Source organism: Chelonia mydas, chromosome 2, assembly GCF_015237465.2.
Source record: "Chelonia mydas isolate rCheMyd1 chromosome 2, rCheMyd1.pri.v2, whole genome shotgun sequence".
Taxonomy (NCBI): Eukaryota; Metazoa; Chordata; order Testudines; family Cheloniidae; genus Chelonia; species Chelonia mydas.
Window position 1 is genome coordinate 238,036,633 of NC_057850.1, and position 72,089 is coordinate 238,108,721.

The window sequence follows — 72,089 nt, forward strand, 5'->3', positions numbered from 1 at the left end:
CTTGCATATATTAGACTGCTATAGCTTGGGCTCTGTTCTGCAATAGCTGCCATATGAGAGAGGCTCTGTATTCTAATGGTTAGAATAGGGTGGGGGGATAAATTTGAGGAGTCTCGAATTCTGTTGTCAATTCTGCCACTGGCTAGCTGCATGAAATGGGTCTTAACCTCACCGTGCTTCATTTTACCATTCTATAAAGAGGGCATAGTACAAATGTAAGGCTCAGTTAATATCCTCTCAGCTGGATTCTTGCCTGGTGAAAAACACTGGGGAATGCTTTAAAATCCTTTACTGACACACAGTTTTAATGATTCCTTGAGGGAAGACAAGCTGCCAGCAAAGTTGGTCGAAACCTACTCTTCCTCCCCCGGAAAGTTTTGTTTTTAACCAAAACCCAATTTTTGATGGGAAAATTGATTTAAAGAAGAGACCTTTTCTAGTTACCAATTACCCTTAAAGATGCTGTGATGTAATCCTTATTCAAGAAACTGTCACACATACCAGCCACCTAATCATTGTCAAGTATGACGTGACCACTGCCTAAGAACTTGACCAATATTGTCTTATGGTTTCCTTGTGCTTCCCCATCAGTCTCTTCTGCATCCACCTTTGTCTCTTTTATTATCCTGGGATTGCGAGCTCTTTGTTCTTTTTGTTCTGCATTTGTACAGCACCTAGCACAATAGGGTCCTGGACTATGACTGGGGCTGCTAGGTGCTACGACAGTACAAATAATAATAATCAATTACTCATTAAAACAAATTTTAAGTGCACCTGCCAGACTTTTCTTCAAGTGACAAATTCACTATAGGGGTTCCTCTGCCATCTGACTAGAGCTGCTGGTATAGGAGGCATGGTCGGGGAAGGAAACTTTCAAGTGGCTAACCTATACTCCAGTCACCTCTGGTTGCTATAGCTGAGCTTTGAGATAGTTGGTAGCAGAAAAGCTGCTCTAAACTGAACTGGGGGACTGCTCAGATTCAGAGTGTTCTTGGGATTGAGGGAACACAAAGAGCAGCCTTGGGTCCCTCTGCTCAGTTGTACTGAATGTCCTCAACCTTAGCTGAGGATATGGACTGAAATTATTTTCAGGGTGTGCATGGGCTAGCTGCTAAGAGTGTGATCAGATCTTTGTCTGACACATTTAGTTGCTAGTGTGCTTGTGAGGGGTTTTGGGAGTCCTGTTACCTGATATCACAACAGTCTCGCCCCATATAACCTATATCATTTCCAGTATGAATACTCACAAGATTGATTTTGTTATCCATACTTGTGTGCTTATCTTTCTCTGCAAGCAATTCAAGTGAATCATTCAGGTGTTCACAAAAAGTGAACAAGGCCAAAGCAAATTCATTTTTAATTTCTAGCTAACATTTGCAGAAATATTTTTGCACTATTTGCCCAGTGCTACTCAGCAAGAGCCAATATCCTCACTCTGTCAGCAGTTTGCCTAACTTTACTGGTCTGATCTTTCTTTGCATTACAATACCTCTTTGCTTCACATAACTGGGCTCTCGGTCAACAGATGATTGCTATGGTTATATGCCACTTCCAGGAGCTGTAAATGTCGGGTCTCCAGGAGCTGTAAATGCACTGAGGTAAACACTGTTTGTTTCTTCATTAATTGGACCTTCCTCACTGAAATCATAACTACTGATTATTGCTCACATTACAAACTATCTGTAATCAATTAATGTCATTTCTGGAGCAATTTTTCACTCCCTACCCACTTTTTTGAGTGAAAAGATATGTGGTGACTCTCAGTGAAGCAGAAGGATCTGGCCAAATGGGAATGCCTTTGCTTGCTTCCTATCTCCTCTCCACTATGTGAAGAAGAGTTTTCAATGATAGGACAACCAGTTGGTAGGATCTTGTTTAGTGTAGTCATCCTAATGTAAGCAACTGATGTCCCTCTCTTTGGGTTTGGGGAGATCAGTTATCACATTTTATTTTGGGAGTCCCTGTTTCTCTCTACTTTTAATACTGTCTACAGGTCACTTTTCCAGTTGAGAGCACAGAATTTACTTATTTTACCACCAATGACAAACACTCCACAGTCAGGTCACTATTATTTACCAGTTTGGTTATTTCATGCCAAATTAGTCAGATGCAGGTATAGCTACTTCGGTTAATTCCTTATTGGCAGAGCTGAAGACCCTGCCTTAGAGGCGCAATGCTATTTTAGCATACATTGGATTGTGCAAACTATTGTTTTTAACTTGGTGGTTGTGGAGAAGGGAATGGAATGGATTCGAACCCTGGAGCTAGCTTTACCAGGCTTAGCATTGGTGGTGTTCTGGCAGTGGTTGTCACCAATGAGAATAGAAAGTGTTCAGTATTCTTCAGTCCCTGTAATGCAATGGCAGTAGCAATGCATTGAGTTTGATCTGAAAATCTGTTTATTGCACTAACCAAATGCACCAGTGTGCTGGTACATGCATTGCTCATCAGTGGAATTGGCCCATTGCTGTTAAGGGGATAGGACAGGAACAGCTACCTGACATAAAATGTATCTTTGCTTTCAACTTTCTCCAAACACTCATCATCCAGGCAACAAATCAAGCCATTCACTTCTCATAGACTCATGGATTTTAAGGCCAGAGGGGACCATCTTGATCATACAGTCTGACCTCCTGCACATTGCAGGCCTCAGAAGCATCACACACACACTCCTGTAATAAATCTATAACCTCTGGCTGAGTTACTTAAATCCTCAAATCATGATTTAAAAGCTTCAAGTTACAGGAAATCCACTATTTACACTCGTTTAAACCGGCAAGTGACCCGTGCCCCATGCTGCAGAGGAAGGCGAAAACCCCCAAGCTCTCTGCCAATCTGACCTGGGAGAAAATTCCTTCCGGACCCCACATATGGCGATCAGTTAGACCCTGAGCATGTGGGCAAGACCCAGCAGCCAGACATGTGGGAAAGAATTCTTTCTCGTAACCCAGAGCCCTTCCCATCTAGTGTCCCATTATCTGGCTAACAGCCAGACTCCTAAGCAATTCATCCTTCCACAGTGCCAATGTATGAGCCGTGATGATCATTTTTAAAAAGTCTTGAAACCACTTTTATCAGGGCAACCTCTAGCTACAGCAAAGAGGGATATTTACTTATGCGGTACTGGGTAGTGGGCCTTCATTCTGGGCCCCGTTGCTATCACTGCTGTAATGAGTGAAAATCTGTAAGGCTGTGTACCCAACTCCAAGTATCCACAATTAGCAATCAGACAAAAGGATAGAGGTTCAAAAAGCACATTTAGAATAATTGGCTGATTTCCCTGTCTTTGCGTTTGCAATGGTATAATGTTGGGGGTCAAATGATGGATTTATCATTAAACAACCAAAATAACTTTGTAAAATGGTGGTCTCTATAAAGAGTGGACCTCTGAGAATGTTTAAGCATTGTACGCTCTGTAATAGCCCCATTCACTGAGCATTAGGGTAGTATTCTTTCCTTTCATTCACTCCTGAAGGTACAGCTATATAACACACGTATTTACATTCTAGTTGTCACAGAGCAAAGTACTGGAACATTGATGCATTTACTATCTACAAAGCATCTACAGTTGTGCACTATCAAATGCTACTTTATTTTACAGACAATATTAATAGTAACATAAGCACCCCTAAAAACAAAATTTCTAATTTATTTGCTAGAAATATTAGTAAATTGCTGGAATACAGAGAGAATTTAAACCCTAATTTAAAATGTTGAAGGCATTTTGCCTTACAAATGCTGAAATGCTATGGGATAAATATTCATGATTTTTTGAGCATCTCTTGGTTTGAGAAGAAAATACTTAGTATCATCATATAACATTGGAAGAGATAATGAATTGAGAACTGGGGATTATTTATGTGATAAGATAAAAGAACATTTTTCAGGAAAAAAATTATGAGCTACTTTCTTGGAGAATGGTTAACTCTTTGATTTATCTTAACCCATTTTAGCTGCTAGAGGAAGCTTTGTTTCCTGCCCCCAAACAATTCAGCTCTCTACTTTTTACTAAATATATCTCATAGCAGTTTACTTCTAGCAAGGCTGCTGCTGTTTCTTCAAGCTTCCCTTTTGCAAATAGCAGATAGAACTTTATTTTCACAGTAAACTAACCTCAAGGAAACCAGCTATGAAGTCAACAGAGCTAAGGCATAAAAGCTTAGGCTGCTGGAATTTTTATTAGGCTTCATGTGTCACTGGTTCCCGTGCTACTGAAGATATACTGCTTGAAAGCTCCATGACAGCCCTAGAAAAGGTCTGGCATTAAACAATGTGTATGTTTGTCCAAAGCAGTAGGAGTACACTTTTATCTCACATTTCTGTTGCAATATTTTTTTTAGCACTATCAAGTAACTGAAGACAAGAAGTCAGATACATACCAAGTTGTGGGGTGAAATGTAATAGTGTTTTATTAATAAGTATTGCAAACTGAAGCTAGTTACCAAGAGAAAAGTGGAAAGATATAAGAACTGGCAGGCACATACAGTATGTACTACCTAAAGAAAGGCATATTTAGCATGTGTTGCCTTTTCTCCTGTTTGAATGTTAAAGTTAGTGAATGATGCAAGTTAATGTAATTGCTGAATACAGGCTTACTCCAATCATCAGAATGCTGGATCATACAATATTCACTTCTGTCCCTTGAATCCAAAATTTATATAGAAACAGATGGTCAGTTTGTCTGTTACATTCCTACCCCTTTGCACTACTCTGTGTAACATGGGGAAGCTCTTAGCTGGCACCGACTTGGCATATCTGGTTCCTGTGCCCCCTGGTTCTGACATAGGGGCTGGAGCATGCTGGAATGTGCTGTTTTCTGGTTATCCCCCGTTGGCATATGCACCTTTGGGATCAGTGAACAGCCTCCAAGATGCTCCAACTTATGCTGGTACAGACCTGTCCTGAGAAGTGAGGAGTCATAACAGAGAACCAGCTGGTGCAGCAGAGAATTTGGGTCTGGATTTTGTTTCTACCAGACTTCTGGATAACCAGTTCTGGATCTCTTCTGAGATACACTCTGATTATCTGAATATCTGTCACATCACATGATAGAGAAAGAGAATCAAAATGTGATTTCTTACACATTCTGTTTTCACCTTTGTGATGCCACCTAGAAGTACCCAGGGTAGGGAGGCACCGCATTACCATCTGCCCTTAGTATGATGAAGCCTTGTCTGTGCCTGCTGTGGGTCAGCTCCCCAACTCCACCAGCCTCTCAGCACAAGCACTCCCCTCTAGGCCTTGCAGGCCCTGCTGTCTCTCTACATGATGGGACATCCAGGATTTCCAGGTTTATGCATCTTGGGTAGCAGATACAATGTGTCTGTGCGGATTTGTTCTTGTGCTTTTTCAGGGAGTTTCTTGAGCAAATGGCATAGTTTCTTTTGGTAACCCTCAGTGGGATCAGCGGGTAATGGCTTGTAGAAAGTTGTGTTGGAGAGCTGCCTAGCAGCCTCTCATTCATATTCCAACCTATTCATGATGACAACAGCACCTCCTTTGTCAGCCGTTTTGACTATGATGTCAGAGTGGTTTCTGAGGCTGTGGATGGCATAGTGTTCTGCACGGCTGAGGTTATGGGACAAGCGATGCTGCTTTTCCACAATTTCAGCCCGTGCACGTCAGTGGAAGCACTCTATGTAGAAGTCCAGTCTGTTGTTTCGACCTTCCATAAACCTAGAAATCCTGGACGCCCCATAATCTCAGGCATTGGCACCCTGACAGCAGGATTGTCTGGCTATGTAGACTCCCTCCTCAGGCCCTACGCTACCAGCACTCCCAGCTATCTTCGAGACACCACTGACTTCCTGAGGAAATTACAATCTGTTGGTGATCTTCCTGAAAACACCATCCTAGCCCCTAAGGATGTAGAAGCCCTCTACACCAACATTCCACACAAAGATGGACTACAAGCCGTCAGGAACACTATCCCCGATAATGTCACGGGAAACCTGGTGGCTGAACTTTGTGACCTTGTCCTCACCCATAACTATTTCACATTTGGGGACAATGTATACCTTCAAATCAGCGGCACTGTTATGGGTACCCACATGGCCCCACAGTATGCCAACATTTTTATGGCTGACTTAGAACAACGCTTCCTTAGCTCTCGTCTCCTAACACTCTTACTCCTACTTAGTTAAGATGAGCAAGAGAAAAAAAACTTTTGTAGTGATAATCAAGTTGGCCCATTTACACAGTTGACAAGAAGGTGTGAGGATACTTAGCTTAAGGAAATAGATTCAATAAGTGCTACGTTGATGACATCTTCATCATCTGGACCCATGGAAAAGAAGCCCTTGAGGAATTCCACCATGATTTCAACAATTTCCATCCCGCCATCCACCTCAGCTTGGACCAGTCCACACAAGAGATCCACTTCCTGGACACTATGGTGCTAATACGCGATGGTCACATAAACACCATCCTATACCGGAAACCTACTGACCGCTATGCCTACCTACATGCCTCCCAGCTTTCATCCAGACCACACCACACGATCCATTGTCTACAGCCAAGCTCTGCGATACAACCGCATTTGCTCCAACCCCTCAGACAGAGACAAACACCTACAAGATCTCTATCAAGCATTCTTACAACTACAATACTCACCTGTGTAAATGAAGAAACAGATTGACAGAGCCAGAAGAGTAGCCAGAAGTTACCTACTATAGGACAGGCCCAACAAAGAAAATAACAGAACACCACTAGCCATCACCTTCAGCCCCCAATTAAAACCTCTCCAAAGCATCAAGAATCTACAACCTATCCTGAAGGATGACCCATCACTCTCCTAGATCTTGGGAGACAGGCCAGTCCTTGCTTACGGACAGCCCCACAACCTGAAGCAAATACTCACCAGCAACCACACACCTCACAACAGAACCACTAACCCAGGAACCTATCCTGGCAACAAAGCCCGTTGCTAACTGTTTCCGCATATCTATTCTGGGGACACCATCATAGGGCCTAATCACATCAGCCACACTAGCAGAGGCTCGTTCACCTGCACATCTACCAGTGTGATATATGCCATCATGTGCCAGCAATGCCCCTCTGCCGTGTACATTGGCCAAACTGGACAGTCTCTATGTAAAAGAATAAATGGACACAAATCAGACATCAAGAATTATAACATTCAAAAACCAGTCGGAGAACACTTCAATCTCTTTGGTCACTCGATTACAGACCTAAAAGTGGCAATTCTTCAACAAAAAAACTTCAAAAACGGACTCCAATGAGAGACTGCTGAATTGGAATTAATTTGCAAACTGGATACAATTAACTTAGGCTTGAATCAAGACTGGGAGTGGATGGGTCATTACACAAAGTAAAACTATTTCTCTATGTTTATTTCCTCCCCACCCCCACCCCCGCTGTTCCTCAGACATTCTTGTCAACTGCTGGAAATGGCCCACCTTGATTATCACTACAAAAGGTTTCCCCCTCCCCCCCGCTCTCCTGCTGGTAATAGCTCACCTTACCTGATCACTCTCATTACAGTGTGTATGGTAACATCCATTGTTTCATGTTCTCTGTTTATATAAATCTCCTCACTGTATTTTCCACTGAATGCATCCGATCAAGTGAGCTGTAGCTCACGAAAGCTTATGCTCAAATAAATTTGTTAGTCTCTAAGGTTCCACAAGTCCTCCTTTTCTTTTTGCAGATACAGCCTAACATGGCTGCTACTCTGAACTCTTTCATGAGGTAGACATGCTGTCATCTTGCCTCCTAGGTGAAGGATTCCATGTGTCTTTGCTCTGAAGATAAACCAGTCTCATCATTTGTGCTTATTCAGAAACAGGACACCCCTGTTCTTTGTTTCATCTTGTAGACTTTGCAATCTTTCATTTCACATCTGCATAGTATGCAAATAGGCATACAGCATGAGGCATAGAATACCCAAATGGCCAGACAGAGATAAATGTCTATTACCTCCTTCCTGAAAGAAACATTCCTGAGGTATATCAACTCATGGTGACTTGCTTTAATTTAATTTCAAGACCCTAAGACCTATAATTATAATAGATACATAACTCCTTAAATAGTATCCATACATGCTGTGACAGGGTCGGGCCGGATAGCTACAGGAGAGTAATAGAAGGCAGATATATTAGCCCCAGGTTAAGTAGGTCCCTTTTCCCTAGGTAAGGTTACAGGGAAGGTTCCAGAACCATCAGGAATCTTCTGGAGACAATTAAGACAGACAGGCTGATTAGAACACCTGCAGCCAATCAAGCTGCTACAATCAATTAAGGCAAGCTAATCAGGGCTCCTGGGTTTAAAAAGGAGCTCACTTCAGTTTGTGGTGCGTGTGTGAGGAGCTGGGAGCAAGAGGCACTAGGAGCTGAGAGTGAGAACGCGGACTGTTGGAGGACTAAGGAGTACAAGCATTATCAGACACCAGGAGGAAGGTCCTATGGTGAGAATAAAGAAGGTGTTGGGAGGAGGCCTTGGGGAAGTAGCCCAAGGAGTTGTAGCTGTCACGCAGCTGTTCCAGAAGGAACTCTAGACAGCTGCAGTCCAGAGGGCCCTGGGCTGGAACCCAGAGTAGAGGGTGGGCCCGGGTTCCCCCCAAACCTCCCAACTCCTGGTCAGACACAGGAGGAGTCAACCTGGACTGTGGGTTCAGAAAAACGGCCAAGCTGAGGGCTGCCGTGAAGGTGAGCAAATCCACCAATAAGTGCAAGACTGACCAAGGTAGAGGAGGAACTTTTGTCACAAAAGCATTTTGCACTATAAATGACCAATGGACTGCTTACATGCCACCCTTTGTTGAACTATTATACATATATCCGACCCAGGCAATTCCTGTAAAACCCTATATACCCAGCCACCCCAACCCTTGCCCTTTTCAGAGTCTCATGTGTCTTCAATACCCAGACCATCCAGAACCCCAATAAGGAGGAGCTTCTCCTTCCTAGACTGAAGAGACTTGTTTCTTCTTTGTCCTTTGAGATCTTTCAGAACACCCTATAGTCCTTTCACTACCAGAACTAAAGCCCAGGACTGGTTTCCCTACAGTGAAGCTCCAGTCCCCCGTCATGGATGACTCAGTCTATGCCATATGCTCTATCATCTTACTGGTCTTGGGCTTCCCTTAGAGACTCCAGACCCTCACCTCGTTCACTTTCTAGGCAGAAGTCTCCTTCCCCAGAACAGGATTCATTTTCTCAGCATCCTGCTACCATTCCTCAACCTGCTGTGCTGGATTTCAGGGAGGAGGGAGAATTGTTGGAGGGAACACTACACATTTCCCTCCCACCCACTTTTCTTCTTCACTGGTGAACCAGTTACTCTGAAGTAGACCTCTCCCCTTCTCCCTGCCCAGAGGACTTTTAAGCTTTCCAGGACCTCATAAGAAGGATGGGTACTTCTTTAGAGGTGCAGACAGAGATTGTGCAGGAGAATCCTCATATTGTCCTGGATATTTTACAGATTACTGCTCCAGGAAGGGTTGCCCTTCCTATGAATGAAGCCAGCTAAAACTCTTTGGGGGACCCCAGTCTCTATTCCTTCTACAGCTAAGTGAGTGGACAGATGATACTAAATCCCTCCACAACATTTTGGCTATTTCTTTACCCATCCAATTCCTGGTTCCTTGGTGGACACAGCCACTAATGAGCAGACCCATCAAAGCCTAAACTAAGACCATTCCCAATGATGATGAATATATGAGATTGGATTTACATGGTCTTAAAGTTTATTCCACTGCCACACCTCAAATGAGAGTCACCAATTATTAGGGTCTTTTGTCAAAATACAATTTTAATAATGTCCCTGCCATTTCTAAGTTTGCTGATAAGTTTCCAGATGAATATAGGCACTAGTTTCTAGCTTTGGTTTCCAAGGGTCATCTTGCAGCTCATATATTTACATCCCTTGAGGCAGCCACTGATATCACTTGCATTCTGTGACCCCAGCAGTCTCCAGGAGACGCTTTTCTCACTGCGGGGTTCTGGCATTCCAAAAGAATTGCAGAATACAACAGAAGATTTACCCTTTGAGGGTGCAAATTATTTCTGCTAAAACAGATGATGCGATGTGCACACCAAAAGACTTTTTTGTGCATCACTTTGTTTGTAAGACATTTACACTCCTGCTATGGAAGGACAACAGTTTAAGCCACGATCTTACTCCAGACCCTCTTTCCATCAGAGGCCTCAGTCTGCTTCTAAGAGAAAGTCAAGACCTCCTCGATGTCACCAGCTCCCTTTGGCTGCAGCAGGCTCTTCTCATGAGACAACTGCAATCTCGAAGCCATCATTTTGACTTTTTTGATCAAGGACCACATGCTAACAATATCTTCTCCCTTCAGGGAAAATATCATGTCAGTAAATGGGTATTCAGCACCTGTCACAGGAAGTACCTTTGATTCACAGTAGGCATCAACTATTGCCAGCACACAGTGCTTCCCTTCAGTCTGTCATCAGCTTGGAGGTCTTCAACAAGTGCACTGGAGAGATAGCAGCCCACTTTCACTGATTGGGTGTTAAAATATTTCCTTACCTTGGCGATTGGCTAGTTTGTTCAGCATCAAGCAACTGGGTCCAAAACAGTGTCCTAATGATCAGACAGAATTTCTCCTGTCTAGGCCTGAAACTAAATTAGGACAAATCACAATTACAACTGACCTAGCACATAACTTTCATAACAGCAGACCTCAATGCCAGGACAACCATGGCTTATCGTCCAAAGGAGAGGTATCAATCTATAGACTTCCTTTCCAAAAGCCTCAAGTCAAACCCAACAACAAGAGTACATGCTGCCTTCAACTCCTGGTCCAAACGACCTCATGCACATCCATAACTCCAAGTGCCAGATTTCATCTTTGCTGTCTGCATGCCTGGTTCCACTTGGTATATCGCCCTGCCAGGCACCCTCTGGACATGTGGATTCATGTAGCTGCGTGAGTGCCTCAGTCTCCCAATTGGTGGTTGGATCCCTACAGTGTGAGCAGAGTTCAGTTTTTATTTCCAGATCTGACCATGAAATGCTAACAGATGCATCTCCCAAAGATTGGGGAGCCCATCTCGGCCAACTACAGACATAAGCTCTTTGGTCACCCCAGGAAGTGCATAAATGTGCTGGAGCTCAGACTTTTTTATTTGTTAGACCTATGAGATGTTTATGTCCACCACTGAGAACCAGATGGCAGTGGTGTTGTCTGTAAGAACTTGCATCATGTTTTACCTGAACAAGCAAGCAGGTGCACGACTGCGTCAACTGTGCTAGGAGGCTATCCTCCTGTGGAATTAGTTCATTCATCACAATATTTTCCTGAAGGCCTTTCACCTTCCAGGAGTGAAAAAAACTCTAGCAAATTCCCTCAGCAGGGTTTCATAGACCTACAAGTGTGGTCAATAAGGAAGCACATTCTCCTCTGGATTTTCCACTAGAGGGGATATATAGTAATAGATTTGTTTGCAGCCAACCTGAACACAGGTACATGACATTTTGCTCCAGGGCAGATCACAGACTGGGTTCCATCACAGATGACTTTTTTCCCCCATAGTCCGGTCATCTCTTATATGCATTTCCTCCTGTTCCTCTCATTCTGAGAGTACACAGTACTTAAACTAGACAAACCATCATTAATTCTTATTGCACCAGCATGGCCAAGACAATATTGGCTCATGGATCTACATCAGCTTGCCCATCCAGTCACCAATAACTTTACTGCTAGTTGAGCATCTTCTGTCCTAGAACCAGTACAAGTCTCTGCATCTCAACCTCTGAACACTTCACCTTATGGTGTGGATGATCTCTGTTTAAATACTCAGGATAATTGCTCATGCATTGTGCTCCTGAGAGATTCAGATCATTGAGGCGAGCAGTACAAAGGATTCCACTAGAGCCATGCACTCAGTGAAGTGGAATATATTTTTTGTTTGGGTGCAACCTCAGTATTTATCACCCTCATCACACAGAAGTTACACATGTGCTGGATTATCTTTTACATCTTTAAACTGACAGGCCTTTCAGTTAGTTCTGCAGGAGCCCACTTGTATTTCTGCACTATACATCTGCCAGTAGATGGATTTCCATTTTTTCTCATCCACTCTTTTTGCTAATTTCTGAAAGGCCTGATCAATGTTTATCTTCCTATGTCTGCTCATGTAACTGTATGGAATTTAAATCTAGCTCTCTCCAAATTAATAAGTCCCCCTTTTGAGCCTATGACTACACATTCATTATCTTTATTCTCTATGAAGATGATGGCTTTTTTAGTGGCAATCACTTCTGCAAGGAGAGTTTCAAAACTTTAGGCATTCCTGATTGAATCTCCTTTCACGATCTTCCATAAGGACAAGCTTTCCCTTAGGCCACACCCTAAGCTTATGTGTAAAGTAGTGTCAGCTTTCCATCTAAACCAAATGATTAGTGTTCTTGTGTTTTTTCTGAAACTGCACTCATCTAAAGCTCAGAAAATACTTCATACCGTGGATATTCATAGAGCCCTGGCATTCTAGTTGGGCCCAGCTAGATCCTTCAGGACTTCCTCCAGACTTTTTGTAGCCATGCTGAGAGAACTAAAGGTCAATCAGTGTCAACTCAGTGAATCTCACACTGTATTTCTGACTGTATTAAGCTCTGCTACAATCTTGCTAAAGTCTTTCCTCCACTGAGAATAATGGCTCACTCCACCAGGGCTCAGTTTTTCAGAACAATGTTCCAATATCTGATAGAAGCAAGGGAGCCACGTGGTCATCTGTGCATAGCTTTTCCACTCATTATCCCATCTCTCAAGCCTCTCATGACAATGCCAACTTTGGCAAGTCAGTGTTACAATTTCTGTTCAGAGGACCAGATGTCACACACAAGGGAACTGCTGATGAGTTACCCACAGTGCAATATGTGCCCAGTCCCTCAAAGGATAAAAGAATGGTAACTTACCTGTGTGGTAACTGTTGTTCTTTGATGTGCTGTGCACATACATATTCCACAACTCTCACACCTTCCCTTCTACTTTGGACTTTACATACAGCAGTGTGACGGAATGGACAGGGAGGCAGCAGACATGGGTCTTTTATGCCCTCACCTGAGAGTACGAGGAGAGCAGGGGTGCATGTGCTGCCTAGTGGTACTGCTGGAAAAATTTTCCAACTTGAGTGCACTGAGCGCACATACCCCAACAGTGGAATGTATATGTGCACAACACATCTTGAAGAACAGTTACTGCACAGCTAAGTAATTGGTTTTGTCATTCTTTTTTTTTAAAATTAGTTTCCCAGTAAATCTAAATACTGATATGTAAGGGGGTGCTCATGGTTTAGGGATAGGATGCTGGCCTAAGTGTAAAGAAGCTGGGGCTTTCATCTCAGTCCTCCCACTAACTTGCTGTGTGATCCATTTTATTTTTTTGGTTGTTACTAAAATTCTTCTGACCAACTTTTAACTACATTTTGGTTCCCTATGGAATTTAGCATTATATTTCTAACTGTAACTCTTCTATTATATTTTTTTCAGGAAATGTGGATAATTTGCATTTAGACTATGCAGAAAAAGACAAGTCAATCATTGTTCGACTGTGTTCTTTTTAGATGAATCAATTGCATGAAACAGATTTATCTTCTTTCTTGTATTATTTTAAGTGGGCTGGTTTTTTCCATCCTAAGACCCCGAGAAGAACACAAGGGAGATGCCTTTCATGACACAGAGCTGCAAAAGAAAAGGCAGAATTGAAAAGTTCAGTTAAGAGTTGCTTAGTATTCAACACATCTCATTACACTGTATCCTCCCAAAGTGGGACTCATGGAGTGGGACTAAGGACGCTGTGTCAGGAATCAGGGCCTACAGCAGAGCATGTCTCCAGGCAATCTAACAGGCACAGCTGGCCCGTAGTATGCTGCCTGATTGGCAGGAAGAATCAACAGACCGTCTCTTAAGCCCAGGAACAGTAGCAATTTGGTTTGGAGCTTTGACTCTGGTTCCTCACCCTTGGCTCTGGCATGTGACTTCCAACTCCAGCTCTGACCTTGGGCTTCTATTCCTGTTTACTGACTCCTGCTCCAACCACTAGGCATGACTTGGAACAACTTGAACAGAAGAGACTGAGAGAGCCTCCTTGCCCTCTCAGAATATCCCACAGGTCAGTGGTTAGAGCATCTCTCCTGAGAGGTAGGCAGACCCCCTGTTCAAATCCTTATTTCCCCTTAGGCAAGAGCAGTGGTGAAATTGAAAATAGGTATCCCACAACCCCCGGGCTAAAACTTATTAAGTGGGTGGTACTACTACTACCACCACCTTCTTCTCCTCTTCTGCTGGCCTCCAGATTTGGAATGAAACCCCACCTGGTAGGTGGCCTCTGAGCATATTTGCTGAATTGGGTGCGATAGGCAGACCAAAATCTGTCTTCTCCCAGTTGGTGGATCACAATGGGGCTTAGGTGGGAGAGAGGCATTCAGGAGCCTAGAGTGAGGCAGCAGTGCACATACCCAGAGCTAGAAACTTAGACCCCTAGGGAGCTTTTATCGCAAAAATGTGGGTGCTGAGTGATTTTAGGTGCCAACAGGGTTAAGCGGCAACTTAGCAAGAGTTTTGTAGGTTACCGTGGAGTCTAAAAATGGGACTAAGGCACCTATGTACCTTCTGGATCTGGGCCTCGGCTCCCAAGCGCTGATAACACAGCCTCTGGGCAGAGAGTTTCCACGTGTCTACTTCCTGAATGGCAATGTTGCTTTGAGAAGTATTGGATTCCAGAAGCCCCTGGGATGCCCTTACTCTGTCCTGTGAATCATACCTGCACAGCAGCAGTGAAATAGGGGACTCTGGGATTCACCAACATTAAACTCCTGCTTGGACTGATGCTTGGAAATGTGCAGGATCCTGTAGGGAGCATGTTTCAGAGAGTACCTGTTGCCCAGATGCACCCTGGAAAATCTTCAACATAGACAAAGCAGCCTCTGGCTTAGGGAACAGAGTGTTCTTAAATCATGTCTTTACTCCCCTCCAAACCATGCCAGGGAAAGAAGTAAAGAGTCCTTTATTGGCAAATAACATATGCTGTGTGGGTACTTATATACATGCCCTGTGATGCTAGAAATAGAGCATTATGAAATCATCACAAACTAGGTCCCTGAAATCAAATCCTCCTGACCTTTCGTGGGCCCATCTCAGAAAAACTCAGTCTGCAAAAATACAGGAGTTGATCCTGGGCCAGAAACTCAAATGGTATAAATCAGGATGGTGGTGTAGAAGTCAGTGGATTTACTCCAGCTGATTAAGTCAATTTACACCACGAGCTCAAGGTAGACCCCAAATCAGGTGTGATCAGCATCACCTATCTCTAATAAATGTTATCAGTAGGTTTGTAAATCTATTCAGTACATTATATACACTCATTCAGCACAAGCTTGAAATAAAAGTCCTAAAAAAATACAAGAACTGAACATTTTTTGTCAAGTTCACAAATTAATTGAACACTTAATATAAATATTTATATTCTATATAGTAGTGTAACCAAGTAGGGGCAGGACTTTATTTATTAATCTTTGAAATTCTTTGTAAACTTTGGAATTTTCTGATTATTTTATTAATAAAATGTCATTTTTTGGCATAAATATTCAGTGATTAATTGCCTTCTGAAACTATATTTAAGACATAAACTGCAACAGTGACAGCTTGTCTTAAACCATAAATACGTGCAATGCAATAATGTATGAATACTCTGGAACTGGGAGGAGCTGTAAAACAGATTATTTCAACCCTTTGGCCCATCTGAGTAGCTTTAGGCATTCTATGGGACTACTCCCATGTCTAAGCATTTGCAGAATCACAGCCTTAGTAAGAAATTATAGCCCCAGATCTGCACTAGCAGAAAGGGGGAAAATACCTGCAACTCTCATTGAAATTAATGGGATTTGTGGGTGCTCAGTAGTCCTGCAAATCACACCATAAATATTTCTTTAAAAAGAAAAGAAAGAAAGAACCTCAAGTGAAAACAAATGTAGGTTGCAAAGTCAACCAAAAAAAATTGAGGAAATGCCAGAATTAAGATTTGCCCATGCAACCTTTGTTTGCCTCCCTTGTGTATATACATTATGATACAATCTTAAATTACATGATCATGTACTATCTTTTGCATCTTTCTTTTAACATAGTATAGTTTAATGTAACTTCTGAAGATTTTTTTTTTAAAAAAACAAACTGAAAAAACAGAAATTCCAGTATATGGAACCATTTTGACTACCCTACATATCATGCGCAGGGTTGGAACCTTGAGCTCCATAGCACAGACCTCTACTTCTTGAGTTAATGGAGTAAGTGGTAGCTGGAGTAGTCACTAGAAGGGGATGAGATGCACATTTTCCCACTAGCTTTCACAGCTATTTGCAAGCCACAACAGGAATGCTGAGACTTAGGAATCCTAGGTTCAGCTCTAGATTCTGGAGAAGATTATGCTCTGGTACTCAAAAATGCTTCTTATCCTGTCTCTGCCCCTCTCTGCACGCATCTCTACTGCCCCCGAGTTCTGCTTCTCATACTCTCTGTATCTGTATCTGAATCTTTCTCCTCCAAAATCCTTGTTAGTAAGTAGCACCTGGTAGCTTGGATAATCTACATAGTAAATTTCCATGTTTCTTCTGTGAAGAAAGATCAGGAAGTCTTCTGGGATAAAGAAAGTCTGAAACATTTTTGTCTGAGTTATTGGAGACAAAATACTTCACATAATGGAAAAATATAAACTTAAAGTAAGTTTTCCATAGGCCACTCAGGTTTATTGTTTGTACGCTGATATCCTAGTGCAGTGATACAGAAAGAACAACCTTAAGGTCAAACAACCTTAGACAGGTATCTCATAAGCGAACACCGTTGACTTTAAAGGTTGAAACTGTGCCATCTAATGCCTGTCAGGTTGCTGTGAGAAGAGTAAACCCATTCCACTGGCTGTACATTTGGATTCTTGACAGGCAATGTGGAAAAACCATTTTTCCCCTTAGGAATATTTCAGCCAACAATAAGGATTAATAGAGAAAAGATAGATTTAGGACCAAATTATTTTTTTCATGTGAATTAGGCATTCTCACCCTACTAATAGACTAAATATTATGTATTTCTTTCTCGTATAACTCTATTAGGAGTCAAAGGAGATGACTTTGTTTACACCAGTGCAGAATTTGACCAGTTATGTTAGATGATTACAAGCTGCATCCAGAAAGTTTCAACAAAAAAATGAAGTGGCCTGATGTATTAAAAAGATGAAAATGTCTTTTCTGGTTGCTTGAACTGCCCAATATCCTTCTGCAATTTTCATTATTAATACAAAATAGTGTTTGTCTCTGTTTCTCTTCTCTTCATAATATTAGCACACAGAAAAACTTTCTTCAGCAGAGGCCTCTTTGTGAGGCCTTTCTAAAACTCCAAACACAGCCTGTAAAGCAAAAAGTATTTTAAATCATTCTCTGAAGAGTGCAAACAAAATGTGTCAAAACTTAGAAGTTGTAGCCAACAGATAAATAACAACAGTTTCCACAGTGTTGGATCTAAGCCAATGTAACAGTCACTTTTATATGGAACTTGTAAACTTTATCCTTGCAACTAAAAAGTTTCAGTACCAGATGCCATAACCTATCTTTCTGACCACACTCTAATGCCCTGTGAGCTTGTTTAAGTATTGAACTCATCCAAACAACTGTATTATAGGACTTAGAGCTTATCTGTACACAGGAGTAATGTGCACTGTGGAGGTGTGGTTTCTAAAGTTCGTTGCACATTAATTGGTCCATGTAGTTCCTGCTGATGCACACTAGAAATTCCTTAGTGTGCTTTAACCAGAAGCAACATGTGTGTGTGTGTGTGGGGGGGGGGGGGATGGGACTGCAGGGGTCACATGCCCCCCCGGTTGCTTGGTCACATGGTCACAGAGGCAGGGGCAGGAGGAACAGCTAGGAGCTGAGGGGGTTGGTGCTTTCCAGGGGGGACGGTGCCTGGGGGCTTGTGTCTTGAACTGTTGTGGGGTTGACAGGGTTGTGTCTTGAACTGTTGTGGGGTTGACAGCCCCCCTTCCCCCACTATCAGCAGGCATGAGTCATCTCTGGCTTTAACATAGCACTTTCTCAAACAATGCTATGTTAAAGTGCACCAGCAGGGGCTACATGGACCACTTAGTGCACACCATCCTCATGTACTTTAGAAATCACACTCCCATCATGCACATTGCTGCTCTGTGTGGTCAAACCATAAGTTATTTATACCTATGGCCATACTGGAGGCTATAGTGAAGTTGTAGTGACCAGAGATGCTGAGATATGTACTATAGTGATGTGGGTCCAGGAGCAGCAAAAGCTTCCTAAAACTAAGGGGGTCCACAAGCACCCAAACTGTGGCCCCACCCCTGCGATGCCCCTTCTCGCTGAAGACCCACCTCACGCTGCCCCTTCTCCCTGAGCTCCCACCCTCGTGCCACTCCTGCCCAAAACCCTGCCCTTGCGCTGCCCCTTCCCCAAGATCCTGCCCCCGTGCCACCTCTTCTCCCCAAGACTCCACCCCCTCTCGCTCCTCTCTGCCCCCTTGCCTCCATAGCTCACTCCGACACACCTACGTGGGTCCTATAAGAACGTAGACCAGTGGTGGGCAACCTGCAATCCGCTGGCCACCACTGACTTAGACAGATAAAGGCCAGGAGCTGGCATAGTGCATCCAGGCCCACTGTGGGGAAAGTTTTCACTAGCAGCCTTTCCTACACCTTTGAAAAACCAGTACGGAGAGGTAGGGAGCAGGGTTATGCTCACATACCCATCTTCTCCAGACATAACCCTGTAGTATCATAGCTGTCTTCTGCACAAGAATGCCATGGAAGAGAGATGCCTATACCATCTCTTAGGTGACAAAATATTTAAGCACCCAGATTTAGATTTGGGGCCATCGATTGATTTTGGGTAGCAGATAAGATGATTCCATGTGTTTGAGGGGAAACCTCACATCAAGGAGGTGAGCAGAACCACATGCCCAAGATTTACAAAACCCCTATTGAGACTAAAACTACTTGGAAATGAATACAATGTTTACAATGTCCTTAGAAAAGAAAACTTAAAAAAAAAAAACCATCCAAAACATGAAAAGATTAAACTTTATTATTCTGCTAGTTATTCAATGAAAAGTCTGCATGTAACATTGAGATAGAAGTCAGAATCCACATCTGAATAGAGAGACTTCAAAATGCTTTTAAGGGGGAGGAAGGGGGAAGAGGAAAGGAGGGAAGGAGATGAATCCATTAACAATTATTAGTGAGAAAATATCAGGCATCTCCTCAATCTATTTTTATGCCAAATGATTCTGACTAAAAGTAGCTATATTCCTATACGGCAAGTTCTAAGAGTGTTTACATGATTGACCCATTAAAAGCATTTATATGTAATTGGTGGGTCAATCATGTAAACACTCTTAGAACTTGCTGTATACGAATATAGCTACTTTTTATTCAATTATTTTTTTCCTTTCTAAGTGGTTAATTGTAGAGTAGCTCTTTCAACAGAACTATTTTTTTGCCGCAACAAAACAATAAAGACTTGTACCTACTCCCCATTCCCACGAATAGATTTAGGTCACTATAGTCTTTCCTTGTAACCAAAAGAAGATAACAGTAGATGTGTTAAACCAAGAAATTTTTTTTTAATTTCCAGTCTAGAGGAACAGTTTTTTTCCCCAATTACATACAAAGAATGGGCTGCTGTCTATCCCTTTTTGGCTCGGCTTACCCCGAGTCCCTAATCAAACAAAGTGAATTATGTATTTCCTTGCCCTGTATTCACTACATTACAATCACCAGTCTGATTGCTTCAGTCTCTGTATTATTATAGTTAAATTGCAGCCATGATTAACATTAAAAAAGCTGTTCTACCATGACAATTGAGACTATGTACTCATTATGCAAACGTACTCATCACAAGTGTGATCTTGTCCCTTGAACCACCCAATGCCTGTTTGTCCCATAGAATCTTATCATAAGGTTATGCTTTCTGGGACGGGGGCAATATTTGTTTATATAATGCCTCACACAATGGAACCCTGACTGAAACCTTATCATTGAGTGGATGTGTTTCTCGGGGTGTCCTGCAGGAATCAGTGTTTGGCCCTACTCTGTTTAACATTTTAATCAATGATTAGAAGAAAACATAAAATCACTGGTAAGATTTGCAGATGACACAAAGATTGGGGGAGTAGTAAATAATGAACAGGTCACTGATACAGCACAATCTGGAGCAACTGATAAACTGGGCGCAAGCAAACAATATGTGTTTGAATATGGACAGATGTACAGTTTTACATCTAGGAACAAAGAATGTAGACCATACTTACAGGACTGGGGAGCTCTCCTGGGAAGAGAGTTAGGGTTCATGGTGTATAATCAGCTGAACATGAGCTCACAGTGAGATACTTTGGCCAAAAAGGACAAATGCATTCCTTGGCTGAATAAGTAGGGGAATACTGAGTCGGAGTAGAGAGGTTATTTAACCTCTGTATTTGGCACTGGTGCAGCTGCTGCTGAAATTACTGTATTCAGTTCTGGTGTCCATAATTCAAGGCAGATATTGATAAATTGGAGAGGGTTTGGAGAAGAGCCACCAGAGTGATTAAAGGATTAGAAAGTATGTCTTATAGTACGACTGCAATATAATATCTAAATAACATTAATAATTTTCTCCACACTTCCTGTTAGAAGAATATAAAGACAATCATTTAAGTCAAGCCTGTCTCTAGAAACCAGACATTTGGATATCTAAAAGAAGCACCTATTGAAAGATGAGTGCAAAGCATCTGAGATGAAATCAATTGTCTTTGACTTCAGTGGGGTCAGAATTATGCTTTGTAAAATTTTTGTGACACAGCAAGAAATGTTCACAGATTGTAAGAAATTTTTCAAGGTCAGAGAGAGATGGACGTTGTGGTTATGAAATTCTTAACAGCAGCAAAAAAAATCCAGCAAAACTTTTTCTCACACACATAGTCTGCAGTGTTTCAATAAAGAGGCACACATGTCTCTCTAGAATGCTGCTCTCATTCCCTGTCTCTGCTCCTTTTTTGAGGTAAATTTTCAGAGTGCTATGGGACTTCACACTTATGACTCTCATTGGGCCCAATTCATTTCTGCTGGAAGAATACAAGCTGGCCCAAGGGCCAAAGAAAAGCCATCCCCAAACTTGAAGGATCCCCAAAGATCCCTGGAACTTTATGGGAGGCCAGAGCCATCCACACAGAGCCCTGAGAGCAACTCTGTCCCCATAGCAGCACCTATCCGCACTGAATAACTGTTGGAGCTGCACTACCAGAGATTCCATGATGGCTGGAATGTCTCAAAGAACTACAGGGTGAGGTGGTGTCCATAGAAAAATTAAGAACAGCTAAGGTTTATAAATGTTTCCAAGTAATTTCTTTGACGAGGCGGATGGGGCAAAGTGTGGGAGAATCTCGAGTCGGTTCCCCTTGTAGCCACATGGATCCCAAGCTTTGCGTGGAGCCTTCTACTGAGTCCATAGCCAGGGAGAGAACAGTCCCACCTGACATTTGAGCCCCCTTCTGTGTGGAGGAGAGGAGTTCTGTACTTGGAGGAGCCCTCTCCTACTGGATGTGGTCTGGCCAAGGAGCAGGTCAAATATACAACTTCAAACCCATAGTGTAAACTGCCTTTGGCTAAGTTACTCTTTTGGCTTAATAAAAGAAACCACATCCCTCCCATAAACTTCACTCATGTCTTTGAATGTGTGAGATTATTTATATAACTGTACTTACACTTTACACAGTATGAAGTCTTTTAGGCCCCAGTCCTGCAGGGAACCCCATGCCAAAAGGTCCCTGCAGCATTGACTATAGTAGGGCTTTGCATGGGTCCAGAGTCTCAGCTGCATGGAACCCATTGCAGGATTGGAGTCTTCAGATGTAAATATTCGAGCAAAGGGTTTAAAACAAACTGCAAAATCCCCTTTTCCCGGTAGGTAATAACAAACAAATGACATTAAGATCAGCACAGCATTAGTGTCTTAAAGTGGCAGATAAGCCCATGAACATTAGCTGGTTAAATAAACACACTAAACAGCTACTATTTTGCTGTGACAAGATATATTGAACAACATTGCCCTTTAGGGGTTACATAAAGTGGAACCAAGCTAATAAAAACGTAAATGTATTCCTCCACATATTGCTATTTAAACTGGGAATACTCAGATGTCTCCAAGGCCTTTCTGGATAATTTTATCAGTTTATGGCCACTATACATCTGGGCCAAGTAATAACATTTTTTTCTTAAAATGAAGTTAGAGTACAGAAATCTTTCCTACATGACAATTTGGTGGATCTTTGAATCCTCCCATGTCTTCCATTTGAGAAACAGTGAGGTGAATTAAATCTATTTAAAGTTTTATATACGGTGTCATAATGCAGGGAAAGTAGTAACATAAAGCAAAGTTAAGTACCAGAGTAATTTGTAACATATACAGGCACATGCTTTTCAGTCTTCTTACCAAATGTAGGACAAGTTTGGGCTTCCTTTATAGAACAATGCAAGCCTGAGTCCTGACACTGCTCGTTTTGAAGTCAATGGGAGTTTTCCCATTGACAGCAATGGGAACATGATTGAGACCCTGATGTCTGTGGTAAAATGTGTCCTGATCAGGCTCTCATTGATATAAATAGAAATACTACCATTGACTTCATTGGGAGCAGCAGGATTCCCGTAAAATGGGGTCTAGAGAAAGGAACTGCCATAAGAGATATATTCGCCACATGACAGGGGAACAGCTGGCACATTTGCAGCTAGGTATAGTCCATACTAGTTATCATTATTTTGTTCCTAACCTCTGAAATGAAATTTGTTTTGGGCTAGCAAGAAGGGCAGTTCATGCTCCTGCATGTGATACTCAGAACAAGCCAATTTGGGAAGCTAACTTAATTCACAGTTCTAATCATGGAACCAAGCTGTTTCTTTTTCCTGAAGTTTTTATTTTAACATTTCTCACACCTACTTTCCACTTTTAGTGCTTATAGGTAACTTTGGTACCCACTACATGTGTCTGTGAAGAATTATGTCCTCAGAGACATTATAACATTTAGGACATGACTTCAGGTCTCCAAAAAAATACAGAAGAAACTCTTTGTGTTTGGGGTCTGCTCAATCTGTTAATGAATATAAACATTGTAAAGGGAATTATCTACAACAGCTGCATTCCTAGCATGGTCTGAGATAAGTGAAAATATTCCCACTGAGAAGATCTATGGATGTTCAAGTTACTACCCACAGTTGCAAATAAAGAGTACTTAGATTTATTACTGAGTGTGAGATGAAAATGTCTATGAGCTTTTTCCTCTTTTTTTAAAGAAAGTTTCTTCTAGGTAAACCAATGTGTATTTAATACCTGACTCATCTATAGCAGTGCACGTGTGTGCATGCCCACACACATATACAGAGAAAAAAAACTATTTCCAATTGTAAATTTCCTGTCAAATTTTATTTTTCTCCAGAACTGTTTTTCTATATGTATCTCAGCTTTCATTCCCAACAATGTGAGATGGCAAAATTATTTTGCTGCCCCATCTGCTTCCTTCTTTCACACACTAAGTTTGTCATGCAAACATTTAAAAATAAGGAGATGAATCACTCATCAAGTTGTTTAAATCTCCAAAATTTGTGGCATTCATTCAACAATTTCTGGTGAAGTTATAACATTTTTTTCAAATGTTAATAACATTTAATACAGTAAACTAAGATAATCAAAACTGAGTCCCCGTTAATACCTATTTGAGTACTTAAGTGGGACTTAAATACTATGTAGGCCTTGTGATGACTGTCTTCACAGAAGTTAATATCACTTATTCTATTCAGATTCTTATACTGCACTCATACCCACAGTAGCTGAACACTTTCCAGTAGAGCATTAAGCAACATCTATAAGGCATTAATGAGACAATTATTGGAATGCTGTGTCCAGTTCTGGTGTCCACACTTCAAAAAGGATCTTGCCAAATTGGAAAAGGTTAATAATCCCACGTTCTCAAACATCATAGAGATGGAGTCGACTACTTCTGTTGACACAGTACTAATATAGAGCCTGTATTATCTCTGATCCTAACAGTCCTCCAGTAGCTGTCCCACAATGCCTCTGTCCCAGCAAAAGTGGCTGCTTCAGTCACAATTTTGAACTCCACTGCTCAGGGTTCACAGATACTAGAAGCCTGCTCCCCACCATGTTTTTGAAATACCTTTTCCTCATGGGCCACCTGGGAAAACATACGTCCCTGTCTACCTTCATGAGCATCTGCCCATGTTGGCTCAGTATAGACAAAGATCTACACGTAGAGTGCTCCTTCCTGGAGCAGGACAGAGGTCCTGACTCTCCTCTGCCTGTGAGGAGAAGAGGCTATGCAAGCCCAGCTAAGGAGCAACTGAAGGAATATACACATATATGTGCAGATTGCATAGAGGATGCTAAACCTGGGGCATGACAAGGATGAGCATCAATGCCAGGTGAAAGCTAAGGAAGTTTGGCCATTATATCAGAAGGCAAGAGAGGCAACAACAAATCTGGAGCTACCCCACAGACCTGCTGCTTCTACAATGGTCCCCATGCGATACTTGACAGGGACTGCACCACCACCCCTGCAGTGCACAGTGAGAAGGAGAGGAGGGACGCTCAGGGGGATACAAACCATGCAGCAACTGTTAAAATAATATTTTAAGCCTCCCTCAACAGTATAACACAACAGTTGGCTTTCTAATAGCCCTTGTGTCTGGCTGTTCAAAATCAGCAGACAGCTGATCCACCTCACCCCTCTACCCTGCCATTAGCTTTTACCTCTTCACTTTACAAATATTATGTACTAGACAAGATGAAGCAATCACAGTAGGAATGTTTGCCTCACTAAGATCCAGTCTAGTCTTTGAGCAGTTCCAGCAAGTGCTGAGTCTACCAAATGCACGTTCAACAGTCATCCTCGACCTGCTCAGCTGGTAGTTGAATCTTTCCTTGGTTCTGTTGAGGTGGTCAGTCTATGGCTTCAAGAGCATGGGGTAGGCTGAGTCCTCAAGAATCGCTATCAGCATTTCAACATTAGCAGTGTGAATGCACCAGTCAGGGAAGAATGTTCCTGCTTGCAACTTTTGGTGCCAGACAAGGATATGCATCCTGTCTATTGCCCCACCATAGTTCGGGAGCCCCACTGCTTCAAATCCATCTACTATTTCCTGCACATTGATGAGAGTTACAGTCCTATGCAGCAGGGGACGCTTAATGGCCTTGCACATTTGGATGACAACAGCCCTCACTGCAGATTCCCAATTCCAAACTGATTGCCCACTGACTGATAGCAATCTGGCACTGCAAGCTTCCAGAGCATAATTGCCATTCACTTTTTCATTGCCAACACAGCTCTTATTCTGATGTTCCTGCACTGGAGGGTGAACCAGCACAGAGATCTAGAAATGTAGCCTTTCATCCCAGGGGAAGTTCTGTCTCCTGCACAAGTGAGATTTACCTGCAGTCCATATTCTAAACTGTTGGGTTTGTAACAGTGTAAATATTTTACATTAGGTATTTGAAAACCAGTTTTTTCTTTACTTATGTGCCAGGAACTGCTTTCAAAAGTTTCTATATTTTCCCATGAAAATATCATAAATGTCTTTAAGAAAATGCAAGGCAGGCAGGAAAGAGCTTCCTGCGTTGTTCAGCTAGCACCGACTGTTGGAAATAAAACATAAATCTTCAGGACTTAGCATTTGCCATAACAGGGAAAGAAATGCTGACCAAATGCCATGTTTAAATATTCTTTCTCATTTTTAAGTCTGTGGGTGAGATCTTTAGATGCAGCCAAAATACATAGAACACAAGTCACAGAGTGTGGTGCAAAGGTAGCTTAAAAATCCCCTTGAGCCTGGTGCTTCTGTGCAGATGAGAACCCTGATATCTGTTCTGTCCTACACAGCCACAGGGAGTTGAAAACACTGCTAAGGGTCCTGGCCATGCTTCCTTCTGTAGCTCCACCTCTTTCATTTCGCGAAGCTGGCAGCTGGGAGGCATGTGGGTTATAAATCTCCTTGCTGGGTCTACACTATCACAGTATCACCTTTGTGCTGGGATGATCCTCCCTGACCCAGTGAAGCTTGGCTTACAGCCCAATTATCACAGGATACTCCTCATGTGAGAGCCCAGTGCTGACATTGGGTCTTGAATGGTTTAAAAGAGCTTTGCAGTTCCATTTTGATGATGTGCAGTCAATCTGAATGACAGATTTCCATGCTGGAGCAGTATTAGTCATGTTCTCCAGCTGCTCTCACTGTGCTATTTATTAGCCCAGTTAATAAGGCGGCCTGTTCCCAGTCTGATCCCCAATCAGCTGTTCGGGATGTATGCTGAAGTATACTGGGGTCTGATGCAGGAAATGTAATAAAGGTGGTTACTGTTAAGGGTGTGCTAAAAAACCAGGGACAAACTCTCATAACACTGCTGTATACAGCAGTCTTTCAACCCCAGGGTTTAACTTGTGCCAGGGCTTGCCAAGGATGAGCCCCGGCACTTCTAGGCTTGGCAGTTCATAGCCCCAGAACCTCTGAGACATACCGTGTCAGGTATGAAAGTATAAAATTGCTTGAGCCCTGGCACTTCTTTCATTACAAATTAAGCACTGTTCAGCTCAGTCATGCTTTTTCTGAAGGAAAAGGGGATTGTAATAAATTGAGCTTATAGGTAAGACCTGGATAACTTCCTTGAACCCCCTTCTGCCACCCGCACTTATGGCAAGTACTGCTGTACTCACCCAAGCAGTCTCGCTGCCTTCCATGTGGCTACTAAGTGCTTCTTTGGGCCCAGTGGGTGAGAATTCAAAAAGAGTTCAGCAACTCACATTTAGACCCTTAGCTAAATTGCCAAAAGACATCAGCTCCCATTTAAAGAACAGGAGTACTTGTGGCACCTTAGAGACTAACAAATTTATTTGACCATAAGCTTTCATGGGCTACAGCTCACTTCTTCAGATGCATAGAATGGAACATATAGTAAGAAGATATATATACGTATAGAGAACATGAAAAGGTGGAAGTTGCCACACCAACTTTAAGAGGCTAATTAGTTAAGATGAGCTATTATCAGCAGGAGGAAAAAAAAATCTTTTGTAGTTAGGCACCTCCGTGTAGTGGCCAGATTTCCAAAGCTTCTCAGCCCCCAGTGCTCTCATTGGTTAAATGGAAACTGAGCTCTTTTGAAAATGGAGCCTCCACTGCTGGAGCTGAGCTTTTTTAAGATCTCTCCCAGTTAAAAACAGGTGAGTGGAACTGAGCATTCCAGCCCTACAGTCCATTTGCGTAATCAGACTCCTTAATCTCTGACTGGAAGCCACACAGTGATTTTCAGTGCAGAATATTAGTCATTCCTATGCAACCTGTAAGATATTTAAGTTTTGCACAGAGATATTCTACTTTACAAGGGGCTTTACTGACCCTCCTTGCTAATACTGTATATCCTTCATTATTTTTTCTCCTCTTACTGTTTTCTATTCATCCATCTCTGCTACCCTTTTCTTTCTAGGTCTTTCTCTTTACATATGTCTCTTTTCTTCCTTGTTCCTGCTTTTCTCCCTGCCCACCTTGTTGAGTGTGAGCCATCCTAGCTCTCTTTCTTTCTCAGTCTTTCTCTTTATGTATGTCTCTTTTCTTCCTCATTCTGTTTCTCTCCTTCCCCACCTTGTTCAGCGTGAGCCACTATGCTAGCACTTCAGCAGATTCCTCTATTAAATGTACAATGTTTGATTATCTGAGAGGTTTTTTTTTCCTGCACCACTTATATCCCCATTATGAGCAGCAGCAATCACTAACCCTGTGAACTAATTAAAACCTATCTGGATACAGTCTGACTCTATTAATGCAAGAAGCCACTAAGACCTGACTAAGATGAATTGAATTGGAATCCCCAGCAAACCTCTTAGGACTTTTTGAAATCCATTTTATTTTTAATTATAGGTTCATTAATTCTCCGGTCAAGATTTGAATATTAGTTAATCTAGTGTATAGTGACAAAGATGCGCTTCTTCAAGGGTTAAAACATTGTTGTTCATACCATAAATATTCAAGAGGAAAGGCAGTTCATTCTTTTTGAACCATGACTTATTAAAGAAGAAAACAAACTGGCTTTTAACTTTAAAAGCCCCCCCCCCCCACCATTTCAATTATACTTAAACTAGATTAGAGGCAAATCTAAAATGAACAAGGAATTTTTATAAAGAATGAAAAGAGAAAAGGTAAAAAATATTTTTGCAAGAAAACAGACCGGACAATCATTTACAGTGATATGACCGAAACTCTGATTTTATTACCAACATGTTAGTCCCCTAATAACAATAATTAATAAGCCACTGTAATTCCTCAGAATTTTAAAAACTGGAAAAATGTTCTGTGAAAGATGAGCTTATGTGTATGAACTTAAATAGATGAATATATATCCTAGTAGATGTATGAACCATTCTAAATTGTACAAAGATGAAATTAGAAATCGTCTTGTGTTTATCTATTTTTGCCTGAAAGACTAGACACGCTAGATTCAAAGCTGAATCACTGCATCACTATTTGCCATTAAAGTCTGGCTGATTAATATTTGATTGGTACCTTTTAATGAGACTGAACTTCGCCCCTGGTCTTGCTGATTTTGTATTTTAACATAAAGGCTTCAATTCTACCATACGTCATGAAAAATCTGCCGTTTTCATAATGCGTTTCTCCCTGTTTTTATGAAATCCTGAATCTATGTGCAGTAGGTGCAATTTATTAAATGTCATGGATGGGTCATCTGACCAGTAGTTTGAGCAAGAAATTCATATCCCATGATTCTGAAGGCTGAAAGGTTAATACATAACAGATGGTGCTTTGAAGGAAACCATTATAGGCAATGCTTTTCAATCAATGAGATGCTATTATGAGCAATAGAGCCAATTTCTTTTAATCAATGAACCTTTATTACTACATTTACTAAAAGAAGCTGTATGCAGTTCTTATAAACCATTCTGCAGTGTTCTAAAAATAATTCCTTTTGTTTTGTTTTTTCTTGAGGCCCTTCCATGATTTCTCCAGTTTTGCTCATTTTAAGGTAGCGCGCTGGATTTGCACATTACTTATCCAATTAAACAAAGAAAACACAGCAGTTAAACATATGTTTGAGAGATAGTAAAGGCAAATATCATCTGTGACTCCTATGATGGGGCTATATTGTGCCCTAGTAGGCAACTGTGAGTGGAGTAATGCACTCTTCTGCATGTGAGCATGAGATCTATCTGGATCTTATGCCGTTGGAGAGGAGCTCGGGTCTGAAACTGAGATGATTCTCCCACAAGGGTGGTGCTGGCTGGGCAAGAAGGGGAAGAATGTTCCGTCTTGTAAAGGAATGATTCAATAATACACTGCCCCATCCTAGTGGTATAGAGGTGCTCTGGGAGAACTGTAGGCACAGTGCCTGCCCAATGGTTCTCCTGTGATAGTGCAGCTGTGTGCTACTCCTTTCTCAATCCAGCCCCTTCAAAGCATCTATAATAATTACTCCTGAGGGCATTCTGCATCACAAATTAAAAATTCTGTGCACATTATTTTAAAATTCTGCAAAATTTATTTGTCAAATAAATGTGGAGGCTCCAGCATGGCATCGGGGAGCACAGGCCACTGACTGCATGGAGGTAGGAGATCACTTTGCAGCTCCTCCAGCTCAGGACACAGACTCAGCAGTGAGTCTGCACACAACCCTGACACAAAGCAAAGACCGGGCCTGCCCCAGAAACTCCCCATGGCCCTGCCCCTCCATGCAAGGTGCACCAGGTATGGGCAGGCAGGCTCAGCATGGCAGGATCCAAATGTGGAGGAGCTTAGTGTGGGGGGGATCCAGGTGTGGGTTGAGAGGGTTCTGTGTGGGGGCAATCTGGATGTGGGTGGGTCAGTGGGGGATCCAGGTATGGGGGCGGATCTGGATGCATAGGGGCTTGTTGGGGGGTTCTGGGTGCAACAGTAATGGGACTCTGCAGGGGGGTCCAGGTGAAGGTAGTTGGGGCTAAGTGGGGGGTCTAGGTGGGGGGTCTAGGTGGGGGAAGATAGAGCTTGGCACGGGGCCCTGGGTGTTGGGCATTCAATGGGGGGTCCAGATGCTGGGGGAGTGGGACTCAGTGGGGTGAGGATCCAGCTGCAGTTAGTTGGGACTCGGTGGGGTGGGGATCCAGGTGTGGGTGGCTTGTCTGGGTGATCCAGGGTGAGTGTGGCTCATCCAGTAGGTTCTGAGTCTGAGGGGTGAGTTTCAGTGGGAGGGTCTGGGTATAAGGGGATCTGGATGCATCAGGGTTGGGTGGATGGGAGAGCAGCTCCCTGCAGCTGAGGAACAATGGGTGCAGGAAGCAGGTGGGAGGGGGAGCTTGCAGAGCTTCCTGCAGTGGGGGCTGGGGGAGGGGAATCTAGGGGTGGGTCTGACCCGGCCCTGGATGCCGTGCAGAGGAAGAGGAAGTCCCGTCCTCCCGAATCCAGTTGGGACTAGCAGCTGAGCCCAGCACAATTAAGGATGTCCTGACATCACAGCAAGTGCTCAACAACTTGCGAGATCAGACCCCTTCTTTGGTCAGTGGAATCTCTCCTTACACAGTCTGGAGAAGCTAAACATGACAAAATATTGACAATTTATTTTTTTCTGCCAAATGGGAAAAGTTCCATATACACACACATTTAGGGCTCAGTGCCGCAAGCCTTCTATATGCAGAACTCCTTGCTGAAACCAATAGGAGTTCAGCATGTGTCAAATGAAAATAAAATATGGAACTACCCAAGCAGATGCAGCTTTTCACTATATTCAATTTCTTGTGTCTTATATCCCCATCACCTCATCTATTTTGTGTCTTTCAGGGTGCATAGCCTTTGGGGCAGGGATTGTCTCATTTCTGTATTTATGCATCACCTAGCACAATGGGGCTCCAATCTTGATAGGGGCTTATAGGTGCTATTATAATATAAATGTTTGCTGTCAGTACTACTAATAAAATCAGGCCCCAATTTTTTTTAGAGGCAGAATCCCATCCATTTAGCCATGAAAAGTTGTAGTCACAAATGGTGGAATTTATTCCATCTAGATTCAAGTGTGCAAATACAAACTAATCAGTTTTCATCTGTGAACACTCATAAAGTGATGGCTTCTGAAAGCTCTCTTCTGACTTGGGTGGGCAGAAAAGGTTCTACAGGAAAGGTTCTTTATACATTGCCTTCTGCTCATGAATGTACTCCGGCCCCCTGCTTCGCCAGCCACACAGTTACATTTATCAATGGGCACAAGTCTAGAAAAAGAAGAAAGCAATTCACATATTGTCAATAATAACATGAAAGGGAGGTCCACTGCATACAATGAAAAATGCTACTCTGAAATTAAATGTCTCAATTTGCAGTATATAAGCAAGAATCTATACGTTCTAAACAACAATGTATAGTTTAGTGTTGCAGCACATCATTAATTCAGTACAAATGATTGGATATATAATATATAGCTGGAGATGTGGAGCTTAAACTGAAGATAAGATACCTTAATCATAGAGGGCCAAATTGTCCTCCATGTGGTTATTTTCATGTGTATGTGACAAGAAAATCTCAACAGTTTAGTCTCACAGGATCTGACTTATGGTTACCTCAAAGGAAGAGTGTCTTCTCCCTCTGCTATATGGGAAGGTAAGATATGTCCCTGAAACCCACAGAGCTCAGGCATCCACCAGTGGCCACGGCTATCTTTGTGGAAGCCCTATACTTCCACACTGCCTGCCTCCAACAACCGTGCTTTCATGGTATCCCTGACTGCTGCTTCCCTTGTTGCACATCTCACGGGGGAACTGGTGTAAATTAATGTGAAAAGATCAGTATTAAGTGTGTATGGGGCATACCTTCAAAGTTCACCCAGAATAATGCTGGATATTGCCTCTAGTCTCTTCCACCCCTGCCTATCAAGTCCCATTTGCGGTGCACTGATAAATGTACATAAAGATGCTTCTGCTAGGTCAGTGAGGGTGCAGAGGGAACGCTGTGGAGCTGGCATCCCTTCTTCCATTCCTCCAAACCTGACCTGCAGCTTTTCTCACCCCTTACCTCATAGCACAGAGAGGAGGAATTTTACCAATATTTACAAGCAGTAATAAAAGGCTGAAAAAGCAATTGGAGAAAAGTATGGAAATAAAATGAACACCATGGTAAAGGGAGTTCATATGATTAATAACAGACTCATTAAGTACAGATAAACTATAATACGATTGATTTGGTTCTCAAGGGAATATTGACACAGAAAAAGGGAGTTAGCAGCTAGAAGAGGAAGAGAGCTGATTGGACAGAAAGAAGAGCAAAGAAATTAGAATTTAAAGATATTATATGGTGTTCTCCTGTATGTACATGGAGACAGCCAAAAAGATATACAGTCACCAAATGTAAGGTTTGCAATATAGCCCTGAAGTAAAATATAAGTATTAAGTATATTTACAAGTACAGATGGGCCCAAACTAAAACCATAAATCCCAATATCCTGAAAATTTGAGAAAGTCTGGTTCTGAGTCTGGATCCAAATTTTGTGGCTTGAGCCCATTTCTACTTGTAAGTATTTTTTAAATTATTTCAGCTCTGTTCACTATTATAAAGAGCCAATCAAGCAATCTTTCACCCAAAATATGATGCCTATCAAAATCCTTAAGGAATTCTAGCTGTGTTTCTGTGAAATGTTAAGATCAATGAGATCTATGTGATACTGAGTGGTTATTTTACGCACCATGGGGCCACATTTCAGTGAACAGCAACAGTTAATGGTGTGGGTGTATTATGAAAATTCAATCTGTATAAATGGCACCTTTTTACTCAACTGATTGGCTCACTATGCACTTGTCTACACTACAGCTTAAGTCGATATAACTTACATTGCTCAGAGGTGTCAAAGAGCAAGACCCCTGAGCACCGCAGGTTACATTGACCTAAGCGCTGTCCACACCAGCACTAAGTCAGTGGGAGACACTCTCCCGCCAACATAGATTCTGCCTCTGATTGACGTGGAGTAATTATGCCTACAGGAAAGCGTTCTCCTGCTGGCATAGCTCATCATCACCAGATGTAGCATGGTAGTGCAGACTAGCCCTATTAGTATGAAAAGTCAGTATTAATTTTGCTGACAAGAACATGTATTTTGTGACAAATGTGTGTTGTTTTACATTGTTGGTTTTCAAGTAGAAAATGATGATGGGGGAATCCACTTTTGGTGTGTATTTCCCCTGTTTTCAATGGCAAAATGGAAAAAGAAGAGGAAGGAGGAAAAGAAGGGAAGATAAGGAGAAAGGAGGAAAAAGAAAAAGAAAAAAATCTCAAACATTTTGTAAAATAGAGAAAACTTTATAATGAAAATGTTCTCAAAATATTTACAAATATGCCCTCCTCCCCCATTCTTGACTAGCTCCAAGTATGCTATATTGCATCATTAACCATCAAAGTAATGTAAAACTGAACAGAAACCACAAAAAAGGACTGACCTTCCATGGTCAGGTCTTATAAAGGTTGCATCAATGTTCCTTTTTGTCATGTGAATGCCTTGCTGAAAACACTGTCGTGAGAAGCAGAGAAAAGATGAGTTTCCTCCTTGGCACAAGTCCTGTCCAGTACAGTTTTCATTCAGGGATGCTTACAAAAAACACTAGACATCCTGCCAAATGAAATCCTTTATAATAAAAGAAAAATGGTGTATCTAACATATGCTAACAAGGCACCCCAGGTTGGGTATTTGAAAAATAAAATGAAGCTATGTGACAGCAGTAAAATTACACCATTTATTTGGTGCTAAACACTGGCAATGAATTTACACTGAGGCTGGCAGCGTTGCTTCCTGATGTCCCTCATTGAACAAAGTTTCCTGTGCCAAGCCATGATTAACTGTTTTTACATCAGTGATAAATTGGACAAGGAGGCATTGGAGCACCAGAGATGTTTGGTGGCTATACACCAGGTCAAGTCCAGGGAAGTTGCCTCAGGAAATTTCTAAGACTTGGCTCCAATCCCAGCAAACAAAGTTTGCAGGGGAATGAATATTCCCTCACTTTTGCTTTCTTGGAAAATTAGCTAGTACAGAGCGACTGTGCACAATGTTACATGCAACATGTATAAAATCGGGCAAGACAGGCATCAGGTTCTGCATTGTCTTCCATTATAATCATTGCAAGGAGAGGGTGAATCGAGAGACAAAGATGTATGAAGTCCTTGTGCCTTGATTAATGTATTGATTTTGGAAAATTTGGAGGATTTCTAAATTATTTGAATTTAACATGGATAGGGGATGTCTGAGAAGGTGCTGCAGTTTTACTGTGTAAGTTATATAAAAATATCGTAAAAAGCCTTGATGAAGGGCTAGTCTTGGGTTTCATAGGGCCCAGAGTTAAATAAGGCAATGAAAAGCATCTAGTGAACTACCTTTACCACATAGAACATCAGGGAAAGTGGAAGGATTTAGAAGCTAGGCAAGACAGACTGTGGGTACTTTCTCGATATTCTTGGGCATTGGATCACATGTTTTCATAGATTCCAATGCCAGAAGAGATCACTGTGATCATCTAGTCTGGCCTCCTGTATTAAACAGGCCATAAAAAGTCCCCAAAATAATTCCTAGAACATATCTTTTAGAAAACTATCCAATTTGAATTTAACATTTGCCAGAGATGGAAAATCCGTCATGACCACTGGTAGATTGCTCCACCGCTTAATTACCCTCACAGTTAATGTACACATTATTTCCAGTCTGAATTTGTATAGCTTCACCTTCCAGCCTTTGGATCATGTTATATCTTTGTCAGCTAGACTGAAGAACTCATTGTTAAATATTTCTTCACCCTGTAGGTACTTATAGACTGTAATCAGTTCACTCCTTCACCTTCTCTTTATTAAGCTAAATAGGTTGAGCTCCTTGAGTCTATCACTACAATGCATGTTTTCTAATCCTTTAATTATTCTCTTGGCTCTTCTCTAAACTCTTTCCAATTTATCAACATCCTTCTTGAATTGTGCACACCAGAACGGGACACAATATTCCAGCAGCAGTCACACCAGTCCCAAATACAGAAATAATATAACCTCTCTACTTCTGTTTGGGATTCCTCTGTTTATGCAAACAAGGATGGCATTTAGTCCTTTTGGCCACAGCGTCACACTAAGGGCTCATGTTCAGCTGATTATTAGCAAATCTTTTTCCGAGTTGCTACTTCCCAGATCACAGTCTCCCATCTTCTAAGTATGGCCTACGTTCTTTGTTCCTAAATGTATGCATTTACATTTGGCCATATGGAAACACATGTTATTTGCTTGAGCCCAATTTAGCAGGCAATCCAGATTGCTCTGTTTCAGTGATCTGTCCTCTTCATTATTTATCACTCCCCCAATTTTTGTGTCATCTACAAACTTTATTAGTGATGATTTTATGTTTTCTTCCCGGTCATTGATAAAATGTTAATTAGTGTAGGGTCAAGAACCAATCCCTGCGGGACCCCACTACAAAAACACTCTCTCAATGATGATTCCCCATTTACAATTACATTCTGACACTATCAGTTAGTCAAATTTTAATCCATTTATTGTGTGTTATGTTAATTTTATATCATTCTAGGATTTTTTAACTATTTATTTAGGAAATAGGTTTACAAATCCTTGCCATGTAAATATCAGCAACAAAACAGTCATTACAACAATTAGCTTTTGTTTAAAGAGACATTATACAGGAATATAGTCATCAGATCATTTTGTGTAACAGACTGTTATATTACAGATTGAGCATCATTACAACACCTATGTAATTTCTAGAGACTTTATTATATTGAGTAAAATCTTGATACACACGTATTTAACAAACCTCTATGTCTATCACATGTTAATATTCAAAAAAATTGGACAAGTGCGCTGGGGTTTTTTTGTTTGTTTGTTCTGCAGGTGAAGAATATACTTTGTTTAAGGACTGAATAAAAGGTAACCAAATATCTAAGTATCTGTCTGTCCTTTGTGTATTTTGCTGTGTAGATATTTGGTGTGTTAATTTTTCCATAACCACAACCTCCCATATTTTTTGAACCATTCCTCAATAGTTGGGCTATTTTTTCTTTTTCCAATGAGAGGCTACCAATAGAAGAGCAACTATTAGCTAATGAAAAATTAGTTCTTCATTTGTTTTTGTGTGACCATTCCCACTTGAAAGCCCCAGAATGATTACCAAAAGAACATTTGGTAATAAATATCCCACAATTTTGTGATATTTGGTTATGGATTGCATCCCAATACGTTCTAATGTCTGGACATGTCCACCATATATGTGTAAAATCTCCTCTTTCACCACATTTTCTCCAACGTTTATCCCCAATCAATCTATATTTATATATTAACCTGTCTGGTGTGAGGTATCATTGAAACTGTATTTTCTTTTATTGTGCTACAGACTGAAGTTGCTGGCCCTCTTTTCTAGATCAAATCCCATTCCTCTGGGGTAATTTGTCTATCCACATCCCTTTCTCAGCATTTCATATATGGACACTTTTTTGTTAGGAAAGCTGTTTGCAAAGATTAATATAAATCAGTTATTATAATTTTTCTATGTTTCCTAATTGACCAGACACCATCACTTCTATTAAAGTTAGCTTTCCATATAGAACAAGTTCTCTAGAAAATTAAGAAACATTCGGCCTGATTTGAAAGTACTGGTACCATAGGAGAGCGGGCCAGTAAAAGTTAATTTTGATCTCTAAGTTAGAAAACTTTCTTTACTGAATAGCTGGACAACCATGTGTATTCCATGGCTTCCCCCGTCTTTGAAGCTTTCTGGTTAAGATCTGAATTATTTGCTATAGGTTTCATTGGTGGTGGTGGTGGGGGGGAAACCTGATCTTATCTCCAGTTCTATTCCAAACCCACAGAGCAGCCTTTGTGAAAGGATGTGTATAAATTTATGGAGGGCATGATTTTTTATTATTATTCATGGTAGCTTAGTGATGTTCACACTGCCTCAATTTTCTTGTTCAATAAAGACCCAGTATTTGCCTGGGTTAGAGCGACCCCAGCCCACCACTGCTTTGACATGGCTGGCTCGATAGTACCGTAAAATATTTGAACCAGCTAGTCCACCTTGTTTAATGAGCCTGTACAAAGTATCTGCCCTCACTTTGGGTCTTCTCTAATTCCATAGCAATTCTAACCACATCCTCTGTATTCCTGCTAGGGTTTTATCTGGCATAATTACAAACAAGAAAGATATCCTTGGTGAATATTCATTTTGACTGTGGCTAATCATTCCAACCAAGAAATTGCATACTTCCTCCAGTACTCCACACCTTCTTCATGCATTTTCAATGGCTTGACGTTTTAAATCCTAGAGCTCTTCTAGGTTTTTGAGGTTTGAATTCCCATCTCTCTTATAGAATGTTTACCCATTTGTACCAACATGTTTTCTGGAGGAGTGACTTTTCAGAATCTGGCAATTTTACACCAACCTTTCCAGATTTGGTATAATTGACTTTAAATCCGGATACTTTCCCAAAGTCCCGGATTTCTTTAGAAACTAATTTTAGGAAAATATTTGATTTAGATGAAAATAATATTACATCATCTGCATATAATGGTATTTGCTGGTGTATTCCTGCAAATTTTATTCCTGTCGTCGATTCATTGTGCCTTATCCTCTGTGCAAAAGACTCCATGACCAGCACAAAAAGTAAAGGAGACAATGGATATCCCAGCCTAGTTCCTCTGTGTGACTGAAGAACAGGGGAGATTTAGCCCCATTAACTCACACAGCTGCTACTGGGCTGATGCAAAGAGCAGTTATCCATTTAAGGAACTTGAAACAGAAAGTTCCACTCTATGCTATCAAAGGCTATTTCTGCATCTAAAGAAGACAAGAGAAATGGATCTTTTTTTGATCTGGCATTATGGATGATTCCAAGTACTCTCCGAATATTGTCGGACTTCTGTCTATCCTTAGCAAATCCAGTTTGATCTGGATTTATAAGAGCTGAGAGCAATTGGCTAGCTAGTATTTTTGCTAAAATCTTTTTGTCATGATTCAACAGAGATATTGGCCTATAAGAACTGCATAAAGTAAGGTCTTTTCCATCTTTAGGGAGAAGCACAACAGTAGCTTCTTTCATAGGTTGTGGAAGTTCCTCCGTTAACAGGATACCATTGATGGTACCTCTCAAGGGACTCACTAATACCTCCTTAAATAACTTGTAAAATTCAGCTGGAAAGCTATCATGTCATGGAGTTCTACTACTTTTCATACATGCTATTGCCTCTTGGATTTCTTGTTCTGTTATTTCTCTATCTAAAGTTTCTTTAATAATTTTTTTTATTGTTGGCAAGTTTGCTACTACCAGATATTTTTGAATAATTTCAGAGCTTGGAATATCTAGGAATAGAGATTTTTATAATGAGTGGCAAAAGGAGCACATATTTCATTATGGTGTGTACCTATCTTTTGCTGATTGTTCTTAACTGGCGCAATAATACATTGCTCTTGGACCGTCTTCCCTTTTGTGTTACCCTTACTTGAAATCCACAAATGAAATACCAACATGTGAAACAGCCCCCCAAATGACTGCTGAGCCCTAATGCCTGTACTCTCCCCATAAGCACGTGGACTGCTCCTCTTGCAATCCAAAGGAGATACATTCTCCACCTATGGGACCTTGACCCTCGCCCTTAGGGACAGATGGCCATCTGATCATTTGAGTTATGGAGAGGATTTAACAGAACCCCTAAAGGCTCCTCCCCTACCCCTCTCAATTCTTCTCCAATCTCCTCCAACCTTAAAATCCTCCCCCACTCCCCTCTTATTCTCCTTTATTTTGGCTATGTTTTGAAATACAGAACACAAATATTACTGATCAACCCAATTAAAATAAGTTTTATACTATTTTCTTTATCATATTACTATAGTTACACTTCAGCTGCTTATTCCTTCTGGTTACTCCCTTCTGGTTATTCTTTGGATTACTACTCAGGTATCTGAGTTCTCTTGTTCAGCTTCACTTCTTCCATTGCTAGTTTGGTCTCTAGAGTTTTCTGTCTTGTCTTTTCTTTCCTTGCCTTCTTTTTCCTGGGTTTCACCATTTGCCAAGATTGTTTCAGCAGCTTATCTGTAGTTACTGCCTCCCAAGAGTTTTCTTGCGTCTGAGATTTGGATTTTTATCCCAAGTGACTTGGGGTATTTTTTCCTTGTTTAGTCCCTTATTGTATAATACTGATTTTGGAAGCTGAATAAGAATTTAAATGGGAATCCCCATCTGTAGTGGATATCTGTGCATCTGAGTGCTACTGTAATCTCTGCCAGTTCTCTTCTATTTTTTAAAGTTAGGGCAGAAAGGTCATGGAAAATTTACAGCTTGTGGGCTTTGAGTATGAGCTCTGAATGCTCTCTGGCTTTCTTCATAATTATTTTTTTCTGCTGATAATCCTGAAATTTCACAATGAGGTCTCTTGGTTTATGATTATTTCTATTATTACGAGGAGGCCCAGGTAGCAGGAGCAGTGTTCTGTGTGCTCCCTCCACTGTGTGCTCCCTTCCAGAGAATTCAGATGTAACAACTCCACAATTAATGTTTTTACAAACCAGTTTGGGTTTCCTCCTTCAGCAACTTCAAACAGTTCTCAATTCTGATATTGTTCCTTCTTGATCTGTTTTCTGTAATGTCCAATTTAAGCTGTATCTTTCCCTCTCTTTTTACTCCATCAGTGCCAAGCACCTGCTTGCTTCTCTTAGGCCACTCTCTAGCGCTATGACTCACTCTTCCAAGTCAGTAATTTCCTTATTCATTGTGAGAAACTTGGTCATCAGATCATCTCTGATGACCTTAAATTCAGAGATCATCTCCACAATGTCGGCTTTGGTAGCCATTTGATTGTCTTCAGCTCTGGCATTTCTGACTGATTTGGCTGCCATGTGTTCACTTGGAATTTGAGTGGAATTTGAGATTAATAAAACTGGGACTTTTCAGCTTGGAAAAGAGACGACTAAGGGGGGAATATGATAGAGGTCTATAAAATCATGATTGGTGTGGAGAAAGTAAATAACTTTATTTAAGGTGTTATTTACTCCTTCTCATAACACAATTACTAGGGGTCCCCAAATGAAATTAATAAGCAGCAGGTTTAAAACAAACAAAAGGAAGTATTTTTTCACACAACGCACAGTCAACTTGTGAAACTCCTTGCCAGAGGATGTTGTGAAGGCCAAGACTATAACAGGGTTCAAAAAAGAACTAGATAAATTCCTGGAGGATAGGTCCACCAATGACTATTAGCCAGGATCGGCAGGGACAGTGTCCATAGTCTCTGTTTGCCAGAAGCTGGGAATAGGCGACAGGGGATGGATCACTTGATGATTACCTGTTCTGTTCATTCCCTCTGAGGCACCTGGCATTGGCCACTGTCGGAAGACAGGATACTAAGCTAGTTGGACCTTTGGTCAGACCCAGTACGGCCGTTATGCTTTGAGCCAGAAACATTCTTCTTAGTGAGGTATCGTTTTACATTTTTGGATTTTCTTAGATAATTTATCCTCTACAACTCTGTGCTCTGGGTTTTTGTTTTAGTTTTTTTTTGCTCCGCCCCAGCCCTGCGTCTTCCCCATAGCCCCCGCCCTAGCCCCGCCTCTTCCCACCCCTGCTCCACCACTGCCCCCACTCCACCCCTTCCACAAAACCCCTGCCCCTGCTCCACCCCAGCCCCTGCCCCTCTCCCCGCCCTGCTCTGCCACCACTCCCCCGAGGACTCCAGAAGTGGTCAGGCCTGCACTCACCGGTAAGTAGAGCAACCCAGCCCCAGCCTGCTCCGCTCCCCTGGCTGCCAGCTGTGCCGCCGGCAAGAGCTGGGGGGCGGTTCCCCCCTCCCCCAAAGCCTGGGAGCCAGGGGAGTGGAGAGGCTGGGGCCAGGTCACTCCACTTCCAGCAGGAAGTGTCCCCCACCCCCCGTGTAGGGCACCAAGATAGCGAGGGACGTCCCTGCACTACAGGTTGGCTGGGCTCTGGATTAACCAGAATGGACTATGCTTTAACCTTAATTTATCTATGCTAACCTAAGGACTTCCTATGCAGTATTCCTGTTAATGAACTGGACTACTGCACTACTGTTTTGATAGCACTGTTTGAGTGTCACTGTAAATGGTTGGTGAGGTGCATTAATCACTGAAGAGAGTACAAGTCTCCATCAGGAATCTGTCTCAGTTGGACTTGCTGAATGGAACTCATGGTGTGAAGCAGGAGTTCTGAAGGCTCACAGGTCCAGTCTAAGGAGGTGGTGAGGCCACGTGGCTTACCTGGAAGATGAGTCAGACCTCTAGGAGGTCTGGCACACTGAAGAGGTTCCTCCTAGAAACTGTTCCAAAGCTGGGACCATAACACCGATCCTGTGGATCTGTGATACATGTTATCTGGACCTGCTGGTTTTAAAATATCTAACTTTATAGCTGCTCTTTAACATCTTCCAGAGGTACTAGAGGAATGAAAAGAGTTATCATGTGATATGATTACATCGTCTGTTTTTCCTCCCCAAATACAAAACAAATATTTATTGAACACCTCTTCCTTTTCTGCATTCTTATTGTTCATTCTACCGTTTCCACCCAGTAATGAACCAGTACTATTGTTAGGATTCATTTTGTTCCTAATATACTTAAATTCCTTCTTATTGCCTCAACTCTGCAGGCCATGGAGTTCTCCTTGTGTCCCTTTGCTTCCCTTATCAATTTTTTTAATTCTTAGCTTCTGAGTCATATTTTTTGCTATAAATTTCCCCTTTCTTCCATTTGTTGTATAATATAATTTTTTACAGCTGCCTCTGCTTCTCCAGGTCATTTTTTTGTTTACCAGTAGAGCCTTCTTTCTCAGTTGTGGCTTTTTGGGCATCTAGTAAATTGTTCTTCAGCAATTCTGAGTTATCATTCACATTTTTTGTGATTAAATTCTTCCTCACAGCTGATTTGGCTCATAATTGTTTTCAACTATGTGAAACTGGCCGTTTTAAAGTAGCAAATATACATATTGCTAATTTATTCTGTTTGCATATTATTAATGTGATTAAGTCATGATCACTTGTACCTAAATTACCATTCATTTTTAGTTCTGTGATCAGTTACTCCTTATCTGTCAAGACAAAGTCTAATGTAGAATTCCCCCATGTTAGATGCAACATTTTCAATTAGGAAATTGTCATCTTTAATATTAAGAAATTCAGCAGAATAAGACTTCCAGCATGTTATTTAAATTTAAGACTCCCATGGTCACACAGCTTTTTTTCCTACTGAGTATAGATAGGTGTGTAAAGAGATGGTAGCCTTGTTCCCTAGTTGATTTGGTGGTCTGTAGCAGACACCTATGAATACCCCATCCTATCCTTTATCTGTTAGGACATTGATCCATAATGATTCTTATTCATTTTCTTCCAAGTTGTTATTGACTCAGAAACAGGTAATGACATTTTTGATATAGAGTGCCAGTCCCCATCCTTTCTTCCCATTCAATCCTTCCTAAATAGGTTATAACCATTGATTTTAACATTCTAATCATGCAAATCATCGCATCGGTTTTCAATAAATACCAACTAGATCAAATTTATGCTTGTAAATGAACAATTCCAATTCCTCTTGTGTGATACCCAGGCTCTTAGGATTGGTTTACAGGCAATTAAATAATTTCATCTCTTTATGTCCTCTGGTTCTTTGATTAGTTTTGTTCTCAACATCTCAATTCTGTGCTAAATGAGTGCTCATATCTTTCCTGTTTTTAGGGTTTGTATATGCAGAATTAAAGGTGGGTTGATGTGCCAGGATCTAGTGCCTCCAGGCAGCTGAGTTTGGGTCCCTTAGTGGGAGCTCCTTAAGTCAAAATGTCTCATCCCATATTAAATATATGAAGTTTATATATTATATATATATAAGTCCGGGACTATTTAGAAAAACTGGATGTACACAAGTCCATGGGGCTGGATGCGTTGCATCCGAGAGTGCTAAAGGAATTGGCGGATGTGATTGCAGAGCCATTGGCCATTATCTTTGAAAACTCATGGTGATTAGGGGAAGTCCCGGACGACTGGAAAAAGGCTAATGTAGTGCCCATCTTTAAAAAAGGGAAGAAGGATGATCCTGGGAACTACAGGCCGGTCAGCCTCACCTCAGTCCCTGGAAAAATCATGGAGCATGTCCTCAAGGAATCAATTCTGAAGCACTTAGACGAGAGGCAAGTGATCAGGAACAGTCAGCATGGATTCACCAAGGGAAAGTCATGCCTGACTAATCTAATTGCCTTCTATGATGAGATAACTGGTTCTGTGGATGAAGGGAAAGCAGTGGACGTGTTATTCCTCGACTTTAGCAAAGCTTTTGACACGGTCTCCCACAGTATTCTTGTCAGCAAGTTAAAGAAGTATGGGCTGGATGGATGCACTACAAGGTGGGTAGAAAGTTGGCTAGATTGTCGGGCTCAACGGGTAGTGATCAATGGCTCCATGTCTAGTTGGCAGCCGGTATCTAGCGGAGTGCCCCAAGGGTCGGTCCTGGGGCCGGTTTTGTTCAATATCTTCATTAATGATCTGGAGGATGGTGTGGATTGCACCCTCAGCAAGTTTGCGGATGACACTAAACTGGGAGGAGTGGTAGATAAGCTGGAGGGTAGGGATAGGATACAGAGGGCCCTAGACAAATTGGAGGATTGGGCCAAAAGAAATCTGATGAGGTTCAACAAGGACAAGTGCAGAGTCCTGCACTTAGGACGGAAGAATCCAATGCACCGTTACAGACTAGGAACCGAATGGCTAGGCAGCACTTCTGCAGAGAAGGACGTAGGGGTGACAGTGGACGAGAAGCTGGATATGAGTCGACAGTGTGCCCTTGTTGCCAAGAAGGCCAATGGCATTTTGGGGTGTATAAGTAGGGGCATTGCCAGCAGATCGAGGGATGTGATCGTTCCCCTCTATTCGACATTGGTGAGGCCTCATCTGGAGTACTGTGTCCAGTTTTGGGCCCCACACTACAAGAAAGATGTGGAAAAATTGGAAAACATCCAGAGGAGGGCAACAAAAATGATTAGGGGACTGGAACACATGAGTTATGAGGAGAGGCTGAGGGAACTGGGATTGTTTAGTCTACGGAAGAGAAGAATGAGGGGGGATTTGATAGCTGCTTTTAACTATCTGAAAGGTGGGTCCAAAGAGGATGGATCTAGACTATTCTCAGTGATAGCAGATGACAGGACAAGGAGTAATGGTCTCAGATTGCAGTGGGGGAGGTTTAGGTTGGATATTAGGAAAAAAAAATTTCACTAGGAGGGTGGTGAAACACTGGAATGCGTTACCTAGGGAGGTGGCGGAATCCCCTTCCTTAGAAATTTTTAATGTCAGGCTTGACAAAGCCTTGGCTGGGATGATTTAGTTGGGATTGGTCCTGCTCTGGGCAGGGGGTTGGACTAGATGGCCTCCAGAGGTCCCTTCCAACTCTGTTATTCTATGATAAGTTTGTTGCATTAGCTGGACTTGAACTTTCTGTCATTACCACAGCCATTGACACAAAATAACTGTGTATGTGTTTAGCTGCAAAAATCTTATTTTTTCCTGCACTTTCAGACATTGTTTAATGTACAAACAAGACTCAGCTATCCTTGCCTATTCTGGGCTGCTTTTTTCATGTCTTCTATGTTGTTAAGTTCCATAAGTTTTCAGTATCTATTTACTGCTTGATAGAGGGATTCTTTTGGGGGGCCCCTTTTACACTTTCCTTCAGTTGCCAAATGGCATCCATGCTATGGCAAATACTCCAGCTTAATTCTTAACACATATCCCAAAAGTTCCTATCTTCTTTTCTGGATAACTTTAGAGATAAGGCATTGTTGAACTCTCTGGAAAATCTTGGCATTTGTTATAAATTCATTCCATTTAATACTGAGTATTTTCCCGAGACATTTTTAAGGTACTTAGACATCTATCAGTACCTTTGGTGGATTACAGCTTGGACATCCCTATGTTAAAGTGAAAATAACATTTGAGTTGAAGATTCATAGTTTAGCCTTTCATGAATATATATTATAGGTGACACAGGTAGTGACACTTACAGTGAATGTTGCCCAACATTTTCCATTATAAGACCTGTTTTCACTTCCTTATAAACTTTGCCAAACTTTAATTGTTCATGCTGAAAGTTTCTGTATTGGGTATCTGGGTAAGGATTAATCTTTCTGGAAAGTTTCAGCCAAAATAGTTCAGTCATTTCTGAGAATGAAGATTAGGAAAAATAAGTTGGTTTAAGCATTGTTTTTTTTATATGGATAAACATATTTTTACAAACCTCTGGTGCCCCCATGCTTTTGAGCAGGGATTTGAAATGTGGCAGATGCATTGCCCTACTGTCAGGAATGAGTCTTTTGCCTTTCCCATGAAAATCCGCCCAAAGATGGCCAAATTATAAAACTCTGAAAAATCTCAGTTTTCACATGATTAAAAGAAATTTGTTAGAGTTTGGCAGCTAACTTTTATTAAGATTCCATCTACAGAGAGCATGCTCCATCGCCTTCACAGCTGCTATGTGCCCATTAAACTGAGTTTGCTCCATCTCCACAATGACGGATCATGTACCATACAGGAGCTGCAGGGACTGTGCAGAACTCCTCCTCCAATTGTGCCTTCTCAATGCCTCCCATGGACTAAGTGAGGCAGGGGCCCCATGGAAAAAAATAGTATGTAATCATGTAATTATAGACTGTATCATAATGCATTTGAGCTAGGGAGCCAAATTAATTCTGCACAGATAACCTTAATTCTGGCATTTCCTAATTTTTGAGTGCTTGACTTTGCAACCTTAAGCACTTTGTTAACATAGTTTTTTGGATGTAATGCTACATACATTTGCTTTTGTAAAGGATCCCAGCCAACAGTGTCAAACATTCTGCTATGGTCTTTCTTACATTCTTTTTGTAAGCCTTATTTCACTCTGAACTAAGCCGTTTGTGTTTGTTGTGATAGAGTGGATTTGTGTACGGGAAGTCTGTAGGCATGATGCTTCAGAGCCTTCCCTGTCACCAAATCTCATAGGATTGTAAATATATGGTCACAGAAGCTATTTTACAACAAATCTTGAAGTGGATTCCAGCTTCCCATTTCAGATCCTAATGCAAATTTCAAACAGTCCAAAGATGGCAAGTATGTATCTTCAAGTTTTTGGTTCTTTCTATCATAAAAATAGGTCCATTTGCAAAATTTGGGATTTAGTTTTGGCTTTCAAGTTCAGGGATGTTGGGATTCAAGATTTTGGTTTTGGCCCTTCTGTGATCAAACCCCATATTATCTTTGCTTATGCTGTAAAGATAATGAAGGCTGGATGAACTTTTCAAAGTAGTTGTGGAGATTTAGACACACATTCTCTATTTAATTTCAATAAACAATGTTGTGAGCCAGTGTGCACTTACTAGCTGGGAAAAGAAAAATAAAGCCCCCCCCCCACCAGAAGTCCCGGGGTAGGACAGGAAGTATAAAAGGAGTGGCCCAGAGCTCAGTTGGGGCTTGAGCACCAGAGGGAGCAGATGTCTCTTCCAGGGAGCTGGGATCTCACAGGATCCCGGACTAGGCCCTGTGCGGAGCTGCGCCCTGTGTTTGGAGGAGACAGACGAGTACCCCGAAGAGCTGCCAGGACAACCATCAGACAAATGCCCCAAGGAGCTGTGGGGACTGCAGGTGGCCGAGTACCCTGAGGAAACGGAGGACCTTTGGACTACAGGGCCCTACACCCAAACTGCAGTGGGAAGTATCCCAGGGGAACCAGACTCTGGTCTGGTTCTGCTGCTGGAGTGTGAGTTAGAGCATTGTGGTGGGATTCCCTGCTGACAAAATGGCAGAACACTCTGCCACTGTTAGGACTCTGGGCTGGGACCTGGTGGGGTTGTGTAGTCCTGGGCCCCCTACTCCTGACACCCCACCTCAGGAGTGGCAGCCTCCCCACCTTTAGGCCCAGAGCCTGTGTTTGTTGTCCGTCCGCTAGAGTAAGGACGCCTGAATGTTTCGTGCCCCACCCTGCCTGAGGGTCCGGGCCCCAGACTTCTGTGCTGCTCTGCCCTGACTGCAGGCCGGAGACAAAGACTGTTTGGTGCCCCACCCTGCTTGAAGGTGCTGGGCTATAGCCTGTTTCTGGCTCCACCCCACCCAGGGGGCTAGAGTTTCCCCTACAAACTGTGACTTGAAGTCTTCCTGAGGTGAGGCGGAGTGGTCTCCCTCCAAGCTGGAGAGCGAGGAACCAGTAAACCCACCTTCTCACATACCGGTATGTGTTTCTAGCTCCTCTAGACTGTTTTGCAAATCTCAACCTGGATACTGTAAGTTTGGAGGACATTAAGTTAAATGTCACCACGATATGTTTTATACAGTGTAAAATGCAATACAGTTTAAAAAAGCAATTTCAATCCATTGGATGGTCTTTCTAGAGCCATTTCTTCAAAATGAATGCTGGATTAACTCTTTAGCCTTATGAATTTTGCATGCAGTTCAAATAGAGTACTGGGAGTGTGTGTTCGCAATTTGTGGCAGTGAAGATTAATATAATTTGCTTTCTTACTGGTGAGACAATGCATAGCTTTTACAAAAATCTATTGCAAGATTTTCTATAAAATGTTTTAGATTTTTTTGTAATAAAGCACAGGTTGGGGAACTGGGGAATTTCAGACTCATTTAGCTCAGGACATCAGACAGCAAACAAACTACAAAATTGAGAATTACCAAACCCTAAAGAGCTTTGACAGTGAATAAATTTACAGTTGGGATTATTTTAAATTGTATTTTTAAACAGATGGTCAGTGCTTTGACAGTAATTTCTGTACTGGTAATCTTGTGGGATGAATCAGTTTGTGATTTTGAACTTGCAACTGGCTACCATTGTATTAATTTTACATATAGTTCATATTTTACACATAGTTTATCTTCCACACTTCCATCACGCTCCAGAGCATCTTAGAACCAATGGATACTTCAGTTCCTTTTGTTTCTCCACTAAAAATCAAGCTAATTCCCCTTACCCTACCTTTACTATCTTTTCTTCTTCTACATTATTACTTTTGAATTAAAAGGGGTATTTCACTAAAACACAAGTATTGAGCCTGAGCATAGAATAATGAGATACATTGCTCCATGTACTCCTAAATTATTTTCTTGTAGAATTGCTTTCCATGTACACAGAATGTCCAGATCCCAAATAAATCAGTGTAAAGAAGGGCCATTTTATTCAGCAGCAAAGAAGCATCCTTAATCAGTGCTCAGAATCCTGGAGCTGGTTGATTTCAGACTTTAGGGCAAGGATCTACCTTAGCATCTGCATATGATATTGTGGTAGCACTTCCTGTGACAAAAAATGTGCAGTCATATTTCCTGAAGTTGTTAGTACTTCAAATCTTAGATGATAAGGCTTTGTGGTATACAGTGGACCACAATGACAGGAGAAGAAACTCCTAATTCTTAAATGTTCTAGAACCACAAAGACCACCACACAACACTAGTGATGCGGTCTAATTCTCTTTCATTTACACTGGAAACATTGAAGTCAGTGGGGTTACAGCTGTTGTATACCAATGTAAATGCAAGAGAATCCGATCAGAGTGGACTTACCAAGATAACAAAAGAACTCATCTTCCTACAGCCAAAACACCTTTTGAAAGGGTATCATAGAATCATAGAATATCAGGGTTGGAAGGGACCCCAGAAGGTCATCTAGTCCAACCCCCTGCTCGAAGCAGGACCAAGTCCCAGTTAAATCATCCCAGCCAGGGCTTTGTCAAGCCTGACCTTAAAAACCTCTAAGGAAGGAGATTCTACCACCTCCCTAAGTAACGCATTCCAGTGTTTCACCACCCTCTTAGTGAAAAAGTTTTTCCTAATATCCAATCTAAACCTCCCCCATTGCAACTTGAGACCATTACTCCTCGTTCTGCCATCTGCTACCATTGAGAACAGTCTAGAGCCATCCTCTTTGGAACCCCCTTTCAGGTAGTTGAAAGCAGCTATCAAATCTCCCCTCATTCTTCTCTTCTGCAGACTAAACAATCCCAGCTCCCTCAGCCTCTCCTCATAAGTCATGTGCTCTAGACCCCTAATCATTTTTGTTGCCCTTCGCTGGACTCTCTCCAATTTATCCACATCCTTCTTGTAGTGTGGGGCCCAAAACTGGACACAGTACTCCAGATGAGGCCTCACCAGTGTCGAATAGAGGGGAACGATCACGTCCCTCGATCTGCTCGCTATGCCCCTACTTATACATCCCAAAATGCCATTGGCCTTCTTGGCAACAAGGGCACACTGCTGACTCATATCCAGCTTCTCGTCCACTGTCACCCCTACGTCCTTTTCCGCAGAACTGCTGCCTAGCCATTCGGTCCCTAGTCTGTAGCGGTGCATTGGATTCTTCCATCCTAAGTGCAGGATCCTGCACTTATCCTTATTGAACCTCATCATATTTCTTTTGGCCCAATCCTCCAATTTGTCTAGGTCCTTCTGTATCCTATCCCTCCCCTCCAGCGTATCTACCACTCCTCCCAGTTTAGTATCATCCGCAAATTTGCTGAGAGTGCAATCCACACCATCCTCCAGATCATTTATGAAGATATTGAACAAAACCGGCCCCAGGACCGACCCCTGGGGCACTCCACTTGACACCGGCTGCCAACTAGACATGGAGCCATTGATCACTACCCGTTGAGCCCGACAATCTAGCCAGCTTTCTACCCACCTTATAGTGCATTCATCCAGCCCATACTTCCTTAACTTGCTGACAAGAATACTGTGGGAGACCGTGTCAAAAGCTTTGCTAAAGTCAAGAAACAATACATCCACTGCTTTCCCTTCATCCACAGAACCAGTAATCTCATCATAAAAGGCGATTAGATTAGTCAGGCATGACCTTCCCTTGGTGAATCCATGCTGACTGTTCCTGATCACTTTCCTCTCATGTAAGTGCTTCAGGATTGATTCTTTGAGGACCTGCTCCATGATTTTTCCAGGGACTGAGGTGAGGCTGACTGGCCTGTAGTTCCCAGGATCCTCCTTCTTCCCTTTTTTAAAGATTGGCACTACATTAGCCTTTTTCCAGTCATCCGGGACTTCCCCCGTTCGCCACGAGTTTTCAAAGATAATGGCCAAGGGCTCTGCAATCACAGCCGCCAACTCCTTCAGCACTCTCGGATGCAACTCGTCCGGCCCCATGGACTTGTGCACGTCCAGCTTTTCTAAATAGTCCCTAACCACCTCTATCTCCACAGAGGGCTGGCCATCTCTTCCCCATTTTGTGATGCCCAGCGCAGCAGTCTGGGAGCTGACCTTGTTAGTGAAAACAGAGGCAAAAAAAGCATTGAGTACATTAGCTTTTTCCACATCCTCTGTCACTAGGTTGCCTCCCTCATTCAGTAAGGGGCCCACACTTTCCTTGGCTTTCTTCTTGTTGCCAACATACCTGAAGAAACCCTTCTTGTTACTCTTGACATCTCTTGCTAGCTGCAGCTCCAGGTGCGATTTGGCCCTCCTGATTTCATTCCTACATGCCCGAGCAATATTTTTATACTCTTCCCTGGTCATATGTCCAACCTTCCACTTCTTGTAAGCTTCTTTTTTATGTTTAAGATCCGCTAGGATTTCACCATTAAGCCAAGCTGGTCGCCTGCCATATTTACTATTCTTTCGACTCATCGGGATGGTTTGTCCCTGTAACCTCAACAGGGATTCCTTGAAATACAGCCAGCTCTCCTGGACTCCCTTCCCCTTCATGTTAGTCCCCCAGGGGATCCTGGCCATCTGTTCCCTGAGGGAGTCGAAGTCTGTTTTCCTGAAGTCCAGGGTCCATATCCTGCTGCTTACCTTTCTTCCCTGCGTCAGGATCCTGAACTCAACCAACTCATGGTCACTGCCTCCCAGATTCCCATCCACTTTTGCTTCCCCCACTAATTCTACCCGGTTTGTGAGCAGCAGGTCAAGAAAAGCGCCCCCCCTAGTTGGCTCCCCTAGCAGTTGCACCAGGAAATTGTCCCCTACGCTTTCCAAAAACTTCCTGGATTGTCTATGCACCGCTGTATTGCTCTCCCAGCAGATATCAGGAAAATTAAAGTCACCCATGAGAATCAGGGCATGCGATCTAGTAGCTTCCGTGAGTTGCCGGAAGAAAGCCTCATCCACCTCATCCCCCTGGTCCGGTGGTCTATAGCAGACTCCCACCACGACATCACTCTTGTTGCACACACTTCTAAACTTAATCCAGAGACACTCAGGTTTTTCCACAGTTTCGTACCGGAGCTCTGAGCAGTCATACTGCTCCCTTACATACAGTGCTACTCCCCCACCTTTTCTGCCCTGCCTGTCCTTCCTGAACAGTTTATAACCATCCATGACTGTACTCCAGTCATGTGAGTTATCCCACCAAGTCTCTGTTATTCCAATCACGTCATAGTTCCTTGACATCACCAGGACCTCCAGTTCTCCCTGCTTGTTTCCAAGGCTTTGTGCATTTGTATATAAGCACTTGAGATAACCTGTTGATCGCCCCTCATTCCCAGTATGAGGCAGGAGCCCTCCCCTCACAGACATTCCTGCCTGTGCTTCCTCCTGGTATCCCGCTTTCCCACTTACCTCAGGGCTTTGGTCTCCTTCCCCCGGTGAACCTAGTTTAAAGCCCTCCTCACTAGGTTAGCCAGCCTGCTGGCAAAGATGCTCTTCCCTCTCTTCATAAGATGGAGCCCGTCTCTGCCCAGCACTCCTCCTTCATGGAACACCATCCCATGGTCAAAGAATCCAAAGCCTTCTCTCCGACACCACCTGCGTAGCCATTCGTTGACTTCCACGATTCGATGGTCCCTACCCAGGCCTTTTCCTTCCACGGGGAGGATGGACGAGAACACCACTTGCGCCTCCAACTCCTTTATCCTTCTTCCCAGAGCCACGTAGTCCGCAGTGATCCGCTCAAGGTCATTCTTGGCAGTATCATTGGTGCCCACGTGGAGAAGCAGGAAGGGGTAGCGATCCGAGGGCTTGATGAGTCTCGGCAGTCTCTCCGTCACATCGCGAATCTTAGCCCCTGGCAAGCAGCAGACTTCTCGGTTTTTCCGGTCAGGGCGGCAGATAGATGACTCAGTCCCCCGGAGGAGAGAGTCCCCGACCACCACCACCCGCCTTCTCCTCTTGGGAGTGGTGGTCGTGGAACCCCCAACCTCAGGACATCGCATCTCATGCCTTCCAACCAGCGGAGTCTCCTTCTGCTTTCTCCCCCCAGACATATCATCTGGTCCACTCTCCGCAATGGTACCTGTGGAGAGAACATGAAAGCGGTTAGTTACCTGTGCCAGTGTTACTGGAACCCGGACATTCCGCTTACCTCTTCTGGAGGTCACATGTTGCCAAGCTTCTTCACTGGCCTCTTGGCTCCTCTGTGCAACCTGCTCAGGGTAGGCCTCAGGGACACTTGAAATAGTCACAGCATGAGGGAATCACATCTCAGATACATTTCGATCTGGTTGTCAGAGGTTTTCTGGCTTATCAGATTACTGCCCACTTAGTTTCCAAATGTTCCGGCAGGACCTTAGGTATTTGGCAACAAAATGTGAGTTTGATACTAGCTGTGATTCCATTTTCATACTATTCAAAGCTACTAATAATGTGGTAGAACACCTACAACTACAAATATGTTCTGGGTTTGTCGTCCCTCCCACCCCCAGCCCCTGCCCCAGAAATCACTTTCAACCGCCTATATTAAGTGACACTGTATGAATGCTTACATTTTTAACTACAGAAAAAACTAATTTCTACTTCTAGCTTCATCCTGCTGACACATCAGTGATGCTAACAATGCCTGTACCTAGAAATGCAGCAGGAACTATGTGTGTTCCTATATCCCATGAAATGAAGGGAAACACTGAAGCTGACTTTTTACTTATGTAAAAATCTCACTAAAGCTCTTCCATCACAAACTGTCTGCTGGGAATTCTAATCTCGTCTTATTTGGGGCACCGGAAGCTCTCAGGCTGGGCCTGCCTGAAATGCATTTTTAGAAACTCAAACAAGTAGTGACAGGCTAAGGTAGCACTGTCTACTACATTTTCCCTCTTGAACTAGAGTGGCATACTGGATGAATGGAGTCAGTAGGTCTAGGCCTCCTGTGGCTAATCACTATCTTCTAGAGCAGTGGTTCTCAAAGCCGGTCTGCCGCTTGTTCAGGGAAAGCCCCTGGCAGGCTGGACCGGTTTGTTTACCTGCCACGTCCGTGGGTTTGGCCGATCGCAGCTCCCACTGGCCGTGGTGGGCTGCGGGAAGGGCGGCCAGCATGTCCCTTGGCCCGTGCCGCTTCCCGCAGCCCCCATTGGCCTGGAGCGGCAAACCGCGGCCAGTGGGAGCCGCAATCGGCCAAACTTGCGGACGCGGCAGGTAAACAAACCGGTCCGGCCTGCCAGAGGCTTTCCCTGAACAAGCGGCGGACTGCCTTCGAGAACCACTGTCCTAGAGTATGAATAAAGAATGGTTGGAGTTAAGAAGCATGCTTTCAAATGTGTCATTCTCTTTTTTTTTTTTAGTGGCCTATTTTCTTATCTGCAAGCTATCCTCATTGAATAAATTTTCTAGCTTACTTCTCAGATCCATTATGAACTAGCTGTCGGAGGCTTCCTGGTTTATTAGAAACATAACTACAGAGCTACACAATGTGTTTGATGACTTATTGCTTTTGGTCAAAGATCATCTGAATATTCTTGTTGTGATACCATTTATAATAAGTTTTATGTGGTTCTTCCTAGCACTCTAAAACTTGGGCTGGAACTACTGATGCCTAAACTGAGCCTAAGTGAAGCATAATAAATGAAAAACAAATAATTAAATAGCAATCTCCTAACAGATGATTTTAAGATGGCTAAATCTGAGGCTTTATGGGATGGTTCAGCTCTTGAATGATTTTGTTCTTCCTCCCTGACAGATCCAACAGGATACCTTTGGGGCAATTGATTGTTCTGAGCGACCGGTCATGTTTTGCTCATCAAAAGAATTTTTGATCCCGGTCCCCCATTTAACATGTATGTGAACTAGAGGGACAGTAGAGACAGAAAGGTGAACAGGGCTTTCATGATAGTACCACTCAGATTGCATACGACTTTGAGTCTCATTTTCGTCAGACCCAGATAGTTCTTTCTCTGTGATTTCCTAACCCCTGCCTGGGATTAGAATTTAGACAAGACTGAACAGGATAGACCTCAATCCAGGAAAAATATAGGTGATGCTGATGGGCTACGGGAAGTATCTTGCAGGTATAGCAAGGTGGGGTTCTTCAAGAAGTTCACAATTTGGATGTATTCAAGGAGCACAGGATCCCAGCGTCATTGGTGCCTAAAAATGCTATAGTTTTTAGTGCATGTTATGGTCTTATCTGACAGGTTTTGATATCCTTACTCATATGGAATAGTACCTTACTCTCCAAGCAGTCCCATTGTTTTTAGTGGGATAGCTGAAGGACTGAGACAGAGAGACAGAATCATCAGCCCATTAGCTATGATGGGGAATTATTAGTTAAATTGGATAAGATGGGGATCAATAGGAAAATTGAAAGGTGGATAAGAAATTGGTTAAAGGGGAGACTACAACGGGTCCTACTGAAAGGTGAACTGTCAGGCTGGAGGGAGGTTACCAGTGGAGTTCCTCAAGGATCGGTTTTGGGACCAATCTTATTTAATCTTTTTATTACTGACCTTGGCACAAAAAGTGGGAGTGTGCTAATAAAGTTTGTGGATGATACAAAGCTGGGAGGTATTGCCAATTTAGAGAAAGACAGGGATATCCTACAGGAGGATCTGGATGACCTTGTAAACTGGAGTAATAGTAATAGGATGAAATTTAATAGTGAGAAGTGTAAGGTCATGCATTTAGGGATTAATAACAAGAATTTTAGTTATAAGCTAGGGACGCATCAATTAGAAGTAACGGAGGAGGAAAAGGACCTTGGAGTATTGGTTGATCATAGGATAACTATGAGCTGCCAATGTGATATGGCTGTGAAAAAAGCTTTGGCTGTACCAAGTAACGTGTCTGTATGAAAATCATGCTTAAGAGAGGAATGATGGGGTTAGAAGAAAAATTGAAAAGTAATCTGTGCTGCTTTTCAGACTGAGAAATAACTGGTAACGTCACATGAGTACATTAAAAAAATAATATGTTACTGTAGCAATTTCTTTAATAAATAATCTAGTTGCATAAAACGCAGAATTACATTACAGTACTTTCACAGAACAGCCCAGAACAAGTCCTGATCCTGCACCCGTGAACTTAACAGTATTTCCATTGGTATCAAAGGGAGCAGAGTCAGACCCTCAGAGTCTAATAGCATCTTGTTAACAGCACACTGACAAGTCATCAAGGCAGGAAGGTAGAAGGCTTCCTACGAAATACATTACTGTGTGCAATGCCATAACAGTTGTTGCAAAGAAAGCAGGCCTGATCCTCCCCTCTCTTATGCCAGCTTGACTTGGCTGACGTTAATGTAATTGCACTTGTGTAACAGAGTGGAGGATCAGGACCAGTGATGGTGGTAAAGATTGACATCAGCTGAAGACTACCTTAGCCGATCAACTATTTTTGTAGAAGAAGCCTTTGGATAGAATCTATTTTCAGTATTATGAAGTCAACCTTTTTTGTAACACTATGGGTATTTGAATAATGTTACCCATAATTATCACTGCTTTTGCTATTACAATTACAATTATTGTTTGGCAGTCTTCCTAATGTAAATGAATACCTTTTTACTGTGAGAGGCTGACCATCTCCCTGGTGGAGTTAACAGCTGGACTGCAGTGATGAACTTCATCAAGGATGAAATGGATTTGTTAGTTTAGCCTAGGTAGTCTAGAAATAGGTATTACTATGAATTCTGCCATATTGTCAATTGTCTTTATGATCAGTTGTGCAGAATATCTTGCTCTCTGTGATGTTGAGGTTTAATGGTGACGATGCAATGGTATGAAGTTAAAGTCACTTCAGTGGATCTCTAAATATAAGGACTCTTTTTTACTGTTTATTTCTACTTCCTCGGATTGTATGCACCTAGCACAATGGATTCTCAGTTCTCAGTTCATGATATGGACTGCCAGTGCTACCACAATACAATAGTATATAACAATAAATCTCCACAAGCTCAGCACATGATTTTCAAGTGAGCATATCTTTGTTAAAATCAAACCATTTTTTTCTCAAATAGCAGAGACAATAATCCTCATTTGAGGATTATGAATTGTTACATTTAGAGCATCAGACTTCTGCTGTTTGCGGCAGTTCTGTCTAGAAAAGTTAGAATTTGTTTAAATGGAAGACTGTCCAACTCAAAGGAGGATATGTGATCAAATTAACGATTAATACGTATATATACTGGCAGATACCATACCAGACATGGGAAGGTCAAGCCAAATATGAATTTCTAGGAAAGTTGTGTGTATTAAAACGGGGGGTTATAATGGAAGCTGTTTTACAACATGAAATATAGTAAAGCAGGCTCTGCAAGGTGTCTGCCATTCTACTAATAAAATAAAAGGTGATGGTGGTAATAAAATGTGTTGTGCACCTTAAAACTGTATTCGAGTAGCAGGTGAACAGACATAGAATAGTATCAGGGGGATGGTGAAAGTAAATGTGGAGAAATGAACAGGAAGAATGCTGAGATCTTAAACTCCCCTTTTGAGAGGTTACTATTTAGTAGATTGATAATGAGTCTGGGAATCAGGACACATTGGACAGATAATTTTGCTTCACAGGTGAGACCTCCTACTAAATATAGAAATGGTTTTCCCATTCTAGGAAAACTTTTGATTTTAAAAAAACTGACTTGGAAAGAAAAGTTGAAATCTCAAATTTTCATGACTTGACAATCTGATTTTATTTATTTTTTTTTTGGCTCAGGTCAACTATAACCTTTCACTTTGATATTTTCAAAACATTTTGTTTTGATTTTGACCTTTTAATTTTTTTTAAACCATAAGTAGCTTAAATTTCTAAACTAAGTAATTTTGAATCGAAAAAATATTTTTTGTTTTGCAAATATCGAAAAGGAATGTACTGACCATTTCAATCCTTTCTTATTTTCAATGAGAAATTTGTAAAAATCAACCCTTTTCTACTGATAGTTTTGGTTTGGACAAAGCCTCATTTTCCATCAAAAAATGGTTTGTCAAAAAATTCCTGATCAGCTCTACTACTGCAGTTTCATTTCAACATCTCCTTCCACTTTTTGCTTTTGGCTGAGGTGGGAAGTAGAAGTTTCAAAACATGCTCAGGAAGACTATTCACACTGCCACCCCAAACTGATTAGTGCTAAGAAGTACTTGAAGCCTACTGGGAAAGCCAGTTTAATAGTTTTCCATTTCTAGTGAAAAATGTAACATCATTTGGAGTCGGATAGTGTTATTGCAGTTCAGTTCCTTAACTGAACATGTTAGCAACTGGATCTTGGAGAAATATTTGTCATCTGTGATGCACTCTTTTACATGCTGAATATATTGTTATTAAACGAGTTACTTGCTTGAATCTTTATTCCTAAAAAATCATTTTCTAGGTAAAAAGAACAGGAGTACCGTGTAAATCTTCCTACAGTTTATACTTGTCACAGTTCAGGGTACCCGGACCTGTTCCCCCTGTGGCCAGCGAGGCCAACCACTCTCAAGCTTCCAGCTCCCCATCTCTCACCTCTCTTGGGTAGAGACATGCATCCCTTCCCTCCTGACCAGGGTATTTCCAGGCTTCACAGTTCCCTGCCTACTCTGCAAATTCCCCAGTAAAGTCAGAAAGCCTAAGCAGGCAAGTTTTACTTTTCTCCTCAGAGGCTATAAGCAGTGTAATTACCCACAGTTAATTTACCACACAACTTGTTTTAAGCAAACACATTTATTCATAAGGTGAAAGCATTACAGTGAAAACATATTAAAAACAATAAAATTTACATGCATGCTAATAAGCTTCCCAGATATCACCCCAACTCCAGCGAGGGTTCTGGCAGGAGAGCAGTCCTTCTGACTCCACTGCATGTTTTTGTGTGGTCACAAATTCATAACAGCTTTCACATCCAACTAGCACAGCCATGAATTTGTGAGTCACTCTTTATCCAATTTGGGCCTCTGATCTTGTCCTCATGTAACAGGTGATCATGTTTCTCCTCAGGGCACAGCTTCAAAAGGTTGGGTCTAGAGGTGAGAAGTCGCCTTCTTTTCCTCCCAAGTATTTCCTAGGAATCCCACTTAACTTTGTTTTGCTAGCACATTGTTTCAAAGAGTCCTTTGAAAGTCAAAACCCTTTCCTGGGTTTACCTTAGCCATATCTTCTTCTCAAAGAAGTTACATACAGTCCCACAATAATACATCAACATTTGCATTTTTAGTACAATGACAGGTTTCAGAGTAACAGCTGTGTTAGTCTGTATTTGCAAAAAGAAAAGGAGTACTTGTGGCACCTTAGAGACTAACCAATTTATTTGAGCATAAGCTTTCATGAGGTAGAGCTCACTTCATCGGATGCATACTGTGGAAAATACAGAAGACGTTTTTATACACAGAAACCATGAAAAAATGGGTGATTATCACTACAAAATGTTATAACATTCATAAACCAGTCGGAGAACACTTCAATCTCTCTGGTCACACGATTACAGACATGAAAGTTGCGATATACAACAGAAAAACTTCAAATCCAGACTCCAGCGAGAGACTCTTGAATTGGAATTCATTTGCAAATTGGATACAATTAACTTAGGCTTGAATAGAGACTGGGAGTGGCTAAGTCATTATGCAAGGTAACCTATTTCCCCTTGTTTTTTTCCTACCCCTCCCCCCCCCCGACGTTCTTGTTAAACCCTGGATTTGTGCTGGAAATGGCCCACCTTGATTATCATACACATTGTAAGGAGAGTGATCACTTTAGATAAGCTATTACCAGTAGGAGAGTGGGGTGGGGGGAGAGAAAACCTTTTGTAGTGATAATCACCCATTTTTTCATGGTTTGTGTGTATAAAAACGTCTTCTGTATTTTCCACAGTATGCATCCGATGAAGTGAGCTGTAGCTCACGAAAGCTTATGCTCAAATAAATTGGTTAGTCTCTAAGGTGCCACAAGTACTCCTTTTCTTTTAGTACAATGAACTCCTAAGATACTTAAACTTAATTCAGTAAGGTTTCTTGAAAATATTGCAGGAAATTGCCATATCTGTCACAATATTCATAAAAGCAGATAAAACATTATAAGTTTGAAAAAGCTTCAGAAAAGTATCTAAACTTTTTGATGTTTGCCTATCACTAATAAATCTTTACTAAGTTCTTAAGAGACCAGAGTGTTTCAAGAATTGGTCAAAAAGGCGCATCACTTTTCAATTGCTTGTGAATAAACCCTCCGAGACATGAAATGGAAAAAAATACTTTCAATCACCATTTCATGCATATCTATACATTAAAGTGCCAAGTGTGAGCAAGGGACCAGGTGAAATACTAGCACTGGGACAAATGAAAACTGAAGGCATAGGAGTAAGAAAGTACTAGACAAAAACAGATAATTTATAATCTGAAAAAGTTTACTGAGTACTGCAAAGATCGTTATCTGAAATATTACCTATATACTTCATCAATGAGTTTTGAAAAAGCTGCTTTACAGTAAGATATCAAAGTTATTGTTTGACACTATGTTGTGGGGAAAAAAACAATGCTAAATGAAATACAAAGTGAAGGAATGGTATCATTTAAGCACTGGCTTTAAGTGTCTAGAGCTTACATTTTTCTAATTTAAGATATAATACATGTTTTACTCTGAGTCATGGAGGGGAAAAAAGTAGGAATATCTAGTTAATGCAAATTGCTAGGAATAAAAATGGGGGGGTGGGGTGGAATCCCTGATGCCTTTATCCTAATTTGCATCTGCACTTAAGAAAAAGAGAGAATATAATTGCTTTAAAGGGTTGAAATTCAAAGAAGCTAATTTAATACTAGTTATGAAGCAGGATTAAAGAAGGTTCTGCTTTTTTCTTACTTGAGAAGAGGAAACTTCACAGTGACATAGCTAAAATTGTGAAAAGGAGGGATTAATTGAAGCAAACAATAAACACTTGAGAAAATGAACTAACAAAACTGGCATGAAAAAGGGAGTTTAGACAACTATTTTAGAGAAATGCAGATATTTATATGAAATCGGTTACAAAAAGGGAAACAGACACTCAAAAGACACTTCTAAACAAAAAATTAGTGTAGCTCAGTGTAAGGAAAGATGGACAATTAAATTAAGGCTAGACACCAGTCTGAGTAAAATAAAAAGAATTCATATGCTTTCAGCTAAAACTCAAACTTTTACAAGATTTAAAAGAGTTTAGAGAACTTTTTTCTTTATTCATGTTGATTAAGATTCTGATATTTTTACTCATGTCGAATAGCACTTGACTCCATAAATAGGGACTAGTGTGCTATTACACATGAGTTAGATTATCAGTATCTGGTCCCTTGAGTGTGTCTGAGTCCAACTGGGATTGAAAGCAGAAATGCACAAAGATGGGGGAAATATATCCAAAAAAGGCAATTTGTCCTTATAGTATTCCCAGTGTGACTTGAAGGAGGCAGTGCTGTCCCTGTGAGATATGCAGCCCACTTTTGCACACCAAAAAGGTTCTGACAGCTTTAATAAGATCTCGGTAAGTATCTGAATTCTAAAGTTCTTGACCACAAACTTGTGGCATAAACTAAAACTGCTGCCCTGCAGTTTTAACTCACACTGGAGCTGGGTGACCAAAGATTGCAAAGCAACAGTCAAACGCCCTGTAGTACTTGTCTCCACTATGTCAGAGTAGAGTTCAGATGTATTGGAGAATCAAGATCTTAAAATGATCACGGTTACGATGTCAACATTTGCCAAACATAATCACACAGTGGTATGTGAGACACCATAGTTATTGCTTAGTCTAAATAAAGGAAAAAATTGGTACCACTGATAAATAGCTGTTAGTATAGTTTGTCTTAACAACAATCATTGTGCCAAAATAGATTTTATCTTTGCACTAATGGAGCAAATATACAAATATTTTCAGGTGCTTATTCAATATTGTAGTTATCAAGGATATTTTGAAGTTGCATTTCATTTCAAAGTCTTTTTGACATGGGTTTAAAGGCTAAGCCTACTGATCTTATCTACTTAGTGATTCTTTTCCCCCCCACAAATGCTTTTGCAATCCATTTTAGGATCATGTTCTTTGCAATTTATTTTACGGATTTTGCAGTCTTAGTTATTTTAGGCATCTGCATTGAACATTATCAGGCTAAAAGATACTCTCTGATATCTTCTCCCAATAGCTTTTAGTACCAAAGCTAACAGCCATATTACTACTTGTATATTTCATCTGTCTGATAATCTGGTCACAAATCTGCACTTGATCCTTGGAGCTCTCTGCTGCTGGTTCCATTGCAGTTGCAATTTTCATTTCCAGAATTTCAAACACTACATTGTACCTGGCTAGACAGGATAGTGTTTTCAGTAGCATAGTAGACCCACAGTATTCTCAGTGCTGTTAGTTCATGTGATTAACTTGATTGTTGTTTTATTAATTAAAGTCAGCTGTTTTAACAGCAAATTACAGAGTTTATTTTTTATTTACTTATTCCACTTTTTAAACTACAGCTATAGATGACAGTAAAGTGGTATATTCACCCCCACTGCTGTCTACTGGTCAGACAGAGGTGCAGCAGGCTGTCTCACTCCCGGACGTCCCCCCTTTTCAGTTCTGTCTTGGGACAGACCCCCCCCCCCCCCGGCTTTTTTTTTGTGACTCAGCCGGACTCACTTTCCAGTCCACCCCTTTTGGGGTATACCAAAAGAAAGTCCAATCACAAAGAAGACTTTCAGTGCTCGCATGGCCTTCAGGGCTTTCACTGTAGTTTGGGGACTTGGGGCCTGGGCCCTTGAACATTCAGGATCTTCCCTAGCTGGATTCTCCCATCTTTTGGAGTTGGTAGGGGAGCCTGGGCCCACCCTCCCCACCGGGCTCTGATCCAGAGCCCAAGGATGGGCAGTTATGCTCTGTACCATGGGATGCTAAGCAGCTGCCTCCTGGGATCACTTCCTACCTAGGTACCTTTTTTCCCAACAGGGTAAATTAAATAATCACAAATAAAGTTTCTGACCTTCAAAATCAGTCACCTGTCTCTCATTAGCAGGCTTTATCAAGTGTGTGTGCCCAGGTCTCCAGCAACAAGAGCTCCTGGACAGTATTTCCCCTGAGGTCAGATCAGAGATCTGCTCCCTTTCACTGTCTGCCTCCTCTGAGCCACTTTGCTTCCCTTTTTTAACTCCACCTCCAGCTTGTGCAGGCTTTGCAGGTCTGGCAGGGTGGGCCATGTGGGCTCAGAGCTGCTCCTTAACCCTTTGTTTGCCAGTGTGGGGTTAGTACATCCCACTACTGTGCCTATCCAGTGCTCTTGGCACTTCTCTCCTAAATTCATGTTTCAGAGTAGAAGCCGTGTTAGTCTGTATTCGTAAAAGAAAAGGAGTACTTGTGGCACCTTTTGCTGAATGCATCCAATGAAGTGAGCTGTAGCTCACGAAAGCTTATGCTCAAATAAATTTGTTAGTCTCTAAGGTGCCACAAGTACTCCTTTTCTTCTCCTAAATTAAGAAGCCCAACATAAACATAAAACAAGGACTGCTCAGAAATGCATCCACCTCAGACCACACCCTCCTCAACAGTCTGAACAAGAAGGAAAACAGATAAAAAGAACACAATTAAAAATAACCTTAATTATTAACCAGATATAAAACTGTAGGTTTTATAAAGTATTTAATGCACTTACATTTTGACACAGAATACCTTAAAGTAAGTTCCTGTTTGCTTAACAAAGTCCAGAAACGAGGGATTTGTGTTGCCAAGGTATTGAGGGTATTGCTTTTGGTGGAGTGGCAGATGCAGGGAGAACAGAAGCTTGAACTGATAGCTAAAAGCAAAACCTGCTTTCAAATATTTTATTTTTAATGTTTACATTGTACATACTTTGTGGTCATAGTCAGACCTGATCTAAGTTGGCGAACTTGCAAACTGAACTTGATCATTTCCTGACATTAGGGTGTTTAACTCGGCAACCTTTCCCCTGTAAAGTAGCTCTTTTAATGGAATATTTTAATAATAAATAATAATAAATAAATACCCGAGGAAAAATCCTGGCCCACTATAATCCGTGGGAACTTTGCCATTGATTTCAATGAGGCCAGTATTTCACCCCTGGTTCTTATAGGTCTGATCCAACACCAGTGAAGTTAAAGGAGAGACTTAATGGGAGTTGCATCAGACCTATATAGCAGTTTTCATCCACAGATTTCAGATGTTACCTGACTTGCCCAAGGTCACAGAATAGGGCAGTAGTGCTGTTCGGAATAGAACCCAAGTCTCTGGCTCTTTGATCAGTGCCCTCGCCGTTGGACCACAGTGCCTCTCAGAATAGCAAATCAATTATTACCGCTAAATAAAGCACAAGAAAGAAAGGTCTGTCCTTTCACTAGACTGGATCAATGGCAACTAGTGAATGGTTGTTTTTAAATGATCTGAGACATCGTCAAGAGGGCAACGAATAATGTTATTAATCCTGGAGAGGTTTAAAATTTGATCCTGAAAAAAGCAACTAAGTAACTGGGACAAAAAGAAAGTACATAAAATAGCTATGGCTAATGTATGAGGTATTAGGCATAATGAAGAGAAGAGGAGTATGAAAATCAAGGAACCATCACATGACACTGAAGAAATGGATTGCAGAGACCTTGATTGGGAGATACAATTGATGAGGTGAGTCAAGCAGGGATACATCAATAGAAAAGTGCATAGAATTAGAGTAGCAGAAAAGAAAATCTTTGATATTGTCAAGCATTATCCTAAATCACTCACTCCTCATTGCAATGTCATCAAGGCAGCAGATGGCAAAAGAGCTAATGAAGCCAGAAAGCATCAATAACTGCTTTGAAAGAATACTTTGGGAATTATATAAAGCAGCAAGGATATTCCAGGTTTGACTAAGAGTGAAACAACTATCCACCAAACCATGTTCATAAAGCTTCCACTTAATATCAGAGCTACAGGAAAAATAGCTACTAAACTGGGGATTGGACAGTTAATACTATGTGGAATAATGTACAACATCCCCTAAATGGACATAATAAATAGGTAATTAACCTAAAGATTATGTTGTCTTCAAAAATTGTTGAGATAAATGTTCATACAATACATCCACTTTCACTCCCACCCCAAGTATCAAATAAATTAAACCAAGAACTAATGAACAAGAATTAATATTTACCCCTTATAGTGGACCACAACAACATATATGCATCAGTTAAGTTCCGCAAAATAAGACCTTAAGGGTGTGCAGGTTTTTTGATGAGTCTCCTACACAGGGGTGAATTTCATCTAAGACCTGTGTATAAAAATAAACCAATTTCACTGTTACAGTCCTCATTCAACCCAATACTCCCCACCCCTATCGCTCCACCAGCATCCTTTGCTTCATCCTTTGCTATGTTATGTCTGATTTAAACTGTCAGCTCTTTAGGGCAGACACCTGTGATTTCTTTTATCCATGAAGGATGAGGCCCATATGTAGAATTATATAAATAATAAATATCAGTATCACTTAGAAGAAGAAGAACACAGAGATTAAACCAAATTCAATATATGTTTTTTCCAAGGGAATATGTTATACATAATGTATGGTAGAAGTAACCTAGTCCTTTGTTGATCTGCTTTTTCCTCCCAACTCCAAATTTTGTGTCTCCTGCCCACCCAACTTCTGTATTGCAAGTTTCCCCATTACCACTTCCATTCACTGTTGCTTCTCTCTTGCTTTCCAGTGACCCTAAATTCCCTACATGCCTAAAGTTATCGAAATGTAATTGATAACAGTGAAGTCCCAGAAAAGTGCTTTGAACTCACAGTGGCAGCACTTTGACTTTAAAATACTATTTTCTTCTTATTATGCTATGTATGATACTTCAACTTCTGAAGTCCTAGGGCTAGAAATTTTTAGTTTTACAGCTATTGTCTCATCCAATTTTTCTCCCATTGAAGCCAGTGGAAGCACAATCAATTCCTATCGTCTGAAAATAGTGCATAATCCTAATTTTACATGGGGTTTGGTCACGTACTTTGTTGGCATCCACTTTTACTTTATAACATGGATAATCTCCCCATAGATTTTTAATGTTTTTTCATTACTATTAAGAATATTAAAAGGGTCACGCTGACTAAAAAGGTTAGCGGTTAAATGAAGAACATCTTTTTTTACAGTAACTGTGGAGGTAACATAAAGGGGAATAGTTTGGATAGTGGTACAAATAATCAACCCATATCACGCTAATGGAAAAGGAAGAGTGTGAAACTGTAGAATAATCAATGCCCCATGAGAGTAAGATTCTGCTGCATTTCGTTAGAGATCACTTCAAGGACAAGATGGAGACAAAAGAGGTAGAAAACTCAAGATTCAGACACGACTACACAAGATTCAGGAACACAATCATGCTGAACTGTACGTGTCATAAATGAAATGACCCTCTGTGTAGGTCACCTGTACTCCAGAACTGGTAAAGGAATCAACAGTTAGTGATTAGAATTAGACCCTACACAATAGACAGGTAAGATTGGAAAGGAAGCACAAAAGTGTTCTGTTCTCTACCCATATCTTTATGACATCTGTGTTCCACTGTCATAGTGACCAATGGCCAAAGTCACACAAAACAATTGCTAGCAATCTTAAATTTAGGGCTTGTCTACATGGTCTTGGCTAATATATGCTGTCTACATATTCAATATTTGTGCTTAATGTAATTGGTGCTTAATGCATCCTGATATATATATGGTGTAGATAAAACATTTTACATATATACACATGTTTAATATTAATATTAAATATTAATAAAATGTATTATCCACTCTCTCTATAGATCTATATCTCTATATCTATAACATTAAGCATAAATATTGTAACAGTTATATAGCTTAAATTGGCCTATACCACATTCCTGTTCATTTATGCTAAATATCCCATAACAACTTACATTTGCTGAAGTAAGTATTTGGAAACTTATCAAAATCCATGTCTTAGTACAATCTAGGGAAGTAGTTCATCGGACCAGTATCTGGAATGTTAGTATCCAAAACAAAGATAATGAAGGTACAGAATAAGAAGTGCGGGAATTGGAACAAATGGAAGGGTTGGATTTTATTGAGATATGTAACTTGTAAAATTATCATGTAAATAATACCAGCTGATATGTGTAACTTTGGGAGCCCATTTTTTGAATAAGGTGAATGTAACAGCGTTGCACAAGACTGCTTTCTGGAGAGTCATATAATATAGTACCATTTTCCTGTACTATATTATTATTGACTTATAGCAATAAACCTGTCTGACATTGGCTTTTTGGTCTCTTGAGTATATATCATGTCCCCTCTCAGTCTTCTTTTCTCCAGACTAAAGAAACCCAGTTTTTTCAATCTTCTCGCATAGGTCATATTTTTGAGACCTTTAATCATCTTTGTTGCTCTTCCCTAGACTTTCTCCAATTTGTCCACATCTTTCCTGAAACACGGTGCCCAGAACTGGACACAATACTCCAGCTGAGGCTTTATCAGCGTGGCATACAGCAGAAGACTTACTTCTTGTGTCTTGCTTACAACACTCCTGCTAATACATCCCAGAATGATGATTTTTTTTGGAACAGTATTACACCATTGACCCATATTTCGCTTGTGATTCACTATGACCCCGAAATTCCTTTCTGCAGTACTCCTTCCTAGGTAGTCTTTTCCCATTTTATATGTGTGCAACTGATTGTTTCTTTCTAAGTGGAGTACTTTAATTTGTCCTTATTGAATTTCATCCTTTTTTTCATGGATGCCCCTGTGTTGATAAGTCCTTAGTTTAATGAAATTCATTTCTCTGCAAATATTACTCAATAATTGCCTTGTTCTGTTCATTCCTGTTGAAGCATCTGGCATCGGCCACTGTTGGAAGACAAGATATTGAGAGAGATGGACTGTTGGTGTGACCCACTATAGCCATTCCTATGTTTGTACTAGAGATACCATCCAATTTCTCTTTATCCTTTGAGATTCTTAACAATATCATTTGGGTCTGTTGATATTTTGAATTCTTCAGCTGCCCCATAAACTAAGAGTGTCCCCCAGCACACAACCAGAGTTTTACACACAACCAACACCAAGCCATATTTCGACTTATTTAGGCTAGATCTGGAACCTGTAAGGACTTAGTCCAAACTATAAACTTTCCACTCCTCCCAGTCATGTGCCAATAAGAACTGGCTGCAGCCCCTTCCCAAATATGATTTTTCCTTTAGAATATGTTGATTTGACTCATGATTCAAATAATAGCACTGGGCCAAATTCAGACCTGTAGAAGTAGGTTCTTACATCAGGTCTGAATTTGGCTCACACTGTCAGCAGCAGCCTTGACATTTCTGCCCAATTGTTTATTCCAAAGAAAAAAAAAATTTGCATAATCTCTCAGGAGGCCATGCCAATATCTGGTGATAGGATCACCTTCACAGATAGCAGAACTGCCTATTTAGACAGCGAGGTGCACAGCGAGGAAGCTACGGAAGGAAAAGCACAGTCAAAGAAACCTAAGTGAACACCTCAAAATCATGAAGAGATGACCCAGAAAAAGATCCTGAGAACCAGATCATCAGAAAGAGACGCAGGAAAGAGTGAGCTCCTGTAGGTAGGTGGTGTTTCCATTCTGCTTCAAATAAAGTATACATATACTGTGTCTGGTCACACTTTACCCTCTTCCTGTATACGCCCATTGATACTGCACTAGGCTGTGCAGAAAGCCCCTGCAAAGTGGGGCACTGTATTATATGGCATTGGATAGTCTCTGTGTGGCCCCACAAATCCTGCCCTCTTCTACGCAACTCCTAGGAGGCCATCTGCAGCCTCAGAGGAGGGGCAGGAATCCCTCTTTCCCCATTACTAAAGAAGAGATTTAGAATAAGGACAATAATTAACAAGGCACCTCATCTCCGGAATGTCATTTATTGTCAGGTTAGAATCCTTGGCACCTGAAAGCTATAAAATTTGCCATGACTGGTGCTACCAGTGCCAGTCAGTAGTCAGCATAGTCCCTGGCTAGTGCAGTGTTACATTTTTGCTGACCAGGTCCTTCAAAAAACCTCAGTGATTGGATACAATTCTCTGCAGCCTACATTTGACTTATTTCAGTTTGTTTCATTCGTTACATCTGTGACAGTTTGGGAATCTGTCTGTACAATTGATGAAGTCTGTGTGAGATTATGAACTCTGTTTATCTGTACAAGCTGCCAACTCCATTTTGCAGGTGCAGCCTTTTGTTTTCTCTAGCGACTTTTTTGCCTCTGTATTGGCCTAGAAGTCCCAAGACATAGAGATACAGCGTTAATATAGGTTAGTTTGCTTCACATAGCCATCATTGAAAATTTAGTCAAAAAAAATAGCTTCTACCCATGGGCAATGGTTTGTCAGGGGAGAGGTCACCTTGGTAATGAAGTCACCTGGCAGGAATTTGTGCTTGTGTGGGGGAAGCTGACAAGGGTGTCACCTGACAGGGAGCTGTTTTAAATAGTAGACGTTGTCCTGCTCAGTGGCTGGCATTTTCTCCAGTCCATGACAGTGAAGCAATCCAGGAAGTAATGCCTTGTGAGGCAGGGAATACGCTGCCTGGAAACCAATGGTCCCTAAGGACTCCCAAGAAAAGGATGAGCTAGGAAGTGAGGAAACTGAGCCAGGAACAAGTGTGTAGCATTTATTGTTTTGTATAACCTGCACTCTTGTGCTTTGTATGATTAAGTCAAGGGACAAGTGTGTTAGACTCTGTGCAAAGTCTCCCTCCGTTTGTTAACTGCTTCACAATTGCAGTGTGTCCCTAAGAGAGTTAAACTCTAAACCAGAAGTTTCACACCTTTAAGGTGGATTTCTGGGACAGGGTGTGTTCAAGTATGAGGGGGTTGAAAGGGGCATTGCTGTACCTAGAGAGGCTAGGCAACTAGACAGTGGGTTTCAGCTCTCTGAAGGGGGTGTTGGAATGAAGGTCTGCATCCTGAGATTGGGGCAGTGCCTGGATTCTGTTCAGACTGCAGGCCTTAAAACACCTGGGGGATCCAAGAATATAGAGGTTTGGATTCCCTGCACAACAGTCCAGTGGATGGCTGGAAGGGGGTGTCTGGCAGGATCTGACAAACCATTTATTTCATCCTACTAGGTAGCAGATTAAGTTCCAGCCACATTGCAGAGGAATTTAGACAAACCAGGGGGTATGGAACATGTGACAAAACATGTGGTTAAGACTAAAATAAAAAAAAATCTTAAGGCTCAGTCCTCCTCTGTAGCTAACCTCCACTCACTGCAAGTGGAGTGTGTGGAGAGGAGGAAGCACAGGGAGCACTATGGGTCTCCTGTACAAGGGGGCTGGCCAGGCATGGGCTTGGCCCTTGGGAAAATTTAGAGTAGCTCTAGAGATGCTATCAATTATTCCAGCTGCAGCAAGTCCCGCCAGGGGCCCATTGTGCCAGTCAGGGTATGTCTACACTGCAACTGGGAGCGAGCCTCCCAACCGGTGAAGGCAGATTCACACTGGCAGGGTTTGAGCCAGCACACTAAAAGTAGCAGTGTGGACACTGAGGTTTGGACTTCAGCTCAGGATCTCAAGCTCACCTGACCCCCAGGGCTTGAGATCTCCAACTCCAGCCTGAGCTGCAACATCCACACTTCTTTTTTTTAGTTTGCTAGCTTGAGCCCTACTAGCTCCAATCTGTCCGCCTGGGCTGGGAGGCTCGCTCTCAGCTGCAGTGTAGACATACCCCCAGTGATTGCCACAGTACAGCAAGTACTGTAGCTATTTCTCTTTCCCTGAGCCATGTCCTTTACATCTGGGGCTGCAAGAGAGTGTCTGTTTTAAATCAAATGTATGGCTTCTATGCATCCTGGAGCAACCTAAAAGGGCCATTTCATGGGCTAGGATCTAGCTCTTAAAATATAACAGTATTGTTTACGCTGCTGATGATGACAATTTTGCTTAAATGTTCAGAAAAGAGGCTCGTGTTTGTGACATGGATGCAATTCCCTTGGTTGGGATTGTTTGTATTTGTTGTCAATTACTATTGGCTACATTTACCAGCTGTGCATCAAAGTCCCTTGCCCCCCTTTTCAATAATTAGTTGTATAACTGGTATTTTATTATAAAGTTTGCAATGAAATAATTCAGACGGGAGAGATCAAGAGTTGAAATACAGTCATAAAAATAATGATGGGGGGAAAATCTCAAATTGATATTAGGCTTGTGGGTTTTTGTTTTTAACATCTAGTGATTTTTGTCCCTCTCTACTAAGAAAACATAAATCTACAGCACAACTCTAAAATTCCTTGCTTTCGCTGGAATCCTGCAATGTAAATGCTTCTTAAGCATTTGGTGGACAAAATGAGAGACTCTAATTTTTTTGTTCAACCCTCCCCCCTTATAAATAAGCCAGTATTCTTTTTTTTTTTTTTTTTTTTTTTTGACAGCCATGTCCTACTTCAGGGGTGAAGATAATGCTTTTCTTAACTCAGGTTCTGTAAAGATCAATAGTGAGCTGATAAGGCAGACATCTGAGAGACATGCAGCATAATGATGAGCACTGGCATATCATGATTTGGAGTTTAATTACCTTCTAGAAGTAGCCTGGATCAGATAATAATCATAGTACACATCCTACTGGATACAGAAAGTATTTCTGCCTTGCCTTTTCATCTCATATTTGGAATTAGTTTTTTTGAAACGTTTGGCCATTCCGAATGATAGGTGGTGCACTTAAATGTAGCACCCTCCATGCAAGGAAATATGAGAAGGAAATATTAGCAATGTATTTCTTAAAATTCTTATACTATTAAACAGAGAATCAATATAGAAAATTTCAGAGTCAACTACTTACCACATTTTTAAATTAACCAGCCTTGAGCTAAGTGCTTGTTATTAGCATAGTGAATCCAATTAGGGAGCTGTTGCCCAGTGCTGGGTTCCTAATTCAGGCAAAACCCCTATGGAAATCATTGGGAAAGTTGACTGAAGAAGTGAGTGTAGTATCAGACAATTAATATTATTAACTATATATTTGTTATTAGCAATGATAGTGTTATTGTTATTAATAAATGTATATGTGACCCTTTACAAAGAGAATGAAAGTATGGTCCCTAATCAAAGGAGTATTGTAGATATCCGTCCCAGAAACCTTTATTACTGGGTGTAATATTTACGCTTGTGCTATTGATGTCAATGGAACTACAGTCTTTAAGTACCTACATGGAGAAGAAATATTTAATAATGGGCTCTTCAATCTAGCAGAGAAAGGTAGAATATAATCCAATGGCTGGAAGCTGAAGCTAGACAAATTTAGACTGGAAATAAGAAGTATATTTTTTAACAGTAAGAGTAACTAACCGTTGGAACAACTTACTAAGGATCACAGTGGTTTCTCCAACACTGACAATTTTAAAATCAGAATGATATGTTTTTCTAGAAGATCTGCTCTAGGAATTATTTTGGGGAAGCTCCATGGCCTGTATTATCCAGGAGGTCAGACTAGACTGGTCCCTTCCAGCCTTAGAATCTATGAAGTTAATAGGACTATTTGCAAAAAGAAAAGGAGTACTTGTGGCACCTTAGAGACTAACCAATTTATTTGAGCATAAGCTTTCATGAGCTACAGCTCACTTCATCGGATGCATACTGTGGAAAGTATAGAAGATCTTTTTATACACACAAAGCATGAAAAAATGGGTGTTTACCACTACAAAAGGTTTTCTCTCCCCCCACCCCACTCTCCTGCTGGTAATAGCTTATCTAAAGTGATCAGTCTCCTTACAATGTGTATGATAATCAAGGTGGGCCATTTCCAGCACAAATCCAGGGTTTAACAAGAACGTCTGGGGGGAGGGGTAGGAAAAAACAAGGGGAAATAGGTTACCTTGCATAATGACTTAGCCACTCCCAGTCTCTATTCAAGCCTAAGTTAATTGTATCTAATTTGCAAATGAATTCCAATTCAACAGTCTCTCGCT